The sequence below is a fragment of the Coffea eugenioides genome, chromosome 3 (genome assembly GCF_003713205.1).
Source record: "Coffea eugenioides isolate CCC68of chromosome 3, Ceug_1.0, whole genome shotgun sequence".
Classification (NCBI taxonomy): domain Eukaryota; kingdom Viridiplantae; phylum Streptophyta; class Magnoliopsida; order Gentianales; family Rubiaceae; genus Coffea; species Coffea eugenioides.
Genome location: NC_040037.1, coordinates 39732255 through 39801702, shown reverse-complemented (window position 1 = coordinate 39801702; position 69448 = coordinate 39732255). Strand labels below are relative to the sequence as shown.

The 69448-nt window shown below is 34.2% G+C and overlaps 9 protein-coding genes across 9 annotated transcripts; 6 read left to right on the top strand and 3 right to left on the bottom strand.

Moving 5' to 3' along the window:
- Positions 1–6853: 6853 nt before the first annotated feature.
- On the bottom strand, positions 6854–8059 carry LOC113766592 (probable glutathione S-transferase). The gene is made up of 2 exons (XM_027310767.1): positions 7715–8059; positions 6854–7231 (listed from the first exon to the last, which is right to left on the bottom strand). The coding sequence occupies exons 1-2, from the start codon at positions 8030–8032 to the stop codon at positions 6854–6856; spliced, it is 696 nt and encodes a 231-aa protein (XP_027166568.1). The 5' UTR covers positions 8033–8059.
- A 6276-nt stretch (positions 8060–14335) lies between these two features.
- Positions 14336–14953, bottom strand: LOC113766591 (putative UPF0481 protein At3g02645). The gene has a single exon (XM_027310766.1). The coding sequence runs from the start codon at positions 14951–14953 to the stop codon at positions 14336–14338; it is 618 nt and encodes a 205-aa protein (XP_027166567.1).
- A 5682-nt stretch (positions 14954–20635) lies between these two features.
- On the top strand, positions 20636–21941 carry LOC113766590 (F-box protein At4g19940-like). The gene is made up of 2 exons (XM_027310765.1): positions 20636–21763; positions 21867–21941. The coding sequence occupies exons 1-2, from the start codon at positions 20636–20638 to the stop codon at positions 21939–21941; spliced, it is 1203 nt and encodes a 400-aa protein (XP_027166566.1).
- A 60-nt stretch (positions 21942–22001) lies between these two features.
- On the top strand, positions 22002–22628 carry LOC113766589. The gene is made up of 2 exons (XM_027310764.1): positions 22002–22279; positions 22386–22628. Exons 1-2 carry the CDS (start codon positions 22088–22090, stop codon positions 22626–22628), a joined length of 435 nt encoding a protein of 144 aa, XP_027166565.1. The 5' UTR covers positions 22002–22087.
- A 9979-nt stretch (positions 22629–32607) lies between these two features.
- LOC113766588 (F-box protein At5g65850-like) lies at positions 32608–33636 on the top strand. The gene has a single exon (XM_027310763.1). It carries the CDS (start codon positions 32608–32610, stop codon positions 33634–33636), a length of 1029 nt encoding a protein of 342 aa, XP_027166564.1.
- A 6987-nt stretch (positions 33637–40623) lies between these two features.
- LOC113766587 (F-box protein At4g19940-like) lies at positions 40624–41289 on the top strand. The gene has a single exon (XM_027310762.1). The coding sequence runs from the start codon at positions 40624–40626 to the stop codon at positions 41287–41289; it is 666 nt and encodes a 221-aa protein (XP_027166563.1).
- A 1405-nt stretch (positions 41290–42694) lies between these two features.
- On the top strand, positions 42695–43884 carry LOC113766586 (putative F-box protein At1g53550). The gene is made up of 2 exons (XM_027310761.1): positions 42695–42834; positions 42954–43884. The coding sequence occupies exons 1-2, from the start codon at positions 42695–42697 to the stop codon at positions 43882–43884; spliced, it is 1071 nt and encodes a 356-aa protein (XP_027166562.1).
- Positions 43885–64116: 20232 nt separating this feature from the next.
- Positions 64117–65241, top strand: LOC113766585 (putative F-box protein At5g52610). Its single transcript, XM_027310759.1, has one exon. The coding sequence runs from the start codon at positions 64117–64119 to the stop codon at positions 65239–65241; it is 1125 nt and encodes a 374-aa protein (XP_027166560.1).
- A 672-nt stretch (positions 65242–65913) lies between these two features.
- LOC113764931 (large ribosomal RNA subunit accumulation protein YCED homolog 1, chloroplastic) lies at positions 65914–68458 on the bottom strand. Its single transcript, XM_027308977.1, has 3 exons — positions 68366–68458; positions 67516–68218; positions 65914–66513 (listed from the first exon to the last, which is right to left on the bottom strand). The coding sequence occupies exons 2-3, from the start codon at positions 68097–68099 to the stop codon at positions 66114–66116; spliced, it is 984 nt and encodes a 327-aa protein (XP_027164778.1). The 5' UTR covers positions 68100–68218; positions 68366–68458; the 3' UTR covers positions 65914–66113.
- Between the last annotated feature and the right edge of the window lie 990 nt (positions 68459–69448).

The following is a 69448-nucleotide window of genomic DNA, read 5'->3' as shown; positions in this document are numbered from 1 at the left end:
GGGGATTTCTCTATTTCTTCCAAAAGGAAAAAAAATGAGGTGAAGATTTATTAGACGAAAATGTCAGTTGCTATATATGTCTATAAAAGAATCCCCCACCAAATAAACTTGTTCATGCATCATCCATCACTGTTCAATTGTAAAAATAGGATTGGTTTTAACCACTTGCGATAAAATTGGGTCTTCAATATTGGTAGCATCCAATGTATGTAGATTTCTCTTTTAGCCTTTTTTTTAAAATTTGTGCGTAGTGCACCTGTAATCACAAATAATAGGTTTGGAATAATCTATGCTTCAGGGATATCATGGCACAAAATTGAGGCCCTTTCTATCAAAACAAATTAAAAACATTTCTAATCATCTTTTTATTTCACATACATCACATCATAATGGTAAGTTTTGTATAAAAACTCTCAAAAATAGTAATCAAAATTTTAAAGTTATAGAAGTGTTTCATCATTTAATTAGCTAATTTGACGTCTTCCTTTGATCTTAGTCTTATTCTTTTTGTGATGCCCTTTGATACTAGAAACCTTTGAACTTTGAAAAAAAATCCTAGAATCCAACTAGCCATGTCTTGTCAATAGGATATTGCCACAAGGAAGCTGTGTATCCTGAAAGCTACAATCATTCAAGATATTGAAATTAATAATCTAAGCCACGCCTTTGAGTTTCCGAAGAGATAAAAATACATGTTCTTTAACCCGAATACAATAATCAGGATTTGCAAACTAGTAAAATGAACCTGCTTCACACTTGAATTAAGTATGAAAAATTAACATTTACTCCCTTCATCCCATTTTGATAGTTTTATTTTTTCCATTTTCTAATTGTAGAATATAGTTTTTTTCCCCTTCTTCTTTTAACTTCTCTAGAATATTGTTATTTAATGTATTTTGTTATCAGTGAGCATAACTTACCATCAGTATTGTTGTTGTGATTAATGCAAAGATATAATTATTAGTCATATTTCTAATATTAATGTAAAGGTAGTATAAAAAATAGTAGATTAGATTTATTCTTCCAAAAAAATTAACTAATTTTTCTTAAACTGTGCAAAAGAAAATTAAAACTAAGTGGCGGAAGGAGTACCTTTCTTGAAAATTTAAGCAGTTATATGGACGTTGATAGTGAATATATGTAAAGCATTTACTTGATAATTTATCTTGTGCATCGGATTGCAGTTTAGCTTATATTTAGACGTAGAAAACTGATCTTAATTACTATGCGAAAGACTGGAGAGCAAAAAGACCATACAGAAAGTAGCTTATTTGACACTTGTTTATCATCATGGAGCAATTGCATAACTCAATGGAATCAAAACAGGTTTGAGATTAGAAAGCAAGCACATGAACTAACATATAACTCACCGATACAGTCACAATATGCTGTTTTTCAGGCCCAGGTCTGTCAACATTCAGGCTTACAAGTTACAACATAGATTGCCAAGGACTGCTGTCCTGATATCAACAAATTTCATCCAAAATCCTTTGAGGTTAAACCAAGAAGCCAGAATACATCATTTCACTCCAAAATTTTAATAATAATTTTATTATCTTAACAAACTCATGGGATATATGCAAGGCTAGTAGCCTAGTACGTATAGTTTCATTTTCATAATCTTGGTCGGGGAATTGATTTCCTTAGTATGCAATACTGTTAGATTCATGAGTAAAGACTTATATCCCATATTGATTCGAGAAATGAAGAAAGAGCGGTTAATATATAAGTAAGGATTCGAAACCTAATAGTTTAATTTTTTGGATCAGAGTTGGATTCCTAACTTATATATTGGATTCTTTGATGGGCTCTCTCGAGGCATTTTTCCCTAACAAGTGGTATCAGAACTTGATTGCGAGATTGGACTGCTCACAAGTACTTGAATTTCAATAAACTAGTATCAGAGCAGTGTTCATGGTTGGATCCTGGTTGACTATTGAAATCAAGTGGATTGATGGCCATTACCAATTGAACAATTTAATGGGTGATATCTTTATTTCAATGGCTTGGCAAGAAGCATTGATGGTAAATGATAGAAAGCCAAAAAGTATAGAGATACTTGACGGTGAATTTAGGCAGGTGATTCAAGGGTAAAAAAAAAAAAGTGGAGTCCAATGTTGATTTTCAATGTGAATCAGTGAAGACTTTCTCACAACTCTATCGGTTGATACTTCATCATAGTGGGTTTTACATTTCAATTATGTTCTTTAGGTGGAGTGACATATGTCCTAAAGAAACAAAGGAATCTAATTTCCAAATGCCAGAAAACTCTGATGACAAAAAGTTTTACGTTGCAGGTGGAGTTTTAGAACCACACATGGTGAAACAGTCTTGAAGATGGGAATAAATATGGTGATTTTACCACTTGGTTGTCTTAATGGTTAAAAATAGAGCTCACAAAAAGGGATCTCGACTTGCAAGTGGTGGTAAGAAGAAATCTTGCGAAGGGAGATGCTGTATTGAGATATCTTCTCCCGAGTGAACAGGAGGTTAGACTCAGGGCAACTACATATGTTCATTTGTCAATTGAATCAATTAGATATCAGAACTGTATTGGTTCGGATATGTAGTTCGGTACCATATTATTTGATAGTTGAAAACAAATAATTGTTAAAAGAAATATTCATTAAGATAGAGATTTGTTAGGAAATTGATTTAATTTCTTTTAGGCAGATTTTTTTGTTTTATGTATAAGTAACTAGTTTTTTAATTGGTTTTAGTTACTTGAAATAGTATCCAAAAAATTTTCTATTTTATTTAGAATTTAGAAGTTATTTTTTATTCCGAACCAGTCTAGAAATTAGTATTAGTTTTCTGTTGTTATTTGGTTCTTGGTCAAATAATATTCTTTAGGGTTAATTCCACTTTGTCCCCCCAAACTTTGGACGATTATCCACTTAAGTCCCTAAACTTCAAAATGGGACACTTAAGTCCCTAAACTTATAAATACCTCCCACTTAAGGAAAATTGTTAACAAATCCTGAATGTCATTGGTAGTCGAAGTGTCCCATTTTATAAGGGTTTAGGGATTTAAGTGTCTCATTTTATAAGTTCAGGGACTTAAGTGGGAGGTATTTATAAGTTTAGGGACTTAAGTGTCCCATTTTGAAGTTTAGGGACTTAAGTGGATAATCGTCCAAAGTTTGGGGGGACAAAGTGGAATTAACCCTATTCTTTATAAATAGATGGATTGATATATTATACAAATGGCATACAAGAGACACACAAAGGCGACATGTAGTTTTATACATGGGGTGAGAGAAGATTCTTAAGAGATGAGAAATGGTATTTAAGGATTGGATTTGGGTTCAAATTGTATTCTTGTATAGGATTTTTTTAATAAATAATGGATTTCTCTCCATTGACGTAGACTGAACTACGTTAAATATTGTGTATCGTTTACCTTTTATGCTTATGACTTGTTTGTTATTAAATAGTTATGTACTTGATATATCAATAGTTGTTTGTTCTGTACTTGGATCCTAACAAGTGGTATCAAAGGTTCAATGTAAGGGCCTACTCATGAAGGGGGAGATTTGTTAGGTTTATCAGTAAAGGATTATGTCTCAGATTGATTTGAGAGATGAAGAAAAAGCAATTAATATGTAAGTGAGGATCCGAAACCTAATAGTTTAATCTTTAAGATTAGAGTTGAATTCCTAACTTACATATAGGCATGTCAATGAGTAGCGTCTGAGTTAGATCGCTTTGATTCAGATCCAGACCCATTTAATTTAGTTAGATCCAATCCCAGATTCAGACCCTTTTGAGTCTGAAAAAGTAAGTTCATACCCAGACCCTTATGGATCTGGGCATCTAATAAGCATCCATAGGCATTTTCTAAAAATACTAAAGTAAAAATGTATTAAAAATATATAAAGTACATATATAATAGAAATACCATCCAATTTTTGTTTTCAAATAATAAAATTAACATTCAACAAATTGAATGCAATATTTTGAACTCAAAGAAATAATTATTATTGACTACTTCTATATATTTTTAAAAATTTAACTACATCCACATCAATATTTCATTTGTTTGCCTTTAACTTTTTACCTTTTCTTGAAAAAATTTGTACCAATTATAATGACAACTAGGATTAGTTTTTAAAAAAGAAAACAACCATAATATATATAAATATCTAGTCTTGTTAAAAAAATATAATTTTGTACCTCTTTTTCTTATTTAAACCTCAATGTTAGTAGATATCTTGCAATCCAGCACTAAAATAGTGAATGAAATAAAAATCATTTGATTAAGGACTGATAGCAAATATATAATAGAATAAGAAGATTTATAAACACTTACTCATTTTTTCTTTGATTCAATCCAATCATCAGTAGCCACTAATATTTCAATCACATCTAGAAGCAATTTGGTAGAGTCTCATCAATCACCCAACCACCAACACTAAATGCAGATTTTGATGTCATAAATCTTATTTTATTCGATCCAATAGCCATAAAATATTATATTATTTTATAAATTTTCTAATATATATTATTTAATTAAATATATATGAGTTTGGGTAAGATCTAATATGAGTTTGGATTTGAATATGGATTTTAGAAAATCAGACCCTATCTAAACCCATGACTCTCTCATATGGTCTGGATCTGGGTAGGATCTAGATTTGAGAAATTAAATCCAAATTCTATCCAAATATATTGGGTCTGGATTGGATTTGGATAAAATCCGATCCATTGACATGTCTACTTACATATTAGGTTCTTTGATGGTTTCTCTCAAAGCGTTTCTCCCTAACAAATACTGCTATCTTGAAGATCCATATAAAAATTTCTTGAAGCCCAGCGAATATTTTAGAATATTTTGTTTTCCTTTCTCCTTTTTTTTCTTTTACTTTGGCTAATTTTTTAGAAATACATTATTACAATTGTTTTACTATTATTGTTTATTTGCCAAAAGAAAAGGACTATCTTTTGGTACATTTTAAGTTGATGAATCAGTATTCATCCGAATAAAAAAAGAAAAAGAAAAGAAATTGGTCAGCTGGTAGAGCAAGATATTTAGTATTTGTTTGAAAGAAGTTCTAAAGCATTATAATATTTAGACTTAGATGCATCAAATTTTTATTAACATTAAACAGGATCCTGAAAGCCTAATAAGTTATTAATTTTCATTGCATAAGAGGGGAACTTCTAACTCATAATATGTCATACAAAGTAAGCCATGAACATGAAGAGAATCAAAGGCATAGTAAGGAATGTAGAAAGAGAAAAGATAGAAAATCCTGAAAGGGAAAATTGAACAAATAGTTCCTTACATCCAGACAACATCCTTCTTCATCCAATCATATTTAAAATGATGCATTTCAAGTGCTTACATACTAAATACAACATTTTTGTTGAAATGCAAATCTTAATTGGATTTTTTTTTCTTTTGGCCTGGAAATTATATGCTTATCACAGTGAAAGATAGCGGACGATAGTGCTGTCTTTAATATTCTAAATTTGATAATTAACAAACTGTTAATGAAAAAGGACTAATGCTTTAAGTAGTAGATAATTAACATTTCAAATATGACAATATATTTGTTTGCCAGATAAAAAATCTGATGCAGATTATGACAACTGGTTTGCAATTACATTGATCAATCAAGTGGCAAGTTAGTTTTGGTTGCAAATTAAGTTAGCATAATAGAGTTGGTCTAAGGTTGAAAATGATTTTCATCAAAAAAAATTAAGTTGCAAACAAAGGAAGTTATTCTAGTAATCATCAAAGCAAACATGCAAACAGGTTACCTTTTCTGCAGCAAATCTAACCCAGAAGCGAGAATTGGCTCTTTCATAAGGATCTTGAGGCCAAAAAAGACTACTGTTTCCACACTAACATCAATATATTCCCGGATCACAATTGACTCTGATATTGGTTTTCCATCATGAACTAGCACGGGAACTTGTTCATGAACAGGACTCAGGTTCAAAAGTATTCAATGTATCCATACTCTATCCCCTTCAATTTCAGTGCCCACTTCACCCTTAGAGCATATGGGCTCACCCAAAATCCCAAGAGCTTCACGCCCGGCCTGATTCTCTTCCAATTAGAATTGTAGTCTTGCCATAGTTGGGTACTGGTATTGAATAGTCTTGTTGGGGGGGCTAAGTCTGTAATCATCATATTTGACCATTAGGCTCATGGAGACACGTCATGCATGACGACATCACAATTATAATATTTATGGTTTTGACCATTTTATGCAATATTTACTTTTTACTTTGGACATTAAGGGCAAAAAAAAAAAAAATTTCTAATTCGATTGGATTGAGTTTTTTTTTTTTTTTTTTTTTTTTTTTTTGCATTTACCTGTCCTATATGTTGCTTCCATATGTTTTCAGTTAATCCAGCACCCAAAAAAAAAAAAAAACCTGCATACTATTTCGTCCTTTTTTTGTTTGCGGAGACCGGGGGGTCTCATATGAGAAAGCGCATGGCAATTAAACTACTAATGTATTCTGGTACCACCCACCAATATATCCAGTTAATACTTGGACCAAACAACATTATTATGAAAAGAAAAAGGAGAAAATAACTACTAATTACAAGTTCAATACTCGTTTTCACCAATATATTTGTACAAGAATATATTTCACGCCAATAGTGGCTTAATTTATATTCCCAATCACATCATAACGTATCATTTTATTGTAATTTATTATACAAAACAATGAAGTACGGATTAAAATAAAATAATAGACAATATACACAGATTAAAATACAATAATACATCATTAATCTAGTAGTAGGGTAATGTGTTACAACACATAGGACATTGTCTTATTCCAATGGACAAAACACGGCCAGAAATCTCTGGAAATGATTCAACTTTTCCTAAACAGTCTTGTGAGACATTTTCTGATAAGCTATTTCTTTGCTACGTTTGGAGTAATAAGCAAACATCTGATCCTTTTGTGGTAAGCCTTCATTAATCAGTGGATGGTTGAGAAAATTTCTGATCCACTCAGAAATTCCAGGGAACTTTGATGAGTCAAGAATCTTGATGGATCCAACTTCCTCATGCACGGGCAGTTGATAAGAAATACAGCCAGCTACAATATCCACAAAACCAATTGTTTCCCCTCCAAAGAACTTTGTCCCTCTTCGTTTTAGCTCCTTTTCAAACTCTTCAAACGCCTCCACTGCTAATTTTACTGCCTTCTGCTTTTCATCACCACTAGAACACATAGCTTCCACCACAGATTGTCTAACCTGGACATCACACAACAGCCATGAAATTAGGCTTGAAACCGAAATAAAGGGCTATCAGATTTTAATTCTACCGCACAAATTTAGGCCACAATAGGAGCCACTTTGTAAAACAAATCCGTAATAGAGTATAGTATAGAGAGGTTCAATCAAATACTTCAAACATAACCTGTCAAATAAGGAAAAGAAAAACTTGGAAATGTTGCAACAAAATGGTTAAAATATTAGAACTATATTGAAAGTTTGCACAACAAGCCTCGTGAGGTCTACAAATATGCTAGTAGACCGTGTAGTCTAAGTAATTGAGGCTAATTGTTATGTATTCAAATCTGTTAGTATATATATTGATATAGTTCATGTAGACAAGATTAAGCAATAATAATTCAATAAACTTCATGCATATCTTTTACAGGAAAATGCCTTCGTTAGAATTTAATAAGGCACATCTAAGGAACAAGTTGCCAGTAATAAATAAGTAATCAATACCTTCTCTTCAGCAAATTTAGCCCAAAAGTGTGCTTGGGCTCTTTCATAAGGATCTTGAGGCAACAGGGGAGCCTGTTTCCACACCGCATCAATGTATTCAAGAATGATTATGGATTCTGAAATTGGTTTTCCATTGTGAACAAGAACAGGAACCTTTCCATAAACAGGATTCAATTTCAACAGCAAAGGGCTCTTATTGTATTTATCTTCTTCTATGTATTCATACTGAATGCCTTTTAGCTTCAGTGCCCACTTCACCCTTTGAGCAAATGGGCTTACCCAGAATCCGAAGAGCTTTACCCCACCAGCTTCTTCCATTTTAGAGTTGAAGACTTGGGAAATTTGGAAGTTGCAATATATAACCCTGGTATATATGAACTTGTAAAAGAACAAGTCATCAATTTGAATTTTGGCAAGAGGTTGCAATATATAACCCTGGTATATATGACATGAAGGACAAATCACCTTGATTTTGGACTTTTCTGAATCACCACCCAAATTGGATTTTGTTTCTTTGCATTGACCTTTTCTAGTATCTTCCATTATTTTAAGTTTCATTCTATTGCAGATGCTAAAAAAATTTTCAATGCGCACTTTCTCATTTTTTGTAGATTAGTTGACATGGTGAAAAATGATTCTTTAATTTTGTTAATGCTTCTATGTAGAGAGACAGATACTGCTGGACAAGTTGCAATGTTGAACTGACTAGTAAAAATGTTCCTTCCATTTGATCACGAGTGATCTCAGCCAGCAGATTGGTTTTGAATGGTTTTGAGCTTAACAGCAAAATGCAGTCAGATTTAGAATTTAATGGTGACTTGAGATCTAGGAATTAGAGGTCTGGGTTCGAATCCCTCTGCTTCTTAAATCCTGTGTTTCCCCTACTAGAAATAAAAATTAAAATAAAAGTAGTTACTTTGACACTAATCTCTATCTCCTGCTATTTGCATTATTACTTATCAACTCGTTAATATAGCAATGACTATCAAAAGAATATTTCAGACTTAGCATCTATGCTAGTGAAGTTGCATTCGTTTTATGAATTTGGATGTAAAATAGATCTCGAGGAAACTCAGTTCAATCAGTTTCTTGATGCAGAGATTAAAAAAAAAAAAAAAAAAAAACTTAGCTAATAAGCCCTTTCACTAAACAGATTTCAACAGATTCTTTTATTAATTTACTAGAACCATGTAATTGGATAGAATTGATCCAGTATATAATTTATAGATGGTCAATTATAAAACCAATACTATGATTGCCAAAATTTTAAACCTGAAGATGCAATTGCAAAGATGTATAGAGGATAGATAGATGTGCTTAAGTAAATCAGGGAACATGAAAGCCCTCTGGATTTCCTCAAGTACATGTGCTTAAGTAAATCAGGGAATATGAGAGCCCTCTGGATTTCCTCAAGTACAAGTGCTGGAATTTGGTTCTCAGGCATTATGTTATCCTTTGTCAATCTCTCAAAAGCAGAATCAACTTCATTCCCTGAATTACTACACTCATAGGCACTAAAAAACTGAAGCAAATATATACCATCAATTGCCATTATCCATGCTAAAGTATCACCATTAAGGTCCAGGTCCCTGTTATAGCATGCTCGGATGGAGGGCTCAATCGTTTTCAGCTTATTAATCACAAGTTCTTCAAAATTATCAAGTATTTCTGGCTGAACAAACTGTTTCTGCATTCAATAAAGCTCTGGGCACAAACTATGATAGGTTCCTAGACCTATTCGCTGAGGGACATAAGCTTCTGGTTTTGTGTCACCTGAACTTTTGGGAACTCCAAAAGTACAATGAGGGATGTCAATGTGTATCTTGAGCTTTTTCCTGACCCGATCAACCCAGCGTTTCTAGCTTAAACTTGAACCAAGAATTAAATCATTCATCTTGTTTATGATTGCTGAGTATTTCTTCAGGTTGTGGCTTAATTAATATGCCGTAATGCAAAAGCATGTAATTAGCTTTTTGACCTTTCAAAACATTGCAAAGAATCAGTTTTTGTCCCAAGTGTTTTGATTAGAAATTCTAATCTACCTTTTTCTTGTTTGAATACAGATTAACCACTCTTTCCTAAAAATTTTCTACCTCTATATGGGCACAATCTCTTCATGCTTAATCATCAATCATTCACGCTTTTGTTCATGGGATCAAGCTTGTGAATGAATAAGTTGAAGTACCTAAATGTCAAAAAACAAATGTAAATTAAGTTTTACCACATCTAGTTGATCTTCAGAGTTAACCAAACAAGGGAACTATAGGGGTTTATTACTTTTCCTGAGATCGATTTAATTGCGTAGAAACAAGTAAAATGCTCATTGAGCGCTAGCTCCACAATCCCAATTTTTTTTCATTACCATTTGTTACTATTAATCATAACTAGATCTAATCTACGACTAAATCATGCATTAAAAATACTTAAGATATATGGTTAAAATTTTAATTTGTGGAAGAGAATATGATTATCTAATTTTGTACTAGTTTTCTCTAGTATCCACTGGTCAGGTACCTTTTCAGCTGATAGACAAATGCAGTGCAGAAAGTAGGACAGTAGGACGACTACCTTCTTTGGCTCATTTCCTCCCCTAGTGTCCATCAGATTCTCTAGGGAACTAGTGGGAAGAAAGCGAAAGCAGCAGAAGCACAGAAACAAGGAAACAGGGGCACATGGGAAGTGCAGTAAACCTAAGCGCAATGCCAAACAATAACGCCTTTTTTAATCGTCAAGTGGGAGGACGCAGTACAGAAACACGAGATCGGAAACCAAAGCGCGATGCGCGAACAACATAACGCCTTCAAAACAGCGAAGGAATCAGGTTGAATCCAATTGGCACTTTATGTACTTATGTTGATAAACAACAATAATAAAGAAAACTTTAGTTTTTAAAATATTAATCACTAAAATGTAGATTAGAAAAAGAAAGCAAAATGATAGGCAAGGGAAAAACAAGAAAGTCCAAAAAAAAAGAAGGAAAGTAAAGAATGGCAAAGTTCTACAATATTTTTTTCCCCCAGCTGATCATTGCTTCATCTTTTCCTTTCTTAGCAAAAAAATGTACCATTCAATATGTTAATCCTGAGTACGTGAGAGGGAGAGGGAGAAAGATACACCAGCTGGGGTGGATGAAGAAACCACCAAAGTAGAATCAATTTCTTCCTCCACTTCTGTGGGATGGAGCTGTTTCACTGAGGTTTTCTATTCTTGTGGATGTTCCTTTTTGGTCTTACAAATATTTTTGGGCTTTGTAATGGGTCGAAGTTGATATGGTTAAGGGGCTTTTTAGGCCTCATGCCTTTTTTTCGTTTGGTTTGATTAGTTGGGACTTGGGACTTGTGAAACGCAGGTAGAAATGATGTTTTACTGGTTTCTATGGTGGGACAAGTTTCTGCAGGTAGTTGCTCTTTAGTCTTCTGAAAAATTACTTGAATTTGAAAAAGGTAAGGCACTTAACATATGGGCCTAATAAAACCTTGAGAAAAACTTTAATAAATGGAAAAGTTCTAGACTTGAAAATGGGCCTGAAAAAGAGTAGGCCTTGGCCTCAAAATGATCGACAAAAAGTTTACCAATAAATGCTAAGGATGTGCAATATTCATACCTTATCTGGTTAAAGAATTAAGAGAGAAATGCAATTTTGATTCTCAATGTTTGGCCTATATGCTGAATTGGACCCCAATGTTTTAATCAAAATAAATGTGGTCCACAAAATTTTAAATTTTGAGTAGATTTAAGACAATTGATAGAAATTCAAATTTTTTTGAATTTGTATTTAGAGTTTTCAAATTTTGTAATTTAAATCATTATAGTCCCTTAAGTTTGGAATAGTAACATTGAGGGTTTTAGGATGAAACTAAATATGAATTGTGTTGAAAATGTGCTATATTTACTAAAAAATTTAGTATCAAAAAGTATGAAATAACAAAATAAACCTTTCTTCTTCATTTTTTGCTTCTTTATTTCATTAGTTATATTACTAATTTCTAATATATTTCCTATCTTTTGCATAGTTGATCTCAAATTTGGCAAAATATATCTAATCATACCAATAATCAATTGATAATGGATTTTACCAATTTCACTTATATTGATAATTAAGCACTCAATTTAATATCCCTTTAAAATGAAACTATATGTAAATTAAGTTGATTGAAAAACAATTTTTCCTTTTAGATTTTTTTGGCATTTCAATTGGTTATCAATTAAGTCTCAAATGAATAGATATTTTATATAATTGTTTAAATACTTTAATAAAATCAACATTGTAGGTGAATATACATATACATACACACACACATACACATATTAAAATTTTATTATTGAAATATTTAATTTAGAAGGAAAGTCAAGAAAAAACAACAAGCAGTCTTTTCAATTGGCTTTGCGAGAAGGCCGCTTTGTACTTCACTCCGTAATTACTTTTACACATTAATGTAATCATGAATCTTAACCATAACCGATTGAAGGCCACCTCCACAAATCATGCGATAATTTATATAATAGTGTTAGAATAAAGTTATATACTAAAAATTAGGATATTATCCATGTATCATTATTCATGATACATGAATAATATCCATGTAACATTAAAAATCACTACTTTTTTAAGATATTATCCATGTATCATTATTCAATTGTACTTAATTCTACAAAGAAATGTTTTTTAGGCTAAAAGATTGTGTTGCGTCAGTGTGAAGTGTTTTTAGCAATTTTTATAGGATTTTAGAACACATTTATCATGCATTTTGGTTCATATTTTACTTCTTTGAAAACCTTAAATATAACCATTTGAAACATAAAAGGACCATATTGATCAAAATTTCAAAATTTATGAACCAAAAATGCAAAATTAAAACTTTTGACTAACTCCAATTTGATTTTGATCATCAAATTTTGTAATTTTTCGTTAATTGTCCAAAACATGCATAAAATTAGAAACTCTAAGGGCCACATATGCTTTGGATGAAACATTAGGAACTAATTTAGAACATCAACCAAACATTAGAGACCAAAATTGTAATTCTCCCTAGAATTAAATTTATGTTGACATATATGTGGCACGTTATTGGATGTTCAGCTATGAGTGCTGATTTATGGCAATGAAGTTATGCTTTTTTATATATAAAAATAAAAATATAGTTAAAGAATTGAATTTAAAACAAATAATTTGCCATTTAGAAGAAAGATTAAGAAATCAAGCTGCTAAACGCCAAACTTATATTTTTTTTGGCCGGGGGGGGGGGGGTGTTGGGGTGTTATTCATTGTGTGCTCGCTTGGAATCGTTGTCCTAAAAATTTTCTTCTGTCCTATTTGTCTTGTGTTTACATAGCTGTCACATGTGTTGATTGCATTGATGACTCAAGCAAACCTTTAATTGTTGATCGAGTTTGTATCAATTTGGTTGAGTTATCAATGCATCAATACACATGACAGTTCGTAAACACGAGACAAACGGGATAGAAGTAATTTGAGAACAGAGGATTTGAAGCGTTGTGTACTTGACCCTTATTAACAGAAACCGTTTACAACCTTTTTTTTGTGCCAGTTACAGAAACTCCCAAGGAAACTGTCCATTCACAAGCTATAACCAAAATACAAGAAAATGATAACAAAATACCAAGGGGAGAAAAAGGCAATAAAAAATTTTCTATAAGAGAAAGAAGCAGGCTCAAAGATGCTATGACTTCTTGCCAAACCAGCGAGAACTGCAGCCATAGACATCGCAAAAAGCTTGAAAAGCTAGCAGCACCACTATTAATACATAAAGAAAAATTCTGACACAAACTTCTGATGGTCTAAAATGTTGCCTCAGATATGTCCACATTTTGATCCTGAATGAATCATCATATCCTTTATTCAATTCATCAATGGTCAATTCTATTCCATCCTTCTGCCCATCTGACCTACTGGATTTTTGTATCCCATTAAATAGATCAGCAATTTCTTGATTTCCCATTTTGCTATCTATAATTGCCCTTTCCTTCAGAAACTTCACATCCTTAGCAGTATCAATTATGCCACACATAAAATCCAAATATTCTGAAAATTTGATACTTGAACCAGGGCTGGCTGAGGCTTCTTCATAGGCCTTGAGATTTCTCAAAATCACTTCTGAATTAGGGTTCAACTTCATGATGGGTAGGTAAAGTACGTTTTCACCCTCATTGTACTTAATTCCAATGCCTTTCTGTGTCCATTTTCGGAAGTCTATTCTGGTAATTTGATGTAGTTGTGTCACTGAAGGAATTTTGATTTCCTCCACATTGTTAACTGGGATAACCTTCTTGAAAAGATTGAAAAGCTCCATCCCCTCGTGCAGTGGCAACTTTGCCATCAGCATAAGGGGCTTTTGCCCTGTTAAATTAGCTAAAAGAGTCGCAGCTTGCTGAAGTAATTGATTGGGTTCTTCGTCAGTGGGGATCAATGGCTCCGTAAGGCCTATGGTTGTGGTCGAGCTCTGAGAAGGATTCAATGGTTGGTTTCCACTTTGCCCCAAAGATAACTGAATTGCTGATGATCCAGCATTTTCTTGTGTGTTTTTACTTGGGCTAAATACAAAATCAGGCAAATTCCAATTCTTCATCGTCAACTGATACAAAGAATCTAAAAGATGATTACTAGTGGTCAATCTGACTTTCACTGCACAATTCAAGGGGAGATTGTGTATTGTAGAAGTTGTGAAACTCTGAAAACAATGGTTTACTCGAGTTGATCTCATCGCCTTTAGTTACACGTAAAACATTGTTGATTTTCTTCAACACAATTGCCGGGATTTGATTCTCAAGCTTCAGTACATCATCAGATAAACGCCTGTTAATAGATTTAGAAGTGCTTAACAGGTAAAGTAAGTATGTACCATCAATAGCCATGATCCAAGCCAAAGTATCGCGATCAAGATCCACGTAATTGTTGTAGCATGCGCGTATAGGCTGCTCGAGTTCTTTCACCTTATCAACAATTAAGTTCTTGAAATTGTTGTACTGCTCAGGCTTCAAGAATTTCTTGATCTGCTCAAGCTTTTTGCTCTCCATGTCGTCATCGAGATCGGGTCGAAAATGATGATATGCTCCTAAGCCTAGTTGCCGAGGGACATAGGCTTCTGGCTTTGTCTCCAATACTTTGCTGGGGACTCTAAAGATGGAAGGTCTGTTGCCAATATATATGATGAAATGTTTGTTGAACTGATCCACCCATCTTTGCTCACTTGTGCTTGAACTGAAAAATGAGTTAGACATTGTGGAAGAAAATGGACAAAGTTGGGAGGTACTGTTTTTGATAACCTTTTTGGGGTTGTTGTAGTTTGCTAAACCTTGAAATTTATATGGGTGTTGAGAACGGGAATTTTGGGCAATAAGCCGCCAGAGCAGAAATTTCTCAAAAATATTTTCTCCAAGTTGTTGGCATCATATATATATATTGTTTTTAAGAAAAAATTGTTGGCTTGTCTTGACTTAATTTGGATAGGGATATTTGAACAAAGCAGATGTATACATATAGGAAACAAAATCCCATTTTTCTTAGTATGATTTTTTAAAATCTATTTTCCACCACTTGTATGTTATCTGGACGAATTGTGGCCATATAATGTTTGACCCCAAGAATGCATCATTGAAAAGTTTATGGGTCAAGTTTTTCGAATATTCTTTTGTTTGACTTTTTTTTTATTTGTTATTATAAGCTTTTTTACTAGTTACTTGGGACAGGTTCTATACAAATTTTCAAAAAATTTAATTTTTTTTGTATGACTGCTAGATTTTATATATATATATATATATATATAACTATAACTTGTGAAACACTTTAGTATTTCGTCACAATAACTGCAGGTAGTTCATAATATACACTAAAAAAATGCCATAAACCACAGTTGACTGAGTATTTAAATTACAAGAATGAAGTAATCGTAAAGTTAATTGTATTCTCATAACCGTTCAAAGTATGACATATGAATATATGTACATACATTGTCAACTCTGTACTAATTAACTCTTATCTTTCAGCCAAACTTTTAAGTTCTTTCAGCAAAGATGAGGTTGTAGATTTTTTATTGATACAAAAATTCTTATTTTGCATGCCCCACTTAATTATTCGTTATTGGAAACGAATCATTTGCCAATAAATGGTCAAGGTGGTCCTGTACTTTCTTAAATGCTTCACTTGTTGATTTCAAAATGTTGTCTCTTTCATTCTTCTGGCTGTTATATTGTCAATTTCTGTGTCTATTCAATGGAATTCGTTAAGTTTCAAGTTAATTGTCACAATATGTAGTACGTACAATAGGGTAATATTAACAATGAAATAAGGAACGTACATGCATGCACATAAAAAGTAGCAAAAGGCATCACCAGCAGCCAAGCTGATTTGGATGTTTTATTTCGTTCGCTATACTGTAATTTTCATGTTAATTGAATTATTAAACTCTTAAAAGTTAATAACCGGATCACTTTGTTTATTTTCTTGTCCTTTACTTTTTGTCCTTTTTTTTTTTGAAAAAGTTTGTACTAATGACAATGCCAACTAGGATTAGATTGAAAAAAAATCATGAAGTCTTACTATATTCGATCCAATAATCATAGAATATTCTTTGTGTGTGTGCGCGTGGATCTGAATAGGGTCTGACATAGGTTTGGATTTGGATATAGATCATAGAAAATTAGATCCTACCTAAACCCACAACTCTTCTACACGGGTCTGGGTTTGATAAATTAAATCCAAACCCTATCAAAGTATACTAGGTCTATGTTGGATCTGGGTAAGATCCGATCCATTGATATGCCTATTTACTATACTGTAATTTCATGTTAATTGACTTATTAAACTCTCAAAAGTTATTAACCGGATCACTTTGTTTATTTTTTGGCTGAAATAGATGGAACTCAGCACAGGTGAGTCTCATATATTGAAGAAATTTAATGATTGGCTCACACTTATTTGGAAACTAAAGAACAAAAAAGATTCCTAAAAAAAAAAAAGGCTGTAACAAGTGATTTTTGTGTTCATAATTTTTTTTGATAAAATAAAGAAAGGATATTTGAACAAAATATAGGAACCACAATCCCACTTTTCTTAGTACCACACTTTCTTAAACAATTTTCCTCCACTTGTATGTTATCTGCACGAAGTTTGGCCAAACAGTGTTTGTCATCATTCATCATTGAAAAGTCCTTGGGTGAAAGATTCAAATTTTTTGAATTGTCTTTTCCTTGAGTTCTTAATTTGTTATTATAATGTATTTTACTCATTACATGCGACGGCTGCTGTACATTTTTCTAGTATAACTGATACAAATTTTTTGTTATAGAACGATAACTTGTCAATTCACTGTAGCATTTCGTCACAATAACTATAGATAGTTGACAATTTTAACTAGAAAATGACATGAATTATGGTCAAATAAGTGTTTGATTGCAAGAATGAAGTAATCGTAAATTTAATTGCACTGTTAAGTTCATTACATATAGTAGGAATTAGAAATCTTAGAATCTTACGCCTTGTTTGGATTGCCGGTTTCCGTCGAAAAATTACGTCGTTTTCCGTGATCACATTTCCCTATTACTTTTTTCCCTCACATACATCAAATCGCTACAGTAATTTTTCCATGAAAAATTACGGAAAATGCAATCCAAACATTAGATTCTAATCTCCATGTTTCCTCTCTGCTTTCTAAATCTCACCAAATTCAAGAAAAAGCTAATTGCATGCGTATAACACGATGAAATATGTCATATTGTATTTGAAATTAGTAATGTTAATTTGTGATTGATGAATATGTACAGACATTGTCAACTCTATTAAACTCATATCTTTCAACTAAAATTTACGTTCTTTTTGCAAAGAAGACGTTGTAGAATTTCTGTTGCTATAAAATTTCATATTTTTTTTATGTTCCACTTATTCATTATTAGAAACTAAAATGCAGGCTTAGGCATGTGCCAATTAATGATCAACATGGATTGTGTAATTATATCTGGGTCCAAAACTGGAGCGTAATTTTCTTTGTGTAGGTGGGATTATCTTTCACCTGCTTAGATGCTCCACCTGTTGATTCCAAAAGGGAGAATTGAAGGTTTGGTCCCCAATATTTAGTCTATGTGCCAAATTGATCTTCAATATTTCGGTCAAAACAAATATAGTTCTTAAAGTTTGTAATTTTAGCAAATTTAAGACAACTAAAAAAAATGGAACAATGACTAACGGTCAATATCAAATTACCATTGGTCAGCAACTTTGACTTTACACTTTTGGTTCCTAATATTTTGATTTTAAATCATTATATTTTCTTAATTTTTAAATAGTGATTTAAGAGTGTTAGCATGAATTGAGGTGCAATTAGAATGAAATAGTATTAAATGAATAGTGAGAATTCTAATTAAACTTCTTTTTCTTCTTATTTTTATTTTTATTTCATTTACTCATGCTAATAATATATCATACATTTCTTATCTTTTGCATAGTTAGTCCCAAATTTAGTAATATATATATTATTGTTTCTCACTATTAATTAAAATATTTTATATTGACACAACATGACCATAGCCTCAATGGCATATCTTTGTTAAATAAGTTATAATTAGATGATAATATAACAATAGCAATTGAAACATAAGGTAGCGAAAGAAAAAGAGAATTCTAGTTTTATAATTTAAGTTTATTATAGGAACTACTATAAAAATTGTTGCATGTCTTGTGCACGTAGGCTTCAAATTCTTGTAACTAGCTAGCCATTGTACTTATAAAAACTAGTAAAGTAAGTACTAATGTGAAGTAATTTTAGAAATTCTTAGAAAAAGACTATTGTTTATTTTTTGTTGTCTTTCCTACCAATTGAAAAACTAATGTTTCAATACTGTAGTTTTAAAGTATTTATTTTAATATCTATAAAAACTAACATTCTAATGCATTTATTTTAATATTTATGTACACAGAACAAACATTAGGGGCCAAAACTGCAATTCTCCCATTTAAAAATGACATCTCTTCCACTCTTTTGGCCGTTACATTGTCAAATTGTGTATTTATTCAATGGAGTTCGTAAAATTCAGATTACTTGTCACATGCAGTACAATGGAGCAATATTAATAGCAAGGCTTAATCATAAGTTGTCTCCCTGTAATGTGGGTCGAACAGCAAATTGTTCCTTGTAATTGGAAAACTTACAAACTGCCCCTTATGAATGGGTAGTCAAACATGTAGTCTAGATCCTTAATAAATAAGAGATGTAAAAAGATAGTCATACTCTTGGATATATACTGCTTTGATAGTTTTACCCATACACAATGATATTGTGATATTTTTTTTTATTAAATAACATTGTAGCGGTACAACTGGATATTATGTATATGATTTTAGAAATTAGATAAGTTGTTTTCATTAAATAAAATTTATAGTTATGGTAATTTCCTAAACAATACAATGTTCTTTAATTTAAAAGAAAATAGCATAATAATATCATTTCTTAAGAATAAAATTTAAGGTAATTTACATGTTTTCTGATTACAGGGGACAATTTACTATTCAACATATGTTAATATGGGACAATTTGCAATTAAGACTATTAACAATTAAACAACGCACGCACATGCACACACACATTAAGTAGTACTGATAAATACTAATGATTCAACGTACCCAAGTGGACAGAGTAGTCCAATTACCAAAATTTTTGTATGTTTTAGTTCCTTCACTAATCACTATAATGTAATTCAACTAGTCTTTTCAGAATTCAACATGTTCATGATTGTTGCCCCTAAATTTGCCTAAGAAGAACCCTACCTACCATGAAAAAAGAATACTAATACAATGCGAAGCTAAAACTGTAGGAAGTTATTAAACCAAGCTTTATAGAGTAAGTGTAACTATAGGAAATTATTAGACCAAGCTTTAGAGTCTCTGTTTGTTTCACTTAGCTGGGGCCCTGTGCCATTAGCCTATTGGTTTATAAAGTTGGCTGCTTTGCTTGTTGGATAGGAATGAGGAGTAGGAAGGTGACAGTTCTTGAAGGTTAACGGTGAAGATTCGCCAAAAAAAAAAGGGGCAAATTTCACTTTATTCCCTGTGATTTAGTATTTTTTTATATAACCTTCTTATAGTTTTAAAAACTATACATAACCCCCTCATGATTTGGATTAAACTGTCAAAGTGACAGAAATGATCATTCGTAACGGAGTCACCTAAAATATCAAAAATACCCTTATGTAAAGTTAAAAATTATTTATTAACCAAGGGAGGTTTATGTGTATATTTTGAAAATCATAAGGGGATTATATGGTAAAACATAAAAATCATACGGAGTTAGTGTGTCACGTATTATAAAGGTAATTTCGACATTTTAAAAAGTTCCGTTACGAATGACTATTTCCGTTATTTTGATACTTTAAACCAGACCATGAGGGTCATGTATAGCTTTTGAAACCATAGGGAGGTTATATAAAAAAATACTTAATCACAGGAGGGTAAAGTGGAATTTGCCCAAAAAAAAGGAGTAAGATATAGATTACGTCTTGTTCATCATATGTGTGGGACTATCAAAATTTGTTTCAAATTTACATTGTGTTTAAAGTGATTTATATGATTAAAAAAAGAATTTTACATTCGGTTTAAATAGATGAATCCTTTTCCTGGATTGATTGAGTGAACTGGTACCATCCTTGTCCCGTTTCCGATGGGTACGTGGTCAACCGTAATTAATTGAAGCTGCATAGGGCTTTAGGTATAAAGCCTCAGTTTTCGTGTCATAGCCTCGTTTATGATGGCTTCGCTATTGCCGCAGCTTCCTTTTAAGAACTAGTGAAAAAATGTTACTTCGCCTCTCATATCAATTCTTTTCTTGCTCTGTTGGTATATGTTTGTTTATTAATAGATTTGGGTCCATCAAAACCAGCAACTTCTCTTAACAGAGAAAAATCGTGCAGAGCAAGATGGAAAAGATTAAGGGATCAAGGGTTTCAAGACTTCACATCCCAGATGATGTGACCTTCAACATCCTTAAAAGACTCTCAGCCAAATCGCTGATGAGATTCAAAAGCGTTTGCAAGTCATGGAATTCCCTAATTTGCGATCCTTGTTTCGCCGATTGCCACCATATCCGATCCCAGACCAGGCCTGATGCTTCCTATATTTTGTTCTATCTGTTTAGACCTAATTACAAAGCATTAGCACTTTTCCCAACAAATTCTGAAAAGGCAAGCCTTTCCAATCAACTTCCTGTCCATAAATTGTACCCAAGATTCATACCTTGCACTAACGTTGTCAATGGCCTAATCTGTTTGTGCAGTCCCAATAATCTTGGGCTCCTTCACCTCCTTAACGTCACTACTGGGGAAAAAATAGCCCTTCCGCCTGGGAAACGATGTCATGTTTTCGGATATCGTCAGTTACATCGGCCCCATTATCACCTAGGATTCGATCCTGTCACCAAGAAGTATAAATTGCTCTATTTCCATAAAGATACAAGAACAAATATCATAATACAATGTCTCATTCTTACAATTGGATCCAAATCATGGAGGGCTATAGATTGTCCGGAACCTCCACTACTAAGTGGAACCACAATTTCAGTTGATGGAGCAATCTATTGGAAGGATAAAACGTTCATCAGTGGCAAAAAAGTTGTACTATATTTTGATATTGGAGAGGAGAAATTTGGAGCTGTTGCTGCTCCTCCTGAAACTGATGGCACTGAAGGAACAACTACTTCACTGATCCAACTTGGGATGAATGTAGCTTTCTTGAGCATTGACAACAAAAGCAGAAATTGGATGTCTTGGTCGCTGAACAAGGCTGATCAGGTGTGGGTGAAGGATGAAAAATATTTTAAGGATTCATTTTTGGGTTACTGGGACTGCGTTGATAGAATAATCGGCACCACGAACACGGGCGAAGTCATGCTAACAGTACTCAAGCGAAGAAAACCATGGTATTTTCATATGGAAGAAGAGAAGCACGGCAGATCAGAGTTTTATGATATGGAAACAGGAAAGAGTAGGACTACTTCTACACTAACTCTGCCCAGGCTGCCTGTAGAAACAACCAATTGGGATCCAGGGGTTAATTCCACTTTGTCCCCTCAAACTTTGGGCGATTACCCACTTCAGTCCCTTAACTTCAAAATGGGACACTTAAATCCCTAAACTTATGAATTGCTCCCAGTTAAGGAAAATTGTTGACAGAATCCTGATTGCCGTTGGTGGTCGAAGTGCGTGGCAAACACTGTCCTTTGACTGAGGGCAACAATGAAAATTCACAAAAAATCACATATATAGATTAAAAAAAAATGGTGAAATATGGAGGGAAAGTTTCCCTCCATGCTACCCACTTCAGATGGATAATGTAGACCCGATCCAAATCATAAAAGGGCACTTCAGGTCGGTATGCTGAGAGACCCAAGCTGTCATTCTGCTATCCACAGGGCAGGAAGAAGAAAAGGAGAACCCAACGCATGGTTCAACAAACAAAGAGAAATGGTGAGGCAATTTTGTGATTGTGGAAAGCAAACATTGATGATGACATCATGGACTGCCATGAACCCAGGAAGAAGGTTTTGTCGATGTGCCAAGTACAGAGTAAGGGAAATTAGGGTTTTGTGTTTATACTTGTTTTTTATTTTGGGTTTGTATGAATTGCAGCCACCTAATCTTGTCTGCAAACATAATGTTCTTGTCAAACTAGGAACAAGGAGGCTGCATATACTGGGATTGGGTTGATCCTGAGATGTGTCAAAGGTCAAAAGAAATAATACCTGGACTGCTAAGGTCGATGAACAAGATGGAAGCTGAGTTGGATAGGTTGAAAGAAAATTCAAGGTGCCAACAATCGAAAGTAAGGAAGCTAAGGATGTACTTGATTATCCACTGGGTTGCCATTGTCATGTGGTTGTTTTTGTTCAAATCTGGGGGAGAAGGTCCAAAATGAGTTGTAGAAGAAGCAACCGCTTATGCCGGACTGCCCGTTTTGTTTGCTCAAATATGGGACCACCTTTGTCTGTCATTGCTAAGTAGTGGACCTTTTGAGTGGTGCAGGAAGGAAATTCTTGCTTTTGCTGACTATGTAATTACCAGCACTTTCAGAATCCCGCTTGCGGGTTTCAGCGTTTTATGCTGTCGGGATGTTAACCATCTTGCTTGTGAACATGTGCTACATTGCTTTGAATTTTTGTGACAGGTGAAAGCTTTGTCTGATGAATGTATTTGTGAAATGACCTGAGTGGTGGTAGATGGGTTAATTGGGTCGGTCGCGTTACCCAATTATTTATATCCATAAGTAAAATTTTAAGATTCGCATACCCATCTATTCATGGCCGGTATGGGTAAATGTAGTTCAATAGAAATGTCAAAAAACGAGTTTGACAACCCAATTGCTCGTTTACAACCTATTTATTCTAACTTTTTACAAATTCGTCTAAATTAATTTTGAAAACTTAACTGCCAATTTATACAACCCTTTTTTTTAACTGTCATTAATTTAAATATTGACTTATAATGCCCAAAAAGCCTAATTACCAATTTTTTCTTCTCGCTATCAAATATAATATTAACCCAACATGCGAGGTAACAATGAAATAGTAAAAAGACAGAAACCCGCTTGCGGGTTTCAGCGTTATTATGCAGGCGGGATTTTAACCTGCTTGCTTGTGAACATGTACCACATTGCTTTGAATTTTTGTGACAGGACGAAAGTTTTGTCTGATGAATGTATTTGTGAAATGACCTGAGTGGTGGTAGATGGGTTAATTGGGTCGGTTGCGTTATCCAATTATTTTTATCCATATTTTTATCCTAATTACCAATTTTTTCTTCTCGCCATAAAATATAACATTAACCCGCATGCGAGGTAACGTTGAAATAGGAAAAACACAGAATCCCGCTTGCGGGTTTCAGCGTTATTATACAGTCGGGATTTTAACCATCTTGCTTGTGAACATGTACCACATTGTTTTGAATTTTTGTGACTGGTGAAAGCTTTGTCTGATGAATGTATTTGTGAAATGACCTGAGTGGTGGTAGATGGGTTTTAAATGTATTGTATCAAATTTAGGGATATAGTGGACCTGCTATGTCCCATAATTGTGAACGTTGGACCTGCTATGTAATCAGAATTTGTTGTTTAGGGATTTTAGTGTCCCAATTTGTAAAGTTTATTGCAAGTAATCTATGTCACATTAACAACAGCAATCAACTCAGAACATAAAATTTTCAGCAAAAACCTTTGATCATTCAACAAATCATCCAATACATAATAGCAATACCAGGAATGACAAAAATTCCACATTAACAGCCTCTAAATTTCACCCATCTGGACTAGCAAGACAAAGGCTATATGAGTTCCACAACAGAGGCTACCAAAAACAGAGGCTAACAAAAATTCCATATTAACAAAAAAATTCTTAGTTCCAATGGACTATATGAGTTGAACAAAAGTTCGCCACATCTGGACTAGCAAAACAGAGGCTTTTACTGCCCAATTTGATTGTATCTGCAAAATAAAAAAGGCTATATGCCTGTACAATTCTTGAGTTGGTTTGTCCAGCATCAGTTAGTTCATGCTTGAAGGCTATTTGGCCTATTGCTGCAATTTTCCCAACTTAACAGATTGGTTTCCATCCCCATGGAGCTGCACATTTTCAATTCCAAGTGACTCCTTCGCATGTCCCGCAGCTGTCTGTAATGTAGACAGGTTAACACACAAATTGCCTTGCCATGTGAATTGTGCTGGCTTAAGTCCACTGCTGGAATGAGAGGCTGTCCCCAAGTCCACGTATGAGTGTGGTGCTCTCATCGTTACTCCGTGGCTGTGGGAATAAAGTTTGCGACCATCAGCTTTGGAGCTTAACTGCAAACAAGCACATAACATGAATCAATAAGACATGACACCCATAAATAAAGACCTGATGTATGGAGACCACTTACATGAGTTGTTGTAGGACTCTTTTCCACATGCCCAGAACTATTTTGAGCATGATTATATGGGTTTTCCAGATCATCAGACCGTATTTTTACAGTTTTGAATCCCAAGTCTCCAGTCATGTCCAGTGAGCTCCTAAAGGTCCATTGCCTCAACTTACAACTATTCTTTGAGTGACCATGCTTACGACAAAATGAGCATTTTCTTCCTTTCTTTGTCACTGGTTCTTGTGCCCCTTGTTTTGGCTGATTGGCATCCAAATTTTGAGATGGACCTGTGTGACTCTGTTGCGTACTTACTCCAAGTATGTCAACGGTCACATCACTTGGACAAGCCTCGTTAGTACTTGGCTGTATAGATGGGCCTGTATCTCCAATATCACTGTTCTCCTTTGCTGAACTTGTAGTTGTCCCCTCAGTGGTTTGCTTATTTTTATCCGGACATCCTCTTTTGTTATGTCCGTATTTTTTGCAGCGGCTGCAGCTCATCATGGTGCCAACCTTGCTAACCTTGTGAGGTTTAGTTGGATTGACACAGCTGTCCCGTCTGTCTTCTTCTGAAGCCTTTTTTCTCATTTTCTTTGGCCTTCCAGCAAATCTTCTATAAGTCGGAGGCTTCATTGCTGGAAGGTCTATGTGCTCCCACAAATTAGGACCATTGATTGGATTAAGTACAGGTTCATAACTTTGTAGATACGTGATCTTCAAGTAGGTGTTGGAAACATGCTTCTCTGGTGCTTCATGTCTCCTGTTGATGGCAGCTACAGCATGGCCACATGGTATTCCCCTTAATTGCCACTTTCTACATGAACAGGTTTTGGCAGCCATGTCAACAATATACTGCTCCCCAAATGGACAGCTTATCTGATACTTCATTGTCCCAGCATATGACGCTATGCACATACACTGCTCTTGCTTAGCCTTTTCCAATATCTCAAGTATTGCTGGACAAAGAAGACCTGAATACAAAATGAAAACAATAAATTGGTCATAAATTTCTCAAAGAAATTATGAACTGACCTTAATACTAGTAAATAAATAAAATGTGTCTTAACCTTCGTGCTTGGACATTGCTTCCCTGTTCCTCTCCATCCTCTTCAGCAGGTACAAATAAATGGTCTGCAGCATGGATATGATTGGTAGTGACCTGGCCTTTAAAATTACTGCATTAAAGGACTCACACATATTATTCACCAAAATATCACAATCCAATCCACATCTAAAATGGGCTCTACACCAAGTTTTGGGATCTTTTTCATCAAGCCAAGAATGCGCAGCTGCAGATTCTTGCCCCAACTGTTCCATTTCGACTTTCCAGTGGGTAACATAAGAAGCTTTTGCGCATTTCCAAAGTCTTTCTTTTAAGGCCAGGCCTCTATGAATCTGTTTGAAATTGGTGTATAGATGTTGCACACAACACCTGTGCTCAGCTTGTGGCATTTTGTCTCTAACTGCCTGAACTAGTCCCTGTACACGTTTGAATACAACTTGGCTTAAATAAAAAGTTGTACCTGAGTTATTAAATAAAAAGTTGCTGTATAAATAAGTGCTAATACAATTTATCATACCTTTTGCTTGTCAGTCATGACACACCAATTACTGGAATCTGATATTTCCAAATCTTGTACAAGCAATCCCAAAAACCAGCTCCAATTGTCATAATTTTCCACTCTAACAACTGACAAAGCTAGTGGAAACATTTTATTATCCCCATCCATACCCACGGCTGTAAGTAGTTGTCCACCATATGTATCCTTTAAGAAGCACCCATCCAACCCAATCCAATGCCTACAGCCCTTTAGAAATCCTCTCTTCAATGGCTCTAAGCACATGTAAAGCCTTTTGAATCTGACAATCCCATTCTCATCCTCATCCGTCTCAACGAACACTGTCGATCCAGGATTTGCTCTCCTCAATTCACCACAGAAGTCCTCTAACAATGCATACTGTTTTTCATGACTGCCTTCAATTATGTCTCTTACTTTTTTCATTGTCCTATAGCCTTGTTTAAGACTGAAATCTACATTTAATTCTTCAGTCACCCTAGTCATGAGCTCCTGGACTGTCATGGATGGTGTTTTTCTCACCTCATCTACAAACAACCTGGTAGCTAGTTTTGATGTCATGTTTCTATTATGGAAGACACGTCCACAGGTGTGCTCCTTGCTAAGTGTCTTGATCTGGAAAGTGTTTTCACCTTGCATTTTTGAGCCAAAAATTTGCCATTCACAGCCTCTGCATTTCACCCGTACCCTATATGTGTCATTTTTTATGAATTGGACATCCCTTCCCTCCATAATAGCCTGGATTCTAACAGCCAACCTAAAAATAACAACTGATGAAAACCTCTGGCCTACCTTAAATCTTGGACTTCTCATTTCAGTTTTCTCATTAAAAACTGAAAATTTAGGCTTCTTATTTCTCTTACGACCATCTTCGTCTTCGGATTCACTCTCACTCTTCAACTCTCTAGAACAATCTGTTTCATATTCTGACTGCATATCCTCCACATTAACCATGTCAGGCTCATCACAAATATTTACTTCGTCAACAGCTTCTCCTTCCCTACTTGCTCTCTTCTTTCTTCTGTCTTTGCTGGTAGAAGGTCCAACTTCAGGAGCTCCTTTATGCACGCCAAATTGTTGTCCAATCTTTAAGGCTTCATCAAATAAAACATCCTCCTCAACTTGCCCCGTATAATATGGATCATCGAACTTGTCGTCAGCCTGCATATCATCATTAGCCTGCATATTATTATCAGCCTGCACATCAGTCTCATCAGCTTGGATATCATTATCAGTTGCCATTTGTGCTTCTTTCCCTGCATTATCTCTCTTGTTGTCCTCTTCTTGTTGCAAATTAGGACTTTTGGAATCAAAATTCTCATGACTGTTTGTAGCAACTTCATTACTGTTGTCATCAGCCACATTTTTCCTTCTGTTGTCCATATCATTGAAGTCAACTTCTTCCAGTATTGCTATGTCACTGTCCATTTCAGATGTTTCTTTATCTTTTGTATCCTGCTTAGCAGAAGTTTTGTGGCCTTCAGGCATGTCTACATACTCTGTTTTTTGAGTTTGAAACCTCACTGGATTATCATCAGTGCCAACTTGTAGATAAACCTCTGCCACTCTATTCAGTGGCAATGTGTTTACTAGAAGATCACAATCCCAATCACACATGCAAAAATATAGTCCAGTCTCAAGCGGCATACCAGGAATCCTACCATACCACCCAAAACGAGCATCTTTCGGGTATCCTAGTCTTACTGCACATTCATCAAGCACTTGTAGTGACCATTTTTCAGCATTACAGTTGTCTATATAGTCTACCCTTCCTCCCACGTATTCTTTGCTGGGAGAGCTTCTGAACTCACCCTGATGGTGTATCGCCAAGGAAAATGAGTTGGGCAAAATGTCATTTGGACCACACTCTGGTTAAATAAAAAAATAAATCTTTAATAATTAACCCATTAATTATTAACAACATTTTTAGCATTTGGGACCACAATGTCTTCAACAGAAGGAACATTAGGGTTCCCACAACACTCACTTTTCAGTAAAATATGCAGACCCACTAACAGTACCATCAAAAATATATAATGCCTTGGACATGCATTCCACAACCATCCAAAACCCTAACTTTTCAACAATCCTTATGGCTTTAAAACGTTTTTCTACTGCTACCGTAAATTCTTACCCAAATTCCAATTATTAAATTCAATTAAAGTACACAAAAAACTCTAAAATATTTTTCTCATACCAGTACTTGTCTTCTCTTTTGCTTTCCATTGTTTCGCTGCGGACGCGGACGCTTTTTCTCTCACATTGACTCGCTTTCTTCCCATTCTTGCAATCTTCAGTGTTTTTCAGCAACAATCATTCGGATTTTTACACACTTTGGTTTTACCCCTCCTCTCTATTTTTTCATCCAAGACAGAGGAAAGAAACGACCACTCTCTGACTGTTTCGCACTTTCCCTTCTCTGGAATTTGTCTTTGTTTGTCCTTAATTTACGACCCAAATTTACGTTTATGTCCTTATCATTTTCAGTAACAATATTCCCCCATCTTCATTAACGGAGAGTGTTTGCCACGCACTTCGACCACCAACGGCAATCAGGATTCTGTCAACAATTTTCCTTAACTGGGAGCAATTCATAAGTTTAGGGATTTAAGTGTCCCATTTTGAAGTTAAGGGACTGAAGTGGGTAATCGCCCAAAGTTTGAGGGGACAAAGTGGAATTAACCCGGGATCCAGTGTTAGGTGATGTTGCTGCCAGTAATCAGGTGGAAAACATTGGAGATGTTGCTGCTACTCATCATGTGGAAAACATTCTCCCTTTGAGATCCCTATGTGAGTAAGCGAAAGAAAAGTAGATTGGTTTCAGATACATGAATTTGTTGATGGTTTTGCTCAAATAAGTAATCATGGGAAATTGGCTTCCTGCTAGATCATAATTAATGTCCTAGGTTATTATGTGTGAGCATATAATGTTTGAATGAGTTTCCGGGGAATGGTGAATATCTCTCGTGGAAATATATACATTTTTCACATTTCTTGTTTGAGAATTGAGTTAACAAGTTAGATTGCTCCTCAAAAGTAGCATATTTCGTGGGTGGTTTTTTTTTTTTTTTTAAATATAAAAGAATTCTTTCTGGTTTTGCAGTTCAAGCATCTCATTTGTTCTTCTAGTTTCAAAACTATAAAAACTTCAATTTTGTTTTACATAAGACTGGGAGAGAGATGAGACCTGCAAATTTAGCAAAGCCCATAGTAATTTGATTTGTTGTTTCATGCGCTTCTTAAATAGACCAGTTGCATTAGCAAGGAAAGAAGAGCAGAATGAGGGGGTCGTTAAGCCAAAAAAGTATTTACTAAAAGTGCCACATTCATGCCATATGCATAGAATCCAATATAATGAGCCCCCCAAACATGTTTGGGTACTTGAGGGACTATACATGATGCTACTCATTGAAGAACTTGCAGAGAGTGTGTTTGGATAAGAAATTATTTGAAATATTATTTAAAATAATTACTATAAAATCATTTATGATATGATATATGTGAAATAAAAATATTATTGAAAATATAATTATGATACATGCAAAATAATACTCCGATAAAACTATCTGAATACACTCAATATTAGCTAGAAGTATCTACGTACAATGGAATTTGGTTTTTTCTAACACTGCTGCTGGAAGCAAAGCATTGTTTTTCCCCCAGCCAACAGAGCATGAATCTGGGTTATTATGGTGTCAATTTTCATGAAATTTATCCAGAACTTGCAATTGTACAAACAATTTGGCTTTTTTTTTTTTGTCTTCCTTCAATCTTGTATTTCATGTTAAGTAGTCGCTTTAGTAGTGAAGACATTAGGCTCTTGGAAGGCTCCAAAAGTTCATGAGCCCAACTCTTGAGTTTTAAACAAGAGCAGGATAATTTGAATAAATAAAATTCCAGTTGTTAAGGACCAATAAAACGGGTGATTCACTTATTAGTCAAGAATCATGATAATGCAAGCATATACCGCACATATAATATCTTCCTCATAAGGTAACGTATGTGAGAATAGCCAAAACAACTTTCCACTCAGAAAAAAAAAATATTTGTCCTTCTATTGTTTGGTACTCTATCCCATTTTGTAGCTTGTAGTTCCGTTATCTCTCATGACTTAAAAACTTGGCATAAGGGCTATTTTGGATCATTCTCCGCTTGATTCTCAATAGCCTAACTATGATCACTTAACATCAAAACTTCTTCCACACTTAGTTTTGCTATTACTTATAAAGTGTTGTTTATGCGATCTTGCACTCAAATTTTTGCCCAAATAAATCCAAGTGTCCAACCATGACTGCATAGAAATTCAAAATTTAGTGCAAGCACTATGTTTCCAAATGTTTTTTTTTTGTTTTTTTGTTTTTTGGGTAACACAAAAAAAGTTTAGGAGAAGGGTAAATTATCTGTTTCGATGCCTGAGCAACCAACATGCCTCATCGAGGGCTTTCATTAGTTCTTACATGACTTTATCAAAAGCTTCTGTCAAGCGCAGTGACCAAACATGATTAACTAAGCTAACTATTATTCTGGAAGTTTTAAAGTTCAGATGGTAGCATTTAAAGTTTTAAACTGCAGTATTCTAGAAGGTCTATTAAAATGTGTCATTCTCTAAAGTTATTGAATTATTTTAATCTTTAACAACTTTGATTGATGTTATCCAAAGATTATTGGTTGTTAAGTTCAAATCCCAAATCCCAGAGTAGCATGGGACATAAATCCCTAATTTATTTTAAAAAATCGTGCATAGCATGAGATATAAACCTGGTAAATACTATGATAATTCATCCCAGTTAACTAAAGGGGAATATGTGGAACTTTCCGCTCTGCAATTAACAAGATTGTATTCTAGGGTTCTAGCTCAAAAGTTAACCCAAAAAAAGGGAAAGAATCTATGAGCATATGAAGGAATGAAACTCACACTAAAACATAATTAGGCTTTGTTTGGATTGCTAAATTTTTTAGAAAAAATTCTTTGGGGGACTTTTTTTTTTTGGAAATATTCTAAATATATTTTCAAAATTACCCTTTTTTTATCTCATGTATATCAAAAAAAGTGTTACAATGCTATTTTTTACCAAACATTCTAAAAAAAATGCAATCCGAAGGTAACAGGAAAGGATGATATATGATGACATAGCCCCTAAAGTAGCCCCAAAAAAAAATAAAGAAACAACATTTAGCAGGATACGAAACCTATAGGACGAGAGTGAAATTGAAATTTGAATTTTCCAAATCTCACAACACTGCATAGTAGTAGTACATATTGGGAATGAAGGAGGGACAATTGCCAGTGCAATCATTCTGAAATAATTTTGTTCATTTAATCAGAATTTACACCTCTTGTTTAGTTTTTTTTTTTTTTATATATAAGTGGAAGAACTCGAACTCGAGACCTATCACTTACACTTCCTCCTCCGAATCACCCGTTTAGCTATTTAAATCACTTCGAAACAGAAAATAAACTTAGAACAAATTTTTGTGCCAAACATAACGTTAAGAATGATGTTCATCACCTAATCCCAGACTTATACTCTCTCTTTTTTTTTTTCCAACGAATCATGGCTCTTAACCTTCAGAAATGGTTGCATGCCCCTAATTCGTGCGTAGCATCTAAGAAACAAGGCTACTCCTACTGTAGGACGCAAGAGCTGCTGAAACATACTGACCAAGCAATTACCAAGCGCCCTCTACAAAAGCAAATAAACAATCGCGGGCAATAGCTAGCAGAAGGTCGAAAACCCTCTATATCCTTTTCCTTTCAAGTATTATCTTCAAATAAGAAAGCCAAAATCATCAGAGTGAACTGACTAACACAGTTTTCTTTTTCATCGTTAGAGAAAAATCGGTACAAAAAAAGTGCAAAAAAATTGATTGAATTAGTTTTTGTTAACACTGAAAACTGTTGACCCAAGTGGTGTGCAACATGCCCACAATTTAAATAGAGGAAAGCTGTGAATTAGTCATTAGCTAAGGGTTGCAGGGTGGAATTTGGCTAAGATTTTTTTCCTATATATTTTTTTACCAGTTTGGCTAATAGGCAGCCAATAAGATGGGTCTCATGTGTTAGTTTTTTTTTTTTTTTTTTAATAGTATAATTAATTTGAAAAAAGTTAGAAATCAGGGATGCAATAATTATAATTGTGAGGGTGGATTACATGGTAATTTAATTTAAGTGTGATTTAGGTGTCTAAGGAGTACTCAACAGATAGCCATTAGAAAAATCCTTCTTTTATAACCAAAATTGTGTAACTAAGAAATAATAATTTCTTTCCGTGTATAATTCCAATTTGCAAACGAGAATCGTGCAAATTAACGTCCCCTGTATCCGGTCCAGAAGAACCCTACGAAAACGATAAAAGAAAACGAGGCATGAAACTGCAAGAGTTCACAACCCGAAAGTAGTTCAGCAAGATTAGTAGAGAGAAATCAATGGACTCAGGGCTTCAAATCCCAGATGATATAACCTCCAATATCCTCAAAGGACTTCCAGCAAAGTCCCTCATGCGATTCAAAAGCGTCTGCAGGTCATGGTATGCCCTAATTTGTGATCCTTATTTCGCCCGTCGCCACCATATCCATTCGCATAACAGGCCTGATGCTTCCTATATACTGTTTTATGCACTAAGACGCAATAGCAAAGCAATAGCTCTTTTTCCAACAAATTCTGATGGAATTCTTTCCACCCAACTTCCGCTGCATAAATTCCAGCCCAATTTCGTACCTTGCACTAGTGTTGTCAATGGCCTAATCTGTTTGTGCAATGCCTCTAATCTTCAACTTCATTACGTGCTTAATGTGACCACAGGGGAAACAATGCTCCTTCCACAGGGGAAACATTGCCGTGAATACAGTTATAATGAAATTCTTAGGCCACGTTTTTACCTAGGATTCGACCCTGTGACAGTCAAGTATAAGTTGCTTTATTTTCATAGAGATGCAGGTGCAGGTATCATACGTGAATGCCACATTCTCACACTCGGCTCTATGTCATGGAGGGAGATACATTGCCCAAACTATGGTGAAACCATGCGTGCTGTTTCTTTTAACGGAGCCATATACTGGAAACATAAGGCAGTCATGAATGGAAAAAGATCTTTACTTTACTTTGATGTCGGGCAGGAGAAATTTGTAGTAATTGAAACTCCTCCTGAAATTGATAGTGCCGGAGGTACCATTTCACTCATCCAAGTTGGAAAAGATGTGGGTTATCTCTGCATCAAAAATTTTTGCCGCAGTTGGACCTTATGGACATTGAACATTGATGATCATCAGGCTTGGTTAAAGGATGAGAAATGTCTTCAGGATCCGGATTTAGAGGGCCCTTTCGTTGATAGACTGATTGGCAGCACCAACACGGGCGAAGTCATGGTAAAAGCAATTAGGTTCAAGCTTGGTTTTATTTCGCATGACCATGTTGATGCAAAGGAGCCACCGATATATACGAGTTTTATGATATGAGAACAGGAAAGAGTAGGAGGCCTACAATCGATTTGCCTAGCCTGCTTAAGAAAGACGGGAATGGGGATCCAGTGTTAGGTGATGTTGCTTCTTGTCATCATGTGGAAAACATTCTCCCTTTAAGATCCCTAAGTGGCTAGGTCAAGTGAAAGAACAGGCGAGTAGAATCTGTCAGTAAATAGTACATGAATTTGTTTATGTTTTGGCTTAAATAAGTCATATAGCAAATTAGTTTCCTTGCTGGACGATAATGTCCTAGGTTATTATGTTTGAATATGCATATGATGCTTGAATGAGTTCCCAGGTAAAAGGTGATCTCTTGACTCTTGTGGACATAAATTTGCCAAAACATATATATTGTTTTCCATCATTTGTTCTTTAAGGATGGATTTAATATATTCGATTATTCCTGCTAACCATGAGTACACTGAAGAATTTTTTTTTTTTTTTTGGGAAAAAGTTCAAAATTCTAAATGCTAGGAGTATGGAGCATCTACAGTATAAGGGTAGATGATACTGTTAGAAGTGTGTAATGGACTTGCCTCCTCTTTCTAGCGTACTTATTTTCGTATAGAATAGAAAAAAGTTTGTTTTTTTTTTCTTGCTATTTTGTTGGGGTTTTGTAGTCCACCATATAATGATTTGATCCAGTTTCAAAGTTAGAACAACTTTACTTTTTATTTCTACAAGATCAGACATGCGAAGTGTGGAAACTCAATGATAATTTATTTATGGCAGGTAAAAACTCAATTTTTTAAAGGTAAAAACTTAATTGATTATTCCTTCAACATATAAACAATACATACTATGTGAATGAAGTTTTCCAGCTAATAAATTTTTTGTACTTCAATAGGTTTTTTTTTTATTTTTTTTGGGTACTTCAATAGGTTATCACTCACTCAATGAAAAATATTATTAGGTTTATTTGATTTTGTAAAACTATTAAATTACAAGGAAGATAAAAAGAAATACTTAAATGTTTTTTACTGGAACAAAAGAGAGGAGGCATCAGGCCGGGTAAGGGAACAAATATTGTGTCACTCGATGAAATAAAGATTGCAAACTAAGCACCGGAATGATTTTACAAATGCTTATGATTCACTTAAGACTCTTTGCTAGGAGTTTTTCTAGTACATCTTTTAGGATGATGACCTGAAACTCTAAGTCTATGGAACTTTTGGTGCTAAATTGACAGGTTGTTGATACCTGTGCAATAATAATAATTATCCTAAGTGCCAACAAAGTAATTTCGTGTCAATTCTAGTACTGGAGCAGCGACTCTAGATGTGCAATGGGTTACTCGATTCACCCTGGTTCCGAAGAGTTTGCTTGACCTGATATACCAAAATTTGTTCACAAGAAATCTATAATTTGTATATAGGACAAGTAGGATCTTATCCTCAGGGATTGGGAGTAATTCGTTTCTACTAAAGTTCAAGTTATGGGGGGATTTTAGGGAAATTAACAATGAACTACGCTAATCAAATGTTGCAGTCAAATAAGAATTAAATAACAACTAAATAACAATCAAGTAAAAACACAAACAGTATTAGACAGCTCTAGTCAAGAATCAACTTCGAAAATGGTTCTTCTAATTGATTATCGATGCAAGAATATTCCACAAATAAACTGATAAATAAGTTATAATTGTCAAACAAACGATAACAATCAATTTCTCCGTAATTATCGATAACTCAGGTACGACCGCTGGCTATTGTCCTAATTGCAAAATAATCCTAACTACGACCATAGAATTAAATTTCACAATTGCCTTAAGACATTGAGAAACTCTGTTCTAATCAGACAACAGGCTACGAGGGTTGTCTACAAATTAACCCATATATTTCCCTAATATAACATTGATTATGTCAGTTGCTACTAATTTAGAACAATCAAACAATTACGAATACCATGAAATAATAGGAAAACTAAAATTAGTTAGATCTCGCAATTTATGTCAAACCAAATCCTCCGTTATTCCCTAGAAAAAGGGATTTAGTTTATTCTTATTGAGGAGAACCCATGCAAAATTGCAGAGATAGTTGCGGCGTACATTGTCCCAAAATTTAGATGAAAAATGCGATGGAATTAAGAACAATGCCAAAAAGAACTCCAAGCCAAAGAATGGCTAATTGTTTTCTCCTAAGTGTCTACATACGATGGAATAGAAAAGCAGCATAAAAGATGCAAAAGTCAATTGCCAAAAAGGGTCAAGAATGACGGCTACTTTTTCTTTCTAATTTCTATATAATCGCTACTCCTATTCGGCTAGCAATAAGGAGTAAAAGGCAGACTCCTAGTCTGTTCTGACTTTCTCCTCTTTGGAAACTGCCAATAAGAAGAGAAGTGGTCTAGTCTTCCAAAATTGCCCCTGGCTGTCGCATATCTTCCACGCAACAAGGAAACAAAGTCGAATCAGTCTCCACCTTGTTAACTGCTACTCAAACTCTAATGTTGGTTACCGTTAAATTGGTACATTTTTATGATATTTTGTTCCACTCCCTAAAATAATCACAAATTTTCAAAAGTGAGCAGAATCTGATAATTAATACACATTTTTGATAAGGTAATAAGAGAAATTAATGACAAAATAAATGGCAAAAATGTAACCTATCATAAATATCAGATGAAATATAGATATATTTACTGGATCTAGAATGTGTGGAACGACTTATACAAGTTTCCAAGCTCAATCCTTTCCAAAAATGGGGGAAAAAAAGCAAGCACAAGAATGCTCAATATCATTGCTTTTAGAGATCTGCCGTCTCTATTTTCATTTTGAAGTAGGTGAACTTATTACGTTTATGCTAGTCATTTGGGGAAAATTTCTAACTAGTAATGGCCTAGGTAGATTGCTGACATAAATAAGGTAACAAAACACATGCACCCCTCTTTATTTAAAGGATTCATATATAGACATGAAAGTTCTTATTTCAATAAACCATTTTCTCTTTCTTCGATGGTACGCTCAATTGAAGACTGTTGATGGGTGAATGGATACTTGATTTTTACCCATTTTTACATCTAACTCTTATCCAATTAATTTTGCTTACAGTTTCTCTCTCTTCCGATAACATTTATCGCTTTTAATCAATTTAAATTGTTCATTTTTATCTATATATGGTAACTTTATTTACTATGAATTTAATTGTTACACAGGTAAATATATTACCTTTGACATATAGAAATGAATATATCATTAGGTCCCGTATCTCGTGTGTTTTCTCCACAATTTATTCATCTCTTTAGGAGTTCTGAAAATCCAAAGGCAGCCTCTATTATCAGGAATGGTAATTGGGCGGGGCCAAGCGGGAAAAATTATACTGCAGCAGTGATTTAGTCGGTTGCTGCCACCCCTCCTTAGTTCCCTTTGATTACTCAAGCTGACTCTGCATTTTGGAATCCTAGTCTTAATAGTCATTGTATATGGTAGGTTATACTAATAATTGCAGAGAGGGAGTCCCTATAGTTTGTGTACTCTTCTTGAGAATCAACAAAATGATGGGAGCTTACCAAAAAAAAAAACTAATATATCATTTATGAAAAATTAAAATAAATTTGAGTAGATGTTTAATTGTAAAATCTAATTACTGTCTCAAAGATTACTTGTTGTTTCTTTTTGATGCATTATACTGTTTAATGAATACTAATTATGACTTTGCAATCAACTTACATATCGAAGTTTCTAAAAACTAATACGGTAGTTAAATGCTTGGAACACAATAATAATTTTCTGATATAAATACGAATAATATGTAAAAACACTATTGATGATTTATTTATGATTCATAGCAAATTACAATAAAAATATTCCATGCTGACACATCGACTATATATATATATACTTTGACATGCTTAAATCGTTGGCTCCACCAGAAAAGGTGAAGTATAATTACAAGCAAGCGTCTATACAGTGACTTTAGAAGTATACTGTTTGATTTTTTGTGATTTGGAAACTGGATGTTCTAGGACTAGTACAATCACCGGTCCATGGCGGCCTAAGGGCATAGTTGGCCGGTTGCTTCCATTAGTTGCTGGTCCTGCTGCGGGTGATCGATCATGTGGAAAACATTCTTCCCTTGGAGACTCGCCCTGGAAAGAAGAATAGAGATGAAGAAAACAGCATAAACAGTGTTTTTAATTCACTTATAGAAAGTTATGTTCAACATTGTTACGTGCCAATGGTTTGTAAAAGTACTCAATATCTCAGGTGTTTAGATTTATTTTCTCTGTAACTTTTTTCTTTTTGGTATATGCTTCGGACAATGTTGAATTTTCAGGTCAATCTGTTGTAGTTGACCAAGCAGCATGAAGGGCAACTGATTGGGCAACTGATAAAACCACAAGTCCTGTCTTCACGTTCCTGTCGCCATTCTTTTCATTTGATTTAAAGAACTAAATATTTTTCTATCGACAATGTTTCCATTTCTGTACCCAAGTGAAGTGAAGAAATCAGGAAAAGAAGGTGACGAAGCAAGCATGAATACTTGGTGTAGGAGGGAAATGTTCGTACTCTTGAGAGCCCATTCAATTTAGAATTTGATGATTGAATACAAAAACCAGCATATTCTTTTTCTGCTAGGGTGATTGTCCTTGTGAAAATTGGCACCGAGAAATCTTAGAACAACATAAAAACAAAAGAAACTGGAATTGTTGTGTAATTACTTAGGAAATATACTAATTTAAGCATGTCAAAATATCACTATACATCCATTTTTTACTTAGAGAAAAATACAATTTTAGTCCTTAATATTTGGTTTGTGTGCCAAATTAGTTCCTAATGTATCGATCAAAGCAAATACAGTCACAAAAATTTTTAGAGAAAAATTCAGTTTTAGTCCTTAATATTTGGCTTGTCTGCCAAATTAATCCCTAATATTTCAACCAAAACAAATACTCTTCCAATTTTTTTTTATTTCAGCCATTAGGACAATTGATGAAAATTTCAACAATAACTAACGGTCATTGCCATTAGTCAACAATTTTAATTTTGCACTTATGGTCCCCAATGTTTGGAATTCGAATCATAATTGTCCTCTAAATTTTAAATAAGGATATTGAGGATTTTGGAATTAAATAAGATGCAAATTAAAATCAAATTATGATAAATGGGTAATAAAAGTCTAATAATAAAAATATAAAAGGAGCACATCACTCATAAGGGGATAGATGTAATTTAGTCAAATCACAAGGTTTATTTTGTAATTTGGCCAAGGCACGAGGGAGGAAGATATAATAAACTTGTAAAATAAAGTACATATGCACCTCCTATTGCTTGAGGGATAAATTTTTTATGAGGATTTATGAATACTAGATCTTATGTACACTAACATTGGATAGGCTATCACATTTGGATAAATGATATTTATGCACAACCTATGGTTTCAAAATCTATACATAACCCCCTCATGATTTGGATTAAAGTATCAAAGTGATGGAAATGGTCATTCGTAACGGAACTTTTAAAAATGTCAAAATTACCCTTATAAATGCATGACACACTAACTCCGTATGATTTTATATTTTACCATATAACCCCCTTATGATTTAATGCTTTACCATATAACCTCCTTATGATTTTCAAAATATACACATAACCCCCCTTGGTTAATAAATAATTTTCAACTTTACATAAGTGTATTTTTGATATATTAGATGACTCCATTACGAATGATCATTTTCATCATTTTGACACTTTAATCTAAACCATGAAAGAATTATGTATAGCTTTTGAAACCATAGGGGGGTTATGTTAAAAAAACTAAACCACAAGGAGGTAAAGTGTAATTTGTCCTATTTTCTTTCGTTTATATATTTGATATCCTAAATTCACAAACATACTTGTACGTTATATAAAGGTTTTCTTTATTTCATAACGTTTTTTTTTCTAAAAACATTTTCTAGCAGGAAGAGGTGAGAATTAAGGAGCGGGGAGGGAATAGTGAGATTTGAATCCAAGACCTCTAATTTTTGAAACCTCAAATCTCTATTTTGCAACCTAAGAATATATGATCAGCACATAAATAAAGGGTAAATTACACAAACTTGCTTGTAGATTCACAAATTGCCACAAAACTCTCTAACATTTTAAAATATCTACAAAACTCCCTATGATTTCAAGCAAAGTGAAAATTTGATAGAAAATAACCCCCATAAAGTCTTTAGTTGAAATATCAGTATTGTTCTTGTTTAGGTATTAAATTGACAATGGCACGAGCATTTTTCCATAAAATCATATGGGAATTTCGTCAATAAATGCAAAACTTACAACCGTAAAAGTGGATATTTATGTAAATTATAAAGGTTTAGGCGAATATTATGATTTTGTCATGCACATTTTTTTGATCACATCTAGATGAGTCACCGTAATAGTTGGTATTTTTGTCTATTTTCTACTTCACATAAAATTATAGGAGATCATGTAGATATTTTAAAACCTTAAAAAGGAACATGTAGCAATATGAAAAATCACAGTGGAGTTAAGTGTAATTTACACAAAAATATAGATGGACTAACTCTCACCTTAGAGCCTTCATAAAATCCATCGAGATAAATAGCGGCGGAGGAGGGTGAACAGACCGGGTTGAACGAAAAAGTGGCGAGGATGAAGAGGAGAAAGATCAGCAGGCAATCAGACTTCAAAATCCCTGTTGATGTAGTCTTCGATGTGCTCAAAAGACTTCCAGCAAAGTCGCCCATGCGATTCAAAGCGGTCTCTAAGGCATGGCATCGCCTAATCTGCGATCCCTACTTTGCAGAATCTCACCGTGATTATTCTCATATTAGGCCTGATGCCTCCTATTTTCTATTTGGATTCGTTCAAATACTATTGTCCCAACAAATCTTAATGAATGCTTTTCCTCCCAAATTCCTACTCATGCTTTCCAAAATTATGTGCTTTGCACCGAAATTGTGCTTGGCCTTGTCTGTTTGTTAGAGAAGAAAATTCTGCAGCCTCACATCCTCAATCTCACCACAGGGGAGAAGATGGCTCTTCCATGGACACCGTTGAGTGCTGTAAACAGATACGAAACTGTTAGCCGTTCTTATGCCATGGGTTTTGATCCATCTACCAAGAAATATGTAGTCATCTTCATACTTAAAAATAAAGAAAATTTAAATAAGGAGTGTAGGATCCTTGCCTTGGGAGCCCCATCATGGAGGAAAATACACGAGTTACCAATTTGGGGACTTTCTCAAAGGAATATATGCGCTAATGGAACCATATATTGGATGGATGAATTAGCCATGAATGGTAGGAGAGGTATTCAGTGTTTCAGTGTTGCTGGGGAGAAATTTGAAGTACTTTTTGGACCTGAAGGTGTCAAAACCACAGGGCAATTAGCACAAGTTAGAGGGTGTTTGACTTTTTTATGCCCGAAAGATGCTTCTTCAGGCATGTGTGACCTCTGGAGAATGGACAGGAATAAGAACAAAGTCTGGACCAAGACCACAATTCAAATCAAATTGTGGGACTCTCCTCCTGTTATGCTTGAAATTAAAATTATTGGCTCCACAAAAAGAGGTGAAATCTTAATTATAGTTGGTAGCAAGTGGCCACCTAGGGGCAAATTAATTGTTTATGATTTGGAAACTGGAAAATTTAGGACTACTTGGATCACCTGTCCATCGCATCCTAAGGGCAAAGTTTGAGACCTGATTTTCTTAGTTTCTCATGCTTCTGCGGGCGATCATGTGGAAAACATTCTTCCCCTGGAGACTTGCAAGGGAAAGAAGAACAGAAAAGAACAAATCAGCTTAAAATGTGTATCAAGTTCACTATTTGACAGTTATGTTCAACATTAATGCGCAGAGTCATACGTGCAATGATTGTAACAGTGATGAATTTTCTCTAGTGTTGGGGTTTATTTTACTGTTAGATTCCGTGATTCTACAGATATTCTGTGATTTGGCTAGCTTCTATATAGTATAGTTTTGAATGATATGTATTTTACCTCAAAAAAGAGAATGCAAGTTTTTTCAGGAATGACTTTCTTGCAAATTTGGTGTCTGGATATTACTGGATAACTGTTACTCATCTTTCTATCATCTTTCTGTCTTGTTTTTATTGGGAAAATCTGCAACTATTGTTGACTCGGGTATTTGAAATTTCAAAATCTCAGTGACCATCTCTCATGCAGTGGCGAGGTTCCAATTTTGAAGATGACATGTTTCAGCTGACAAATTTAACAAGTTCGGTTGGCAGTAGTACTGAAATTTCACTTGCATCAAAGTATTCCAATTCATGATCCACATATTGAAACATCGTGTAGTTTAATAAGAGTAGCCTTGGTTCTTGAGTTACAAAGAGAAAATGATAATGTGCCTTTAGAAGTGTGAGCCCACGTAGCACAATGCAACTAATATATCTATTCTTAATATGTGCTCATTCACTACATTGTCACTTTTCAGAACGATAACCCGAATGATCGTCTTCAATATCTGCATTGACCAAATGCCTTTAACTGAACTGCAAAAAAGAAAAAAAAAAAAGGGATTTAGGACTAAGCTATACGTATTTATATAAAATCACATAGTGAAATGCATATTTGACACACATAATAATATGTGGAAGAAGAGGAGTTATATTAATCACAAACAAAACCCTTACAATTGCTTTAATTTTGCTTAAACTCTTCTCGATTAAATATGATAATAAAAACCTTATGTATAATGCACAAGGCTTGGTAATTTAGAAACCAAACGAAAAACTACTAAATATTGCTCTATACCTAGAACAAGAAAATTACTGAAATTTGACTAGAACAAGAATTTCTAAATCAACAATGGGAAACATCAAAAATTTGGTTTAATTATGCCAACATATAGGAATTTCCACCTTTCTTTCATATTTCTGTTTCCTAATTCGCTCACCCTTTTCCAGAAGGAAAACTAATGAATTGCGTTTCCTTTCCCATCCGGGGCGATGCACTCATCAGCAGCCCGGCCGGATAAATTATTGGAAACCATACTAAGTTCAATATAAATGGTAAGTAGCCCAGCACCATGTCCCTGAACAAAGAATTGAGGCGAAGCTGAAGACTAAATTAAGGATTCTATGGGGAGATTTAAGTGGAACTGGAAGAATAAGGCTATGGAGAAGGGTAAGGGAAACGTTTCAAAGCCTCCCCAACTTCCAGAAGATGTAATCTTCAATGTGCTCAAACGGCTGCCTGCCAAGTCTCTAATGCGATTCAAGTGCATCTGCAAAGCGTGGCATAGCCTGATTCGGGATCCTTACTTCGCTGAATCCCACTATATCTATTCTCAATCCAGGCCTGATGCGTCCTACTTTCTGTTTTTCAATTGCGCCACAGGAAGCCGCTAGCAGTTTTTCCTACAAATCCTGATGCCCATTATTCCACTCAGCTTCCAACAAATATATTGGATGTTTATTTCGAGCTGTGCACCAATGTTGTCAATGGCCTTATGTGTTTGTATGATGGAGACCATAAAAAATTCAATTTGCTCAATCTATCGACAAAAGAAATTGTAACCCTGCCATGGCATCGGTCAATGCATTCTTATTTGAGCCCTAGCTATTTCTTGGGTTTTGATCCTGTCACAAAACAATATAAGGTGCTTTACTTTCATAGACATGAAAGTCGAATTCTAGAAGAAGACAGCAAAAAAGAGGCTTATGTACTTACTTTGGCCAACAAATCATGGAGGAAGATGACAAATTGTCCCCAATTTCTAGTTGTCGATACCTTTATTTATGTTGATGGTGCGATTTATTGGAAGGATAAATTATTCAACCCTAAGGGTGAAAGGGTGATACAGTTTTTCAATGTTGGAGAGGAAAGATTTTCTTTACTTTCTACTCCGAGAGAGTTTACAGAAGAAAACGAGTTCTTCATAGCCGAAATTAAAGGAAATTTTGCTGTGGGAAGCTTTGGTGACGAAATATTCAAGTTGTGGATAATGAACAAGGATGATTATGTCTGGGTAGAGGATCAAATTCAACTTCCTGTGACTTTGATTCAGGAACGTACATATCAAGTTATTGGAACCACCAATAGCGGTGAGATCTTATTGACATCAAAATTTTTCTTAGACGATAGCTGGACGGATTTGATCTTTTACGATTTGAACACAAAAAGATACAGGCTTGGAAATTTGACATTACCACAAGAGCAACCTCTTGCTGTTGGTACCCTTCTTTCACTAGCTAGTAAAGTTTCCGTAAGCCTTCATGTGGAAAACGTAATCCCTCTAGAATTTGCGAGTGATCAGCAGAATAATTAGCCAGAAAGCCGAAGAAGTTAGCTAAAATGGCAAAGATGCAACAAGAAAGCCGAAGAAGTCTTAGTATATTCATTTTTTCTTTCTGCTTGGTTTAGTAATGTCGACGTAGCGTATTGCTGCCTCTTCAGTTGACTTCTAGATGTATTGCTGGACTATATGATGCTAGAGATTTTTTAATGTTTTGAGCTGATTTATCCAAGTATTGGACATAAAACTCTACTATTATAGGATTTCTTGAAAAATATAATGAGTCCAGATTGTAATCCAGCATTCTATGTCTTGTTGATATAAATGAAACTTCTAAAATTTTCATTAATTTAAACCTTTTCCTAGATTTTGTTATTTCATCACTCCATCCAGTAGTTCAACTGCTACCCTTTTGTCTTCTTTCTTCTCTTTTTCATGACAAATTGGCGGTGTTGCTGCAAGAACTGATTTAATAGGCATGATTCTCTTGGTGCTCCCAATTGATCAAGGAAACAAAAAAAAAAAAAAAAGAAGGAAGAAGAAGAAAGAAAGAAAACGCATATGATATCAATACAAAGAGGAGAAAAGAAATCACCCATTGAAAAAGGCAAAGATGTAAAGTTTAAGTCATCTTTGTGGTCATGGTAGCTATGGTGAGGACAAGGATTTTAGAATAATAAACCTCCTTTTTTTGGTTGTTTTTAGATTAATTAGCCTATATTCATTCTCTTTTTCCATTATGATTGAGATTTACAGTTTCTACTACATTTTAAAATCGAATACATATTTCATGTGTTTGACTTAGCTTCTACATATTTACTTTCTGTGTTAGTGAAATTTTGCATGTGGATCATTAACCATTTGTTTGTGAGAAAGAAAAAGGTTGGTGATATCAGTATGACCATCATGAAAATAAGTGCAGGAGTCTTAGGATGTTAATTTTTCTTTGTATTTGGTTTATGAATGTTTGTAGTTGCGTATTGGTGCATCTACAACAGGATTTTGCTACGAGATTATAAGGTTTTAATTTAGAGAAATTTTTTGTGCATAACTCTCTATTGGTCTCTCCATTTACTTATAACTAGATTACAAAAATTTTATAAAATCAATTGATTGTGTCTTTCCCTTTCTTTAGATCTCTAGACCAATAATTAAAAAAAATAATATTCTTTTAAAAATATTTTGACATTAAATTTACACGAAATATTTGCGTGAAGAATAAATTGAAATTGTAACAAAATTTATAACGGAAACACTTCATCAATTTCGTATTAAATTTTATATATAATTAACATGAGTAATCAAATATTTTTATTAATACTACCGATTTTTAAAATATTTTCTGAATTCAATTTATTGGGATGTAATAGTGAGAAATTTTTCCAATACAATAGGGAGGAGCTTAGTCCATGTTTTCAGCTAATTTACACAACTGTTATTTGGATTTACTTTCTGGAAGACTATTCCGAATGGCAATCCATCTTTCTATATTTATTAGATTCAAAAGGAATTTTTAAATTTATGCCTATTAACGTATTCTTTTCTCATGGTCAATTTTCTGAGCAACACAGGGTAAGCGCAAGCTAGCTTCTATTATATACTCTGTAGATGTGATTCGTGTGTTTGGCCAGCTTCTACAAAATTTGCTTAAGTGAAAATTACCTTTGGATATCATTAAAGGATTTGTTCATTAGAATCTATTTTGGGTGATTTACGGGTGACTTATCTTTAAATGGATTGGTTGAAATAGCTTTCGGCTGCTAATCTTTCTAGCGAATTGAATAGCTACTTTTTTCATCTTTGAATCTAAATAACCCAAAGGCAAAATTAAATAAACAAATTGCTTCTTCCAACAAGATCTGATGAGCTTAAGGCAAAAGTATCTTGGTGAAAAAGGTTAAAACTGCAATAACAAAATGTTGGAACTGAGATTGTTTACCAAAATTAGAAAGGGATAATTTCAAAAACCTCCCATGAAGTTTTTAACAATTTCACTTAGTACCCTTGAAGTTTTAAAAATTACACATACTTCCCTTGAATTTACTATTTGGGTAACAAAAACTATTCAATGGTCAAAATTTTGAATGAATAACCCAAATTGCTCTCATGAAATTGTGAAGCTTATTTTACCTTCTTATCAAATTCTATAAAACAAAATATGGAATATACACAAAATCTCAAACCTACTCTCAACTTTCATCTCTACCATTTTAAACCTTTCATATTCTTACATCTCAAATTAGTACCATTATCATCATGACCATCGCTACCATCAGTCCTTAAATTCTAAAATCTCAACCTAATTTACAAAAGGAAAAAAATCAATACTGTTAAAGTTAAAAGATTTCATTAGGTGTATTAATATAATATCCTATCCCTCAAATATTGGACTACCATTTCATGCCCATTATATTTAAATCTTTAACTTACACCTTCTTCTATTCATCTTTATATCTTTCAAGCCAAACTAAAATTAATTTGTAATATGTTAGAGTTATGTTTAGGACATAATTAGTTATTCTATAAGTGACCTTGTTTTTGTTTCCATTAAATATTTAATTGTGTGGTGCAATCCTATGCACAAGATTAGGAGCATATTATTTAATTGAATGAAAATATTAATATATTAAGGTTCATATGCTCATTTTATGGGATCAAGAGAGGTAAGTGTAATATTAAAAATCTCAAGGGTACTAGATGAAATTGTCAGAAAACCAAGGGAGGTTTCTGAAATTATCCCAATTAGAAACTATCTACTGATTCTTACTTCTTTTTCACATAAGTATTATCTTCTAAAAATTAAAACTTGATACTTAAACTGTTTACGAGAATTCCGGTCAAGAGAGAATTTTTTTTTCTTGCAATTAAAAGTTTTTTTTTTTTTTTTACACAATCCATCCATGGATTTTTAGGACAGGTTCATATCAACAGAAGCTATGAAAGTTGTGCAACTTTCCACAATAATTCACACCCTCTATCATGTTAAGTAAAAGCAAATTCATAGCCAGGTAAGTCTGCATTTTGTTGTTTTCTGTTGTATTCTTTCCCAGGTGACAGAATACTTAGTTGCTGAAGCCTTTCATTTTCTGCTATCTTAGTTCTGAAATAAGCATTATCCTGTTCCAGCTGAATTTCTTTCTTTTGCACGGAATCCGTCTCCACAGATGTCATTTCGTGTAGAAATCCGTATCTTGCATGGTCCTGCCACTCAGTTATTGTCCAGATGACCAAAGTTAAGCTTTTGTTCTGCCCTGCCCAATTGAACAATTTACACTCAGCATAAATGTCATGAATGCTCAATGCTATAATTCTGCAGTGATCTCATTGAGATTGGATTCCAACAATAACTCCGAAAAATCAGCATCACCAGATTCTCCTGCCTGCATAGCCAAGCTCTCACTCTGGTATTGCCGTTATTTGGCAAAAAAAAAACCTCGTAGGGAACATGACCAAAGTCCCACAGCTAAAGGAATATGAATGCCTCCTAACTCAACAAGCGCAGATTAGGGTAACCTAACTTATCCAATCTGATGTCCCCGCGGACCAACCTTGGCAATTGCGAAAACGAATCATAAACAATATTAGAACCTAACTCCGTCCCAATCTTGGATAACCGGTCTGCAGGAACATTTGCTTGACGATAACAATGGGTGACGGAATGAAAAAATTGTCGAAAAACTAGCAACTCATCCAACTCTCGTTGCAAACCCCATGGGTATCTACTAACCCCCTTAACCATTTGGACTAAAACCAAAGAATCAGATTCCAAGTGCAAGCAACTGAAACCTCTGAAAACACTCATCTTAACTCCAAATAACAAAGCCTTCAATTCTGAATGTAAGCTAGAAGTCTCTCCCCAGTAACACGTAAAGCCTAACAAAAATGTTCCCGCACTATCCCTCAACACCCCCCACCTCCACTCCTTCCCGGATTCCCCAAAGAGCAGCCATCAGTGTTCAATTTAAAAATTTTCAAAACAGGAGGAATCCATCTAACTAAGATGACCTTAGTCGATTTCTTCCATCCAACCAGTGAAGCATAAAATCTTGGCCACGAGTGTCTCCCAACTTCCATGTCCTTATAATGCAATTGGAAAATATCACAGAGATCCGAGAAAACAAACCTATGCACTTGCATGGCGTTCAGCACCTTCCCTTCCCACAATGCTACATTTCTTGCTTTCCAAAGATGCCAGCAAATCAGCGATGGCAGCACCTGATGAAGAAGTCTAAGTAACTTGTTCTTAGCAGGCCGCAGCCACCATTGAATAATTGCATGTTTTATCGTTGAAGGAGTGGCAAACGCACCAACCTCGACTTGAAACGAGACCCAAACCTGTCGAGGGATTTCACCAACACACAAAACATGATCAATCGAATCCAAACCGGGATTTTCACAACAAAAACATCTTGATGGTCCGCACACACCCAAACGTTGCAACTCCTCCATCACAGGCAGTCGACTAGACAACATCCTCATCATAAAAAAAGAGATTTTTGTTGGTAGAGCTTGCAACCAAAAATTAGTTGAGAAAATTGAAGTGTTGGAAACCTTTCGGACCAGATTATACGCAGAAGAAATGGTGAAGAAACCTGAAATATGTGAATCCCACACCATCCTATCAGGCTGATTAGAATGAACATCAGGAGGTGGTATTTGCATAATCATAGAGACAATATTTTCCGGAAGCCATTGACGAAGCATTTGAGCGTTCCAATGACCATTAAAAACAAAATCTGCCACTGTATGATTGCCAAAGACCTCAACCCGCTGACACAATGGACCTTTACCCATCCAATTCTCATGCCAAAAGTCCAAAGGTTGATACTAAAGTTGATACTAAAAACTCTTTTCCGAAATTCCAAAGGTAAATTTCCATTTTATGGTTTATGTATCATTTCGTTTTTTAAGAAAAATTTCTAACAAAGAAGGAGCGAAAATTAAGAAGTAAGAATTTGAAGCCAAAACCTCTAAATCTTGAAATCTCAACCTTAACCACCAATCATTTTGTTTCCGGAGCTTATTTCTCACTATCCAAGCAAACAAATCAGTAAACTGTGAAAGTTATTAGGATACTTTCTGTTCAATTATACACATGTTTTGGTCTTCTAAGAGTTTGAGAACATAATTGAGCAGGCAGCTGCTAGCCAATATTCTGCATTGTAGCCAAATTCAATTAATTAGGAATCTACATTTTCCATTCATGCTTCTATTTCCTAATTTTCTCAAACTTTTACAGCAAGAAAAAAGAAAAAGGCAGTTTCCTTTTCTTTTCCAGCCAGTTCCAGATTATTTGGAAATAATAACTAAGCTGTTTTTTTTTTTTTTGGTTTAAATGGTAACTACTTGGCACCAACAATCCCAAGAGAAAGAATACAGAAGCTGTAAAGTTAAACCAGGATTTTATGGGGAAGGGGAACAAGGGAAAGGGCAAACGTAAGGGTGAGGGAAAAGTTCCCAAGCCTCAGCTTCCAGAAGATGTAATTCCCAATGTTCTGAAAAGGCTACCAGCGAAGTCTCTAATGCAATTCAAGTGCGTCTGCAAAGCATGGCATGCCCTGATTCGGGATCCTTGTTTCGCTGAATCCCACTATATCTGCTCTAAATCCAGGCCTGATGCCTCCTACCTTCGTTTTTATCTTACAGACAATTTCTGGCGGCTGCCACGAGCGGTTTTTCCCACAACTCCTGATGCCGTTTTCTCCACTCAGCTTCCGATAAATACATTCGACAATTATTTAAAGCCGTGCACCAACGTTCTGAATGGCCTCATCTGCTTGTGGGACAGATACTGGTATAGAGTCAATTTGCTCAATGTGACAACCCAAGAAATGGTGGCTCTTCCATTGCATGAGTCGCTGGATTTTGGTTATAGGCGGTGCTATTTCTTGGGGTTTGATCCTGTCCCTAAAGTATATAAGGTGTAAAACTAAAGTATATAAGGTGCTTTACACAACGTACGGCCTAGAAGAGGCTTTCGTTCTCACTTTGGGCGAGAAATCATGGAGAAAGATCAAAGATTGCCCACATTTTCCAGCTGATGATATCACAGTTAGCGTTGATGGCATCATATACTGGATGGACAAATTATTCACCCTTGAAAATGCAAGGCTGATACAATTTTTTGACCTTCAAGAGGAAAGATTTTCTTTTCTTTCTACTCCAGGAGATGCTGAAAAAATTGACTTCATAACTGAAATTAAGGGGAATTTTGCTTTAGGAAGCTTCAACGAGTACAAATTCTTCGACTTGTGGATCATGGACAAAGATAATCATCAGGTATGGGTGAAGGATAAAATTGAAATTCTCAAGTGTTGACTTTTCTACGTCAATATGAAGTTATTGGCACCACCAACACAGGTGAGATCTTAGTAACATCAAGATTTTACAAAAACGGTTGCTGGACGGAATTGATCTTTTATAATCTGAGCACAAGAGAGTATAGCATTGGAGAAGTGACGGTGGCAACCTCCCGCAATTGGTAATCTTCTTGCACTAGCTTCTAAAGTTTTGGTAAGCCATCATGTGGAAAACATAATCCCTCTAGAATTTGCAAGTGATGAGCAGGAGGATTAGCCAGAACAAAGAAAAATGTAGCAACAACTGCAAAGATGCCACAAAAAGGGTAGAATTAGCAAAAGCAAGGTGAGCAAGTGAAAGTGATCTCTGTATTATCATCGAACCAAGTACTCGAGTCTTAGGATACTCTTCTGTTTTCTTTCTGTTATGGTAGTAATGCATTGCTTCATCTGCAATTGGCATCTACATTTACTGCAAAATTGCAGAATATTAATGCTTTTGTCATGTTTTCTGAGCTGACCTATGGATTAGACACGAAATGAAACTCCTAAATTTTGCATCTTTGAACCTTTTCTCAATTTCTTGATCATATATTTCAGGACTATTTCAACTAGTCCCGAAAAATGAAAATAAGAGCACGAATGTGGAATGGTCATGTATTACTGAGGAAGCAATTTGAACGTAATCTGACTTGATTTTGACTTCAATTTTACGTGAAATTTTGTCAAACCTAACTTGAATAATCTTAAACCAACCCTTTCATACCATTATCCATGGAGTTTAAGTTATAGCCTGTTGGACTAGAGAGGAGCTAGCATATTTCCACGATAGACATATATTAATTTCGATGATAAAGGTGCATTAATAATTAAAAGTCCATGCTTTCAGTCCATTGTTATTGCACGCAACATTGGTAAATATTAATTTTGTTATTTAAAGATTGTAATTAGTTTGTATTTCTATTATCTTTAAATTGAATACGTTTTTATTTTTAAGATTTATTTTTTATTGCACATTTAGGGATATCAATGGTTGCCCATTAGATACCCAACAGCATCAAGGTCCGAATTTGGATTTATTTTTTAAGTCCATGAAGGTATGGTTTAAAATATTTATAGCATGTTCGAATCTGAATCAAGTGGATCCAACCCTACCTCTTATTCTTAGGGAGGAGAACATACTAATTTTGTCCACATGGTACGTTTGACAATTTGGATTTTTTTTTTTTTTGGTAATAGGAGTTGGAGCATTGGATCATCTAGGAAAAGTTTTACACTATCAACTCTCATGAGTCATGACCAAATTATTGTTAATACCCCAGACCACCCGCAATCAGACCTTAACAAATGCCTACTTCCACTTCTTCTGCCCATGCACACAATTGTTTTCCTTTAAAAAGTCTAACTAGATCCCAACTCCGAATCATTTTCCTACTCCGAATAAGCCAATGCCTTCGTTTATTTCCAATTGCTCTCGATCAATTTCTTACTCCGAATCACTCAAGAACCCTATGGTACAGAAGAGAAAAACAGCAGAAACTAAAGATAGCGGCTGATTAATATGGAAAAGAGGAAGATCAAGAAGCTGTCGAAGCTTCAAATCCCTGATAAGATAGTCATTGAAGTGCTCAAACGACTACCAGCGAAGTCTCTCATGCAATTCAAATCCGTGTGCAAGACCCGGCATCTCGCTTAATCTGCCATCCTGACTTCACTGAATCCCACAATTTTCATTCTTACAGCCGGCCTGATGCATCCTACATTCTGTTTTCTATAGGATTTGGTGAATCTTGCATGAAAACCATCATCCCAGCAAATCCTCAAGCTGTTTTTTCTTTTCAAATTCCTGTGCAAACATTCCATGAATATTGCCCTTGTTCCAACATTGTCAATGGCCTAATAAGCTTGAGACACAAGACACGTTTTGATCCTCAAATACACAATCTCACCAGTGGGGAGAAGAAAAAAATGCCATCCTCGTGGGATTTAGAAACTTCATATGAAGGCGAGGGGTGTAGGGAATCATATACCCTGGGGTTCGATCTGGTCACCAAGAAATATAAACTGCTTTACCTGCTTAGTAGCAAGAGGAACGCATTTCGATTCTGCAAAATTCTCACACTGGGAAACGGATCCTGGAGGCCAATAGGTCGCCCACCTATTGGCCACAAGAAGAAAAGCAGCTGAAAAACCCCTAAAGGTCATATTCGTTCAAGGGGTGATGTATTGGATGGATGAATTTCTTATGAATGATAAAAGAGTTATGGAATATTTTGAGGTTGGAAAGGAAAGATTTGGAAGGCTTCTTGCTCTGGAGAGTGCCCAAAACATGATGCAATTGTGTCAAGTCGGGGGAGATTTGGCTTTGTTATGCAAAAAAGGTGATTGTCACAACATGTTTGATGAATTCGGCCTGTGGAGATTAGATAATCAAAATAATCAGGATTGGAAGAAGCACGAGATACACCTTGCACTTGATCGGAAAATGTCAAATGTGATGATTGAATTCATTGGCGCAACAAAATGTGGTGAAATTTTGTTCACAAGAAAATTGCATAAAAATAGCATTCTGGAGCTATTTTTTTAATGATTTGGCAACAGGAAACTGTTAATGTTGGTTACAGATGCTCTTGTGACTGATCATGTGGAGAAAATTTCTCCTTTAAAACTCTAAGGTGGAGTAGACAGAAAATAAATCTGCACCACAAGAGGAAAGAGCCAGAGGAAGAGGCCATTGATCCTTCGCATAATTGTCAACAAATACGTTGTTACGTTTTAACCTTTTATTTAATTATTTATATATTTTTTAAATTTCCCCTAAATTTTGATAATTTATTGCTTGACATGTAATCTATTCTTTGGTTTACATTTTGGAATCTTGTTAAATCGTTTGGTTAATGCCTCCTCTCCCTTGTAAAAGAAACTTTAAAGATTAGGGTAAATTACATTTTACCCCTGTGGTTTACCCTTTCTTTACATAACCCCCTATGATTTCAAAAACTATACATAACCCCCTCATAGTTTGGATTAAAGTGTCAAAGTAACAGAAATAGTCACTCGTAACGGCGTCATCTAAAATGTCAAAAATACCCTTATGTAAAGTTGAAATTTATGTATTAACCAAGAGGGGTTATGTGTATATTTTGAAAATCATAAGGGGGTTATATGGTAAAATATTAAATCATAGGGGGGTTATATGGTAAAATATAAAAATCATAAGGGGGTTATATGGTAAAATTTTTAGAAGTTCCGTTACGAGTGACTATTTCCGTTACTTTGACACTTTAATCCAAACCATAAGGGGGTTATATATAGCTTTTGAAACCATAGGGGGGTTATGTGAAAAAATGCTAAATCACAAGGGGGTAAAGTGAAATTTGCCCTAAAGATTAAGAAGAAATTCAAGAACCTTTGTGACTGAAATTTATGAATTTCTTGGTATGTAAATTTTAATAGTTTAAAAATAAGATTTGACTAAAAACTGAAGGCTTTGACATAAACACAAATTCGTTGGATAGTTTGCACAATATCCATACACTTTGTTACCTGTTTTTTTGGACTAAGACAACAAAAATTGTGAAATATAATGAACAATTTTGGTTCTGCCTTTGGATTTCGGTGCCTAAAGTTTTCATACTAAGTAAAATTTAATTCTTTGCATATATTTTGTTTGCATCTCGTACCATTATTATGTTTCATTTTATTTAATTCTTAATCATGTTTGACTGGTTGTCCATTCGTTGATCTAATTTCATTTGTACAAATGGTTAGGTATTTTATTTATTTATTTTTTATTTTTACTTCATTCTTTTCAGCACATTCCAACACGAAAGCACAAGCAAGGATCCCTTTGTCCTAAGAGCAAATCGTTTTAGAAATCAAAAGATATAGATTAAAAAGAGTGTGTGATTAAATAGCAAAATTCAACTCTTCATTTAACCTTAATCGTTTTAGAAATCAAAAGATATAGATTAAAAAGAGTGTGCGATTAATTAGCAAAAATCAACTCTTCATTTAACCTTATTCACATTGTTCCTGTGACATTAACGAGTTTTGTGGTTAGCATATGATACAATTTTTAGATTTTCAGGTAGCAAGTGATCCCGTAACTAAAAATGGATGCTTGGATTTTTGGTTGGTTTATTAGCAAAGACAGTTAGTACTTCTACCAAAGTGCGGGGGAGTGAAGAGAAGCAAGAAAGCTTAGCAAGTTAGCTTGATGTGGAATATGGACATCCACCATTTTTGTTGTAATAGGTTATATAGATCTGCAGCCAGTCACAACTGTACGAGACTTTATATACAAAATAATACAACAAAAGTAGATATAAATGGAAACTTAATTGTTTCCATACTTCCCTTTCACAACTTGCTATTTTTTTCACAACCAGAATGCTAAAAATTCCTCATATTTCCTTTCCATATTTTCCCCCTAATCTCTAGAACTATAACTTGATTAGCAGTTAATTCCCCGTGCATGCCCTTCTGCTCTAAGTAATTTCCTTTTCATATTCCTATATCCCCTTGATATAGACAAGTCCAAGTTAGTTGGGAATCAAACTTGTTAGATAGAAACCCTAAAAAGAAGAGCTAACCACAGCATCAATAAAACTTGCTAATCAAGGGTTCCCAACCACAAAGACATAGTTCCTCTTAGATCATGGGAAAGAAAAAGAGGAAGAGATCGAAGATTCAAATCCCAGATGATATTCTCTTCAACATATTGAAAAAACTCCCACCAAAGTCTCTCTTGCGATTTAAGTCCGTCAGCAAATCCTGGAACCCTAATTACCATTCCCTACTTTGCTCAGTTGACAGCGTGTCAAGCCTGTGCAATAATAAAAACCTACTCAAACAAAAGATAATTTCTATAGATAGTGGTAAGTAGGGTCGAATCCACAGGGACTGGGTATATTTGTCTCTTTTAAAATTCAAACTCACAAAGAGGGTTTCTTTATAAAAATGGTATTAACTAAACGGTTCAAATAAAAATAAATAACCAAGTAAAAATTAAACTACAAATTATTAAAACCAAATTAATAATAACTAGGCTCTAGTCAAGAAATAACTTCGACAATGGTTCACCTAATTAATCATCGATGCAAAGGTAATTCCAATTATTAACTAATGAATAAGTTATAACCGTCAAATAAGCGATGACAGTCAACTCCTCCTTACAGTGTCGATGATTAAGGTACGCCCATTAATCACTACTCTAATTGAGAAATAATCTTAGGTACGCGCGTAAAATTTAATTTCTCAATTGCCTTACGTATTAGATGAGCCTTATTCTAATCAAATAACACACTACCAAGGTTATTTTAGATTAGACTGCGTATTCTTCAGACACAAACCCAATCATGCCAGTTGTCACTATTTTATAGCAGTTAAACAATTACGGATTTAACACTCCAATTGACAGTAGGTTGCTAAATTAATTCAATGTACAGGTTCAGGATACTCAATTAATAAAATAACCATAAGCACTACAATCAGAGAATATGCAAATACCAGTAAATAAGAGTAATAAATAAAATTAATTTTATCTTACAATTTTTAGATGAACCAAAGCCTCCGTTGCTCTTTGACTAGAAAAAGAGATTTAGTTCATCTTACAACGACGCAAATTTGCAGAAGCAATTGTCGCATAAATCGTTCTTCAATGCGATGAAGAAAATCGATTCAATTAAGAATAAGCAAAGTAACTGCTAAGTGCGCAGAAGGACCAATTGTTCCTCCCTGAGATAAGTCATGCGATGGAGATAGGAATTGGTCAAAGAACCCCCAAAAAACTAGACTAAGGAGTACGAGACGTAATAATGGTCCTCTGACTACTTTTCTACCTATTCGTATACGGCTACCAAGAAAAGCAAAGGAAAAAGAGTCCTAGTGTTTGTTGACTTCCTTCCTCTTTGAAAACTACCGAAAAAAGAAAAAGGAAGTGTCCTATGACTTCACGTCTACAGCACATTTTTCACTGGATAAGGAAACAGAATTGAATTAGTCTCCACCTTATTGACTGCAACTCAAACTCTTTTGCTGACTACCGTTAAATTGGCATTTTTTTATAGTATTTTATTCCACTCTCTACAACAAATATAAATTTTCAAAAGTGAGTAAAATTCGACCAATTAATGCATATTTGGAAAAATAATGCGAGGGAATTAATTACAAAATATATAACAAAAATGGGTCATATCACAGTTGCGTTATGAACACTCAAAAAATCAAATTGATGCCTCCTATATTCTGTTTTATCTTCGAGCAAACTATTTGTCGGCTCAATCAGTTTTTCCAACAAACCTTTAAGCCGTTTTCAACTCAGGACTTCCTATTTATAACTTCCATGAAGCTTTACCATGCACACAGGTTGTGAATGGCCTAGTCTGTTTGATCAACCGCAGAACCTTTCAACTTTATATGCTTAATCTGAATACTGGGGAAAACGTAAACCTTCCCTGGTGTCAGTCAATATCTCGTTCCTATGAACAACATCAACAATGTAAAAATCCCTCGCTATTCTTGGGGTTTGATCCTCGTAGGAACGAATATAAAGTGCTCTTCAATCGTTGGAAACAAGTAGCACTAGTGCAAAAGGTCAAGTGTAATGTTCTTACTTTAGGAACCAAGTCTTGGAGGAAAGTACCAAATGACAAGCAATTTGACCTACGATTTGGGAAGCTCAAAATGGGCACAAATCGTGTCAATGGAAGGATTTATTGGAAGGATAGGCTATTTAACAATTGTCAGAGAGTTATACAATTATTCAATGTTCAAAAGGAAAAGTTTGGAGTGTACATTTTACCCCAGAGATGGGGTAAAGAGTTGTTCAACGGACTCAAATTGGACCATCTTTGATGCAATCCTCACGTGTTGAAGTTGTAGTGTACCATCAGTAAGACAAGGATTGGATTAAGGGAAAAATAAATCTGGGATGTATTCCAATTTCCAATCTTGAACTCATAGGCACCACTGGGAAGGTACTTGACATGTTAATGATAGCAAAATTACGTTATAGTAAAATTACTTGTCCAGGAATGCCTGATCGAAGCAGCTGCTAGTAATCTCCTATCTTATGTGGCAAATGCTGCTGTGAGCCATCATGTGGAAAACATACTTCCTCTCAATCTTTCAAGTGCATTTTGAAAGGTATCTTTAAAAAAGGCACAAAAGAGGCAAAGAGTAAATTAGATTTTTTTTTAAGGTATGCTATTACTGAAATTCTACCTTTTAGTCGTTTAATTTCCTCCAAGTATTGGACTAAATTGATTCACATGGTATTTTGATATGCTTACGGATATTTTCGCAAGTACTGTATCTTTCATGGATGGAGATAATGGCATTGGCTACTTGTTTTTCTTTTTTCTTTTTCTTTTTCTCCCTTTTAAGGGCTAAACTACTATCATATCTACATGAATTTATTTTTTAAGTAGGGAAAATCGTCCAAAACGTCCCTCATATTTTGTAAAATGACTTTTTTCATCCCTCAGTTTTAAAAGTGTAATTTTATATCCCTTACATATTCACATCGGTCAAATTTAGTCCCTAACTAGGTTTTTGATCATTTTTTGGCCGGAATCCATCACGTGCAACGCACGTGATCATTTTTTAAGGGTAAATTTGTCAAATTATATTTAAAATAAACTAATCTATAGTCCTCCACATTTTATAAAACAAATTTTTTCGTTCCTTACATTTTATAAAATGATTTTTTCATCCCTTACACTTCACAAAATGAATTTCTTCATCCCTCACATTTCAAAAAATGAATATTTCCATCCCTCACTAATTATGTGTGTGAGGGAAACCCTAAATATATATATATATATATATATATATATATATGTATGTGTGTGTGTGTGTGTGAATACATTTTGTTTAAACACATGTATATGTCTATTTGATTTTGCTTAATAATACGAATAGCATAAATATATGTATGTGTCTATTTGATTTCACTTAACAATACGAATACCATATATTAGACGTGATCATTTGATTTCATCTGGTATTAGCTAGTAAAAAATCTTGCATTCATTGTCAAGTTGGCCAATAAAGCTATTTTAGGTCAAAATACTATAAGAATATGCAAATTAAGGTTCTGTTGGTAAATATTAGTCATAATCATACAAAAAGAGAAGATAGCCCACAAGTTGGGCCCAATTATATACATGTGTTTATGCTATTATTATTAAGTAAAATCAAATAGACATATACATGTGTTTAAAAAAAATGTATTCACATACATAATTAGTGAGAAATGAAAAATTCATTTTTTGAAATGTGAGGGATGGAGAAATTCATTTTGTGAAATATGAGGGATGAAAAAAATCATTTTATAAAATGTGAGGGACAAAAAAATTTATTTTATAAAATGTGGAAGACTATAGATCAGATTATGTAAAATATAATGTGACAAATTTACCCTTGAAAAATGATCACGTGCCTTGCACATGATGGACTCCGGCCAAAAAATGATCGGAAACCTAGTTAGGGACTAAATTTGACCGATGTGAATATGTAAGGGATATAAAATTACACTTTTAAAAGTGAGGGATGAAAAAAGTTATTTTACAAAATGTGAGGGATGTTTTGGACGATTTTCCCTTTTAAGTAATATCTTCATGAATTGGGCAACAATGGATTGGTTCAACTTGTAAGGTTTGTAAACTTTGTCTTAAATCAAGATATTTTCATATCATCTACAAATTCAGTAACTAAGTAACTCTGAAACGAAGTATCAAAATTGAAATTAAGAACTATAACAGGTATTCTTTTTAATTAATTATTAGAATTATGTGTCTTTTCTAGTGAACAATACATCATGTGACATGTGTATCCCTACATCACTTGTATTATCAATAAAGAACCCAGTTATACAACAGACCAATTTGAATATGTACCCATATTGCACTTTGCCTCATTCAATGAAATTATTAAGCACTTTGCCCCTTTATCCTTAGGTGAATTAACACGAAAATTCATTTTATCTGTTCTAATTAATAAGAAAGAAACATGCCCTTTGGCCATTCTTTCTTTTTCATTTTGTGGCTAGCGGAATTAGTTCCAAATATCTAGACAAATATTATGACATATGCTTTCTATCTCAAGTGTCCAATATTTGCTAAGGTACTTGACAGGTGTCGAGCCTGTGCAATAATAAAAAACTACTTCACAAAAATATAAATTTTATGTATAGCAGTGACTAGGGTCGAATCTACAAGGATTGGGGATAATTTATTTCTTTTAAAGTCCAGAGTATGGGGGGTTTTTATAAAAATATAAAAATAACTAATTAACTATATAAAAGCAACTCAAGGAAATAAACAGGAATTAGTCAATAATAGATATGACTCTATCCAAAGATGCAACTTTTCAGACACGATCCATTCAACTAATGATCGATGCAAAGATAATTCGATTCCTCATTAATAGATTGGTTATAGTTGTCATACACGCGATAAACAATCAACTTTTTCTTACTTCTTTGATAGTCAAGGTACGACCATTAACTATTTCCCTAACCAAGAAATAACCCTAGATACGATCGTAGGATTTAATTCTTCGATTACATTAAGAATTAGAAAAGCCCAATCCTAACCAACAAATACGCTATGAGGGTTTGTTTAAATTAGATCATACGTTTTCCTAACATGGGACCAATCACGCTAGTCACTACTGGTATTGACCAATCAAACAATTACGGATCTAACCGGTTAATTTGGCAGTAGATTATTAGATTAATTTGAATATCAGACCCTTGACATTCAAATAACAAAACAGTCATAAGAAGTTAAACTGGAAAACGTAGAAAACGTACAAATACCAATGAATAAAAGAAATAAATAAAAATAATTCGATCTTATAGATGTTTGGAACCATGACTTCAAGTCGACCCTTGACTAGAAAAGAAGATTTAGCTACGCATCCTCAAGGGAAATCCGCAGGACTCCATTGATAACAATTGCGTATCGTTTTTCTCCTCAAACTCACGAAAGATAAGAAAAATCCCTTAAAACTAGTGACGGCCGTGCTACTTCAAAGAGTTATCCCCAAAAATGTTGCTGGCTAACTCCTAATCACACAGAAATCCAGCTTTCTTTTTTTCCTTGTTTCCTAATTGAAGTCTATTACTAACTAAAAACTAGTCTCCTAAATAGAAAAATAAACCACAAAAGAAAATATTCCAAGTTTCCTAATTCAACCATAAAACTAATAATGAGAATTCAAGTTTTCTAAATCTTACTCTAAAGTTACCCAAAGTTTGAATCGAATTTGGAAACGGGCCCCAAACGTGTGAATCCCAAATCCTTCAGCCTTGACAATCAATTCGCAGAAAATCACCCATTTTTAGCAACTTTCGCTCCAACACCCTACAATTAGTACAAGTAACCAAATATAAGTAGAATCTATCAATTAAAATAATATTTGGGTAAAATCAAGGGAAAATAATCATAAATTAAATAACAATTTTGCACCCTATTAGTGCTGGAATTGATTTAAATCAACTAACAATCTCGTATACTTTTTCCATATTTTCTATTATGAGAGGTTTGCCTTTAGAGTCACTTAAGATTGGTTTGTCTTCCTTTCCTCCTCCATTTGTTACTTACATTGTAATTTCTATAAATGGCAAATTCATGGAACAATTCCGTCGAATTTCAAAGTTCTTTCCTCCCTCTAATAGCACTCGATATAGGTTTTGGTTACATGACATTAGAAGTTTGTTTTAGAAACAATTCTTGACTTTGTATTTTCTCGTAAGCAAAGAAAATTAGCGGATACAGATATGCTGGATATTATGGTGATAATCGATAAAACAAACTGGATTCCTAACTTTTTTGAGTCATCGACTCTGAATTGGCCAACATTTGATATACGTCAATAACTTAACACAACTTTTGATCCTCAATATTTGATCTGTGTGCCAAATTGGTGCCTAATATTTCAGTCAAAACAAATATAGATCCCAAAATTTGTGATTGTAAGCAGATTTAGGACAATAATGGAAAACCATCTTAACTAATAGTCAACATCAAATTGGGGTTGGTCAAAAGTTTTGAATTTGCATTTTTAATCCCTAATATTTTAAGTTTTGATCATTATGGGTCCCTTAGATTAGATTTTAAGTAGTTAAAACCAGGGCTTTTAAGATGAAATGATATCTGAATTGAATTCGATATATGACAAATATGTTCCTAAATATCTATAAAATTTCAAAACACGTTGTATTAGCACAACATGATTGCAGCCTAAATAGCATATCTTTGTTAGATAAGTTATAATTTGATGACAATATGCCAATAATAAATAAAATATAAAAGTAGTGGAAGAAAAGGAAAATTCTAATTTTATAATCTAAGTATATTATAGTTACTACTACACAAATTGTTATATGTCTTGTGATGTAGATTTCAAATTCTTGTAGTTAGCCATTATACTTATAAAAACTATTGAAGATAAGTATCAATGTGAAGGTATTTTAGGATTTTTGGGATCTTTCTTTGGTTTTTTTTGGGAAAAATCATTTAAAACGTCTCTCACATTTTGTAAAATGAATTTTTTCGTCCCTCACTTTTAAAAGTGTATCTTTTACGTCCCTTACAAATTTACATTGGTCAAATTTGATCTCTACCTAGGTTTCCGCCTAGTTTTTGGCCAAAATTCATCACGTGCCTTGCATGTGATCATTTTTAGGGGCAAAATTGTCAAATTAAAATTTACATAATCCGATCTATAGTCCCTTATATTTTATAAAATAAATTGTTTCGTCCCTCACACTTCACAAAATAAATTTTTTAATCCCTCGCATTTCACAAAATGAATTTTTTTTATCCCTCATTAACCTTGTGTACAAAAAGTTTTTTTTTTTAAATCCATGTATATATCCATTTGATTTCACTCGAACAGTATGTAAGACTAATCCATGTATATATTTCTATTTGATTTTACTTAAAAAGACTAATTGTAATTGTATACATGCTATTCAATAGATATATACATGGATTTAAATCTAACAACTTTGTTTTAAATTCATATATATATTTATTTGATTTCACCATGTGAATCTATTCTATATTTTTAACCTTTCTCTTTTGGTAATAATTCATTAATTGAGTTGTGTAATAAGGTCATCTAATTAATCGGTCCTAATTCGAAGTCTATAGTTATGCTAACAAATTGCAGTTTAAATTTAAAATTTTTACTCGCCACCTTTAAAACCAATAGTTGAATTTCTTGCCTTTTGATTGTCTTAAAATTTGAAAGTGTCAATCACTTACTTCTTTTGTCATACTTTTTCTTTGTTTATTTTTTTTGTCAAAATTTAATTTGATATAAACACTTGATAATGTTTAGAATTAATTATCTTCTTTATTTTCAATTTTTGAGTAAAAGAAAATAAACATAAGCCAAAAACTAATAATTTTTTAAACTCTCTATATGTATCTATTTAATTTCACCTGAACAGTACGTTCAGATGAAATCAAATAGAGATATATTACATGCAATTCGTATTGTTCAGGTGAGATTAAATAGATATATACATGAGTTTAAAAAAAATTTATTCATGCACATGATTAATGATGGATGAAAAAATTTATTTTATAAAATATGAGGGATGAAAAAATTCATTTTATGAAATATGAGGGACGAAATAATTCATTTTGTTGTGAAATGTAAGGGACAAAAAAAATTAATTTTATGAAATGTAAGGGACTATGAATCGGATTATGTAAATTTTGATTTGACAATTTTGCCTTTAAAAAATGATCACGTGCAAGACACGTGATGGATTCCGACCAAAAACTAGTCGGAAACCTAGATAGGGACCAAATTTGATCAATGTGAATTTGTAAAGGACGTAAAAGTACACTTTTAAAAATGAAAAACAAAAAAAGTCATTTTGTAAAATTTGAGAGATGTTTTAAACGATTTTTTCTTTTTTTTTGAAAGCTTCCTTTTATTTTTTTTGTTGTCTTTTCTACCAATTAAAATCCAACGTTCCAATACTTTAGCTTTAAAGTATTTATTTTAATATCTATGTACCTTGATAATCATTTAATAGTTCATATAATGGGTATAAAATGTCAATTTCATTTCAAATTCAATTGATAAATTGTTTAAAATGCAAAAAAAAAGATCAACTTAATTTGCCAAAACGTTATATTCCTTATATTTTGAAAAGATATATAGTTAAGTTTATTCAAATATTGCTAGAAATAAAAATACTAAAAACACAATATCAATTATTTATTAATAGTGAGAAATAATTATACACATAAATTATACCAAATTTAAGACTAACTGCAGAAAAATGAAACATATCAGATATATTTGGCATGAATAAGTGAAATAAATGTAAGAGGAGAAGTTTAATTAGAATTCTTATTACCTATTTAATTTGCAACTCAAATCATGCTAAAACCCTTAATATAATAATTTAAAATTTAGGAAAAAATAATTATTCAAAATCCAAACATCGATGACCAAAATTCAAAGTTAAAATTGTTGACTAACGGCAATTCAATGTTCACCGTTAGTCATTGTTCAATTTCTATTAATTGTCTCAAATTTGCCTAAACTCACAAACTTTGGGGACTAAATTTATTTTGACAGATACACTAGAGACCAATTGGACACACATGGCAAATATTGGAAACCGAAACTATAATTCTCCCCAATATTTTCTCGTGATCTCTTCCAATGAACGAAGAAGTTCCCTTTTTAATCCCCTTTTGTACCAGCTCTTACCTAACCGTCTCTTCTATATTTTTTTCTCTAATTTCCCTTGTTAATTACGTACCCTAAGAAGAATTCTTCACTACCTCTTCAACTTTTTTCCTGATCACTCAGAAATAACAAGAGAGACTCTCCCCCCCCCCCCCCCCCAAAACCTTACACTAATAAAAAAAAGACAGAAGAGCGAAACATAACAACAACAAACTCAGATCCAATTACTTTGATCATGGGAAAGAGGAAGAGAAGAGGGGATTTGGAGCTTCAACTCCCGGATGATATTCTCTTGAACATATTCAAAAGAATTCCAGCAAAGCCTCTTATGCGACTCAAGTGCGTTTGTAAGTCTTGGAAAACCCTAATTTCCAGCCCCTTCCTTGCTAATTTGCACTACAAAGTCTCACAAACTCGGCCTGATGCCTCCTATCTTATATTCTATCTTAGAAAAAACTTTTCAACGATCCGATCAATCTTCCCTACAAATCTTGAAGCCGCCTTCACAGCTGGACTCCCTACTCATAACTTCCAGCAATCTTCACCATGCACAGATATTGTCAATGGTCTCATCTGTTTCTTCGACCGGAAAGATTATCAACTTAAGATGCTGAATATTACCACCGGGGAAAAGGTAACGCTTCCTTATCAGCGTCCACTACAATTCCGTTATCCATCAATGTTTCTGGGATTTGATCCTCATAGGAAGGAATATAAAGTGCTCTGCACTTTGGATTTCGGCAGGCAAGTTAAGTGGAGGATTCTTACAATTGGAACGAATTTGTGGAGGACGATGGGCAACAAACCACTACTGGAGAAATTCAAGAAGGGGACAATTTGTGTGGATGGATGTATTTATTGGAAAGATGAATTGTTCGTAGATGGTGAAAGAGCTATACAATATTTTCATGTTGGGGAGGAGAAGTTTGGGATGGTTTTTCCTCCCAAAAGGACTAAAAGAATTCGTCAAGTGACACGGATTGGAGATGATCTTGCCATCGTATACAGAAAACCATTTTGTCATAATTTGTTGAAGCTATGGATATTCAACAAGGAGGATAAAAATTGGGCCAAGAATGTAATCAAATTGCCAAGAATTCCAGTTTCCAGACTTGAAGTCATAGGGACAACGCACAAAACTAGTGAAATCTTGATGACTACAAAATTGGGGTACCATGACATGTTGCAGTTAGTATTTTACAATCTGGAAACAGAAAATTTAAGGACCAGCAATATTTCTTGTCCTGGGATGCCTAGCATAGCAGCTGGTAATCTCCTTTCCTATGATGCAAGTGCTACTGTGAGCAATCATGTAGAAAACATTTTTCCACTGGAATTTTCAAGCCAAGGAACAGCATAAAACAAATGCAGAAAATAAAGAGGAGAATAGTAAATCGTTCCTTGTTACCATCCTTTATTAGTTCTTAGTCTTTTAGTTTCCTTCTACTCAGTGCAGTATTTTGTGTAGTTAATTTGGTAGCTATAAACTTTAATTTTGAATTTTGCTGCTACAAACTTTAATTTCATCATCATTTGTGGTGTGTTTCCGTTGTAGGAAACAAGTTACTTCGCAATCCCGCATCTGGCCTATTCCCGTCTAGTGCTGGATCCAAAGTACCCAATTTGTGTTCCTTGGTAATGCGAAGTGTTCCTCAAAGATTTTGGCCCAATAGATAGGGTATGGTAGGACCTTATTTCAATCGATTTCATATTTAACCTTTGATCATGGATGATTACCTTTCGGTTAATAGTGAAGCACGCGTGGCACAATTAATTCATAAAATCACTTTGCACCATGCTGCAGTATCTTGATCTTTAATCTTTGGTTAGTTTGTTTAAATCATTCACAAACACAATTTCCAACATTTTGCGCAGGAAAGATGTTGATTTTCTTCTACCTTCTTTTGTATATCTTTTCCATATCAGGTTTTTTGCACAAACCATTTTATGAGAGTTGCCAATATTGAATGCTTAATGAACATTTTTAAAGAAATGAATGAAACATGATTCTGCCAAATGCATAAGACAACCATCCATGAACACTCAGGTAATCTCATTTATTAGAGGATAGCAACAGCCAAGGTAAAATCTCTACATTTATCTCATCACGCCGCACAAGCAAGAAAAGCAAAATCTCTACATTTATCTCATCACAGTTATGGAAAGATGAGGACCGATCAATTTGAGTACTTAACAACAATATCATGTAATTTGACATAGAAATAAAAGGTCTTAGCTCTGCTGCATTTGTTTCCTCAAATTTCCAAGGGGACCGTAATGTTTTTCAGCTGTATCCTGCGTCCTGCATTTGCAGCTACCTATATTAAGATTCGTACCACATCTGAGGCATATGCCTTTACATTTTGGGTCACAAATTGCATCAATGGTGATTTCTACATGCAATATATCTCTTATAGGCTTCGAAATGTCAATTTCTTTATCTTCTGGAGGAAAATGCAGCTGATCATCAATATCATTATCTTCGTCTTCCAGTCCATCATTATCAAATGACCTAAACTTCTCTTCCCCATAAATTACACCCATATCCATTGTTTCTGGTTCTTCAAAGGGTTCCTCACTTAGTACAAGTGAGAAATTGGAAAAAACACTCTTAGCAGCTGATTCACCACACCTACACGCACAAGACATACAACTTAGCAATTGGCAAACGAGATGATAATTAGCATTTACAGGCAATTTTTAATGACATTCTCCCATCAAATGGCTAGGGTAACGTATCTACATAATGGCAAATGATAAGCAAATTCTACAGACAATTTACAAGCATTTTCTCATCAAGTGGCCAGGATAAATACACGAATATCCCAAGGAAGCTAAAGTAACTTGACTACAGTCCTTATTAACAGTCTCATCAAGGCTTCTTGTCACCCCTAGAGAACTGATGGGGCAGCCACATACTTTTGATTCATCTAAGATCTGTTTTAGTTATTAAGTTATTTATGCTCTGCCTTCCACCTAACCATCTTTTGCAGAAACTGCGTGCCATTTCCTCCTACAAGATCAGGTTTTTAATCTGAATACTTCTGCCGCAACATATAATACAGAGAGACAGACAGACAGACAGACAGACAGACAGAGACAGAAAAAAATTGGATGAGCACACTATGTTTTGGGAAATTCTTCTTAGCATGATATTTACAATGGCGGGATCAATCATCTTCTATGTGTGTAGAGAAAGACATGTAACAGTGATATGTTCATCAAGAGATATTTAATAACACATTACAGCCGCAAATGCTTTTAATATCACTAAAAGTTATGATCTTTAACTCAAATTATTATGCCAATACCCCTTATAAATTGAGGAAAAGAGATATAGGTAAGAGGTTCTCAACCATAACAAGTAAACAACTTCTCCTTATGCATGAATAAATGTAATTGCATCGAATCATGAAACAAGTACAACTACGCAGCTAAACCAATTTTTAACCAATAACACATATCTGAGAACAGCAAAACCACTTATAGAAACCTTAAAAATCACGCAACATTTTAGTTCAGGAAAAGAATTAACTTTTTTACCTAGATAGATGATCGAAACTACAACAAATAAGTCAGGAAACATGTAAATTTAATAAAAGCATGTTAATAAAGCAGAATCAAAATCAATTACCTGTTACAGTCAAGAGCAAACACAGTTCTAACAATCCCATCCAGCCTCAACTTCTGCTTCTTCTTCATCACATCCATTGAAATGAGAACAGGGGTTCCATCAGGATAATCTTTCACAGCTTTCGTGACCCTTAATCCCAATTCAGAAGCCTGAGTTTTCGAAACCCCAGATGAAACCTTTCCTAGTCCTAGCCTTTCCAAAGTAGTGCAGTATTCTATATGGGATATTGAAGCGCTCCTCTTATAAATTACTGCGCCTTCCCATGGTAATGGTCCCTCCTCCTCATCTTCCACCATTTCTCCAAGCTCTTCTACTTGACCATCATCCCACTCGAAACCCCTTGCCACTGCACTTTCCTCAGCAACCACATTACTACTATTCTTGCTGCTCCCAGCTCTCAGCCGCCCACTTTGTAAAATGATTCTTGGCTTTTTGTTGCAGCCCGAAGCCAGATAAGTTGAACATTTACGAGGAAAAAATTCGAGGGATGGATGTAAAACAGACACATTTTGGATTTTCAGGTTACAGAATTGAAGTGGGATGACGTTCGATGACACCACAGAGTATGACGAATAAATAGGCATTTCGTCGAACACTTGGTATCCACAAAACAAAATTTAGAAAACAGCAGGACCAAAGGAGAACCTATAAATCTTCATGGAATAGAGGGTATTATTTGGAAGTGTCAAGTCCCCGGTAGCATCTGCAAGAACAACAATTTATATACAAGAAAAAATGAAGAATCGGAAAAAATGAATATGAGATAGAAAAGTGAAAATAAGGAACCAAATTTCATTACTTGCTAGTAATTTCCAACCAGTGAAGAAACAAAAAAAAAAAAGTAGCCCACCAGTTCTGAAATTTTGTAGCACCTCCTTTTCTTGTTGAGCTACGATAAGTTTGCTGGTGCTTCAGGGGAAAAGGCAGAGGTTATCCTCATTGCCAGAAGAAATAGTTATCCAGTGGTTTAAATGCAGCATATGTACAATACATGAAGCATATCGTACAAGCGAATAATGTAAGGAACGCAAACGAGTTTACTCGGATGGAATATTAGTTATATTATGGCTTTTTTTTGTTCTAATATTATTTCTTTTCTGTTCAAGAATATGGTAAATTCGTTAAGAAACTAGAAATTTGTAATTTGTTGCTTTTATCGAGTTGACTTTTTTTGTTCGATTCAAGAAATTTCGAATATTATAAGAGGAAGAAGAAAAAGGGAGAATTTGATTTGAGCTGAAATAAAACATTTGATAATTACTAAAAGTTGTTTGAGTTTATTTAGTGGCAACCAACGAATGTAGGCTGAAATTCTATGAAAAAGTAACAAATATGCAGTTGAACAAGAAGAATTAATAGTCCTTTAAATTTCTAGTATCGGGTAATTAATTTTCTTTAATCTATTATATTATGCTTTTTCCAATTGAATGAAGTAAGCATTTTAATTTATCGAAAAGGTTGATTTTTTTTATTGGTGTATGAGTCTTATAGATTGAGAGGGTGTACATTGCACAAGCAAAAAGAAATTGGAACATTTTGTTACAAGGTATCTCTAGCATGTTACTTTCTTTTATTTTTTATTTATCTATTTCAAAGTCCCCCATTCTTCCTTTATAGGCCAAGCATAAAAGCACGCAAGAACTCATTGGTTTGACCAAAAGGGTTATTAAGGTTCTATTTGATAATCCAATTCAGCATTTAAATTTAATGGATTCAAATTTTAATATGTTAAGATGCGTTTGATAACCAAAAATTAAATATCTGAATTAATTATTTCGCACTGAATTTTCTAGGCAAAACTTGTTTCAAAAAATAAGTGATAAACTATTTACTTATCAGTGAATGTAATATACATTCAAATGTATTTGTTTTAATATTTAATAATTGAATAACTTAATAGATTCAAATTTCATATTTTATGAAACACCCTAAA

What these genes read in the sequence shown, in the direction of transcription:
- LOC113766585 (XM_027310759.1), top strand. Translation starts at nt 64,117, where the DNA reads ATGGGAAAGAGGAAGAGAAGAGGGGATTTGGAGCTTCAACTCCCGGAT.
- LOC113764931 (XM_027308977.1), bottom strand. Translation starts at nt 68,099, where the DNA reads ATGCCTATTTATTCGTCATACTCTGTGGTGTCATCGAACGTCATCCCA. An exon ending in TTTGCTCTTGACTGTAACAG is followed by an intron (nt 66,514 to 67,515) that starts GTAATTGATTTT and finishes TTGTGCGTGTAG; the next exon opens with GTGTGGTGAATCAGCTGCTA.
- LOC113766592 (XM_027310767.1), bottom strand. Translation starts at nt 8,032, where the DNA reads ATGGAAGAAGCTGGTGGGGTAAAGCTCTTCGGATTCTGGGTAAGCCCA. An exon ending in CTAAATTTGCTGAAGAGAAG is followed by an intron (nt 7,232 to 7,714) that starts GTATTGATTACT and finishes TGTGATGTCCAG; the next exon opens with GTTAGACAATCTGTGGTGGA.
- LOC113766591 (XM_027310766.1), bottom strand. Translation starts at nt 14,953, where the DNA reads ATGTCTAACTCATTTTTCAGTTCAAGCACAAGTGAGCAAAGATGGGTG.
- LOC113766587 (XM_027310762.1), top strand. Translation starts at nt 40,624, where the DNA reads ATGGCTCTTCCATGGACACCGTTGAGTGCTGTAAACAGATACGAAACT.
- LOC113766586 (XM_027310761.1), top strand. Translation starts at nt 42,695, where the DNA reads ATGGGGAGATTTAAGTGGAACTGGAAGAATAAGGCTATGGAGAAGGGT. An exon ending in AAGTCTCTAATGCGATTCAA is followed by an intron (nt 42,835 to 42,953) that starts GTGCATCTGCAA and finishes ATTGCGCCACAG; the next exon opens with GAAGCCGCTAGCAGTTTTTC.
- LOC113766589 (XM_027310764.1), top strand. Translation starts at nt 22,088, where the DNA reads ATGCTGAGAGACCCAAGCTGTCATTCTGCTATCCACAGGGCAGGAAGA. An exon ending in GTCGATGTGCCAAGTACAGA is followed by an intron (nt 22,280 to 22,385) that starts GTAAGGGAAATT and finishes TTGTCAAACTAG; the next exon opens with GAACAAGGAGGCTGCATATA.
- LOC113766588 (XM_027310763.1), top strand. Translation starts at nt 32,608, where the DNA reads ATGGACTCAGGGCTTCAAATCCCAGATGATATAACCTCCAATATCCTC.
- LOC113766590 (XM_027310765.1), top strand. Translation starts at nt 20,636, where the DNA reads ATGGAAAAGATTAAGGGATCAAGGGTTTCAAGACTTCACATCCCAGAT. An exon ending in CAACCAATTGGGATCCAGGG is followed by an intron (nt 21,764 to 21,866) that starts GTTAATTCCACT and finishes AATTGCTCCCAG; the next exon opens with TTAAGGAAAATTGTTGACAG.